At 39.3% G+C, this 72,089-nt stretch overlaps 1 long non-coding RNA gene and 2 pseudogenes across 3 annotated transcripts; 1 reads left to right on the forward strand and 2 right to left on the reverse strand.

The window, feature by feature from the left end:
- Positions 1-24,799: 24,799 nt before the first annotated feature.
- LOC309964594 (centrosomal protein of 78 kDa-like) lies at positions 24,800-52,551 on the reverse strand (annotated as a pseudogene). Its single transcript, XR_014327197.1, has 8 exons — positions 52,546-52,551; positions 52,180-52,299; positions 48,687-48,759; positions 45,353-45,474; positions 28,816-28,893; positions 27,419-27,585; positions 26,441-26,609; positions 24,800-25,542 (listed from the first exon to the last, which is right to left on the reverse strand). The product of XR_014327197.1 is annotated as a centrosomal protein of 78 kDa-like (transcript).
- LOC309964519 (RING finger protein 11-like) lies at positions 25,515-55,885 on the forward strand (annotated as a pseudogene). The gene is made up of 3 exons (XR_014327198.1): positions 25,515-25,996; positions 53,582-53,868; positions 54,089-55,885. The product of XR_014327198.1 is annotated as an RING finger protein 11-like (transcript).
- Positions 55,886-58,826: 2,941 nt separating this feature from the next.
- LOC309964520 lies at positions 58,827-64,724 on the reverse strand. The gene is made up of 4 exons (XR_014326353.1): positions 64,509-64,724; positions 63,575-63,650; positions 62,472-62,602; positions 58,827-59,500 (listed from the first exon to the last, which is right to left on the reverse strand). It is a non-coding gene; the product is annotated as an uncharacterized lncRNA (long non-coding RNA).
- Between the last annotated feature and the right edge of the window lie 7,365 nt (positions 64,725-72,089).

The raw sequence follows: 72,089 nt of genomic DNA on the forward strand, positions 1-72,089 counted from the left end.
TGTTAAGAGCATAACTTCCTTTCTTAATGCATGTAGATCATCTACTTCTCCCAAAACCACTTGTTGAAAAGATGTTTCTTTCCCCATTGAATAGTCTTGGCATCCTTGTTAAAAACCAGTTGACTACTTCAGGTCCCTTTAAATTCCATGTTAACATTAGGATGGGTTTTTCTATTTCTGCAAAAAAAAAAAATCATTGTGATTTTAATCGGTATTGCATTGAATCTGTAGTTTACTCTGGGTAGTGTTGACATTTTAGCAATATTGAATATCCCAATCAATGAATATGGGACATCTCGCCATTTATTTGTGTCTTTTTAAAATTTGTTTCTTTAATTTCAGTGTAAATATTTTTTCTACTTGGTTAAGTTTATTCCTAAGTATTTTATTCTTTTTGATGCTATTGTAAATTGAATGGTTTTCTTAACTTCCTTTTTGATTGTTCATCATTAGTATACAGAAATGCAACTAATTTTCGTTGTTGATTTTGTATCCTATAACTTTGCTGAGTTCATTTATTAGTTCCGTTTCTTCTCTTTTTGGGGGTGTAATTGTTTTAGTTTTCTGCATATAATGTCATGTCATCTGTGAACAGAGATAAGATTAATTCTTCCTTTCTGATTTGGAACGTTTAACTTTCTTTTTCTTGTCTAACTGCCCAGGTTGACTTCCAGGACTATGTTGAATATAAGTGTTGAAAAAGAACATTCTTGTTTTGTTCTTGATATTAAGAGAAAAAGTTTGCAATCTTTTATCATTGAGTATGAAGTTAGCTATGAGTTTTTCATATACGGCCTTTATTATGTTGAGGTGATTTCCTTCTATTCCTAGTTTTTAGAGTGTCTTTATCATGAAATGTGTTAAATTTTGTCAAATGCTCTTTCTTAATGCATTGAGATGATCATGTGTTTTGTTCTGGTTTGGTTTGTTTTTTCTGCTAATGTGATGTATGAATACTACATTGATTGATTTTCATATGCTGAACCACCCTTGCATTCCAGGAATAAATCCCACTTGGTCATGGTGTAAGTAAACAGAATGTTTATGGGGAAATTTAACAAATATTTTTAAATTATAAAAATTTTCAAATATTTACAAAAGAAGAAAGGTCAATAAATCTTATGAATTCATCATCTAGCTTAAAAAAAACATGTTTTAAATCTATCCCCTAATATTTGTTCTTTAAACCAAACAACTTTAAAGTTAATATGAATCTCAAAAATAGTAATAAAAATATTTCTTACATAAACACAATCACATTAGCACTTGTTACAAATTTAATTATTTATTAATGTCATGTAATAATATTCAATTCATAATCAATTTCCTTTACCTTCTAAGAAATGTATTTTCACAGTTTTTGATCACATCAGAATTTTTAAAAATCACACAAAATCCTCCATTTTAATTTTTTTCAATTCTATTAAAATTTTAAAGAAATGTAGGCAATTATTCTATAGTACACTCCAAAGTTTGGATTTTATTGATTGCTTTCTTATGAGGTAGTTTAACTTTTTCCCTGTTCTCCATATTTTCTCAATATTTTAGTTATATATAATGGTTTGAATATATTAAACTTCAAAAATTTTGTCAAGAATACTGTGTAGGGCTTCCCTGGCGGCGCAGTGTTGAGAATCTGCCTGCCAATGCAGGGCACACGAGTTCGAGCCCTGGTCTGGGAAGATCCCACATGCTGCGGAGCAACTAGGCCCGTGAGCCACAGCTACTGAGCCTGCGCGTCTGGAGCCTGTGCTCCACAACAAGAGAGGCAGCGATAGCGAGAGGCGCACACACCGCGATGAAGAGTGGCCCCTGCTTGCCACAACTGGAGAAAGCCCTCGCACAGAAACGAAGATTCAACACAGCCAAAAATAAATAAATAAACATAAAAAAAAAAGAATACTGTGTACATAATTTTGGGTGATTCAGTTGCATAACATGGAGAAGCATAGTATGTTTGTTTGTCTCAGGACTAGTGATTCTAATCAGGAATAAGTCTAGATTAGTTAAGGCCTGAAGCTTTTACACTTTGAAGTCTCTTCTTTAACAAAAAGGCTACAGAATTACAAAAAAAGTGACAAATGTAAATGTTTAGTTAGAATAGTAAAGAAATTACAGACACAAAAATTAAAATTCGTAAAACCTAACTAATTTCTTCAAACATCATACAGTTCTGGCCCCTCCCAGAGCTTGGAAGTGACATATGTAAATAAGGGAACCTGAAGCTGAAGCTTAATTACCTTCATGGTAACCTGCTTCTGATACTAAGATTGATTACTGCATTCCAGTCATGACATAACTCCTTCTTTATAATTCTTCCCATTAGCATTCCACCTTAGTACAATGGTAACAGCCATTATGACTGTTGCCTAAATCCATTATTTCAATATAGATTGCAAAAAGTTATTTAAATTTGATCATTTCTTCTCCATTTTTGAGATAGAATTCATTTTTAAGAACAGTGACCCTCAGAGCTATTTGACTATCTAAAATACAGTTCCTACCATAAAGATAGTAAAATGTGTATTTCCTTACCATTATCTCTTTTGAGAGTAATGAGTTAATGTTTAAGCAAACTCTAATGATTTTATCATTTTGATATGTTACTTTTTTCTTCTTTTTATCACTATCTCTATGAAACAGCATGTTCACCTTTATAATATGTATACTATATATATACACATACATACATGTATACAATATATACACACAAATATATAGGCTTGTATGTATACTGTATATAGTACTTACACATAGACTACAAACGCATGCACATATAAACATATGTGTATGCATATATATATAATATCTATACACACATATACAAATTAATAGGCTTGTATATATTCAATATTTTTACATATATAGTTTCGTTTTAAGGAGTTGACTCTTGTGACCGTGAGGCAGGCAAGTCAGGGCAGGACTCTGGGCTGGAGACACAGGGAAGAGCTGATGTGCCAAGTCCATTGGAGGAACACTTCCCTCTTTCTAGGGCACCTCATTTTTCTCTCCAGTCCTTCAGCTGATGGACGAGGCCCACCCACGCCGCGGCACTGACAATCTCCTTTACGCGAAGTGGACCAATTTCCGTGTTAATCTCTTCTGAAAAATACCTTCCTGGCCACATCTGGAATAATGTTTGTGGTTGCCGGGGCCCCACGCAGTGCGCACATGAGATTAACTATCCCCGTGGCGATGATGACACTTTATTTTCTCCCTTGACCATTGTCACTACTATTCCAATTAAAATGGCAGTGCTATGAGGGCAGGGCATTTCCTTTTTTGCCAGTACTGAGCGTCCGCGGTCTGGTGCCTAGCATAGGCTAAATACACGGCATTTTTGTGAACAGAAGCCCGGATTCCAGCTGTCATATTTAATAGGAATTATAGTCTTATTATTGGGGGGAAGGGAGGTTGTGTCACGGTACGTCGAGGGCGGGAGTCGAACCCGCCATCACTGGCCCTGAGGGGGTTTTCCCGGGTCCCCACTTCGGGCCGGTGGGTGTGGCCAGGGACAGCCGATGACGTGCGTACGTGCGTGCGTACGTGCGTGCGTGCGCGAGAGCGTGCGAGTCCACGGGGCGGGCCGCCCGCGCGGGGAGTGTTTTAGTCCGGCCACCGGCTCATTGTGCTCGCCTCACGCCGGCCCGAGTTCGGAGCAGCGCTGGAGGCCCCGGGCCTGTGACCACAAAGAGGGAGCCGGGGGCCGGGCGGGAGCGCGGCGGCGGCAGCTGAGGCCCAGGCCAGGCCCCCTCCCCTCAGCCTCCCGCCTGCCCGTCTGCCCCGCCCCCGCCGGCGGCGCCGCGCCCCTCCTCCAACCGCCCGAGGAGCGCCGTGCGGGGGCCGCGCGCGAAGACATGGGGGAGAAGCTGGAGCTGAGGCTGGAGTCGCTCTCGGGGACCGAGCCCGCCGTCTACCCGTGGCAGCTGCCGGTCTATGTAAGTGCCGCCCGTCCCCTCCTCCCGGAACCCCGCCCCTCTTCCCCCACGGCGCGCGCTGAGCCTACCGAGAAACGGAGCGACTCGAGTCGCCAGACCCTCTTTGGAGCCCCCCCTTCCCGCCCCGCCGTGGTTCTCCGCGGCAGTTTCCAGCCCCCGCGCGCAGGGTGGGCAGAGGGGAGCCGGCGCCGGCCGGGGGCGCCGACTCGGCCGCGGGGACCCGCGCTTCCGAGGGGCGCCTGAGCCGCTCTGCAGTTGGCTCTGCAGGGCTGGGGACCCCGGTTCCCCCGGGCCTGGACTGCCGGCGGGCTTGCCCTTCTGTACTTTAGGATCTGACATGTAGGGTTTCTTTTTCCTGGTAGTTTATTCTTAGCGCTGTCAACGTGCTTAGTTTTTTTTTTATTTTTCGGGGCACCCTTTCCTCCCTCTCTCCAGTTTTTTTGTGTTTCTGTTTTGTTTTAGTTAGGCATTTTGTCCCTCTGATCTTGAGTGGGTGGGCTGGCAGGACACTTGGAGAGGAGGCGTTCTGTCCCCTGACCTTGAGTGGCCTTTGGAAAATGACAGGCCAGACGGAAATGTACACAGGCGTCCGGTGATTCCAGAAATGCAGGGTGTCCGGCTAGGTGGGCGTCCGGCCTCTCGTCCCCCGTGGCGGCGTGGTGCGCGTGTTCCTTGTTTCAGGGTTTACGCCTGGGCCCCGCAGCCCACCTTCCGAAGGGAAAGCGCAGCGGGCGCCTTGGGCCGGCGCCTTTGGGGCGCCCTTTCGTGCCCTCGGCTTGCGGGGGACCGTCCTCCAGGCGACCCGGCCCTCGCGCGGGCTCCGTGTGTGTCAGTTTGTGGAAAGTATGTCGCGGCCGGGGTCGGGGTCGGGACGCTGGGACCGCCTGGGAGCCGATGTTGACTCCCGGGCCCCGGTTCTCCGCAGTCATCTGAGGTTCGAGGGTTTCCAGGCCGCCACCGCGCACTGGCGCTTTCTATTTTTGCCCTTTCTGTGCCCGGAGGCGCGGCTGAGCCTGGGCTTTGGCTTTTCCGGTTGGGTAACTCCGGGTGGCCCTGGTGGGCGGCCTGAGCAGTGGGCAGGGCGGGGAGACATCCCAGGGGAGGGAAACTGAAAGTGGGGAGAACCTTCAGAAGTCCAGCTGATCCATTTGCCTCCCCGCCCCTCTTACTGCACTTGTCATGCGCGGGTTGGCTGGCCGGCGCATTTTTCAAAATGTAATCATTTGTTTATCCTTAGTAGTCGTGAAGCATAGTTCACTTGTAGTGCACAGTTGTAGGAGTTTTGACAGATGATCGCCGTCAGGCGGCAGAGCAATCCTCTCATCCCTTTTGCTACCCTTTGGCGCCAGCGCGCCTCTAGCTTCTTGGCCGCTAATCTCCTGTCTGTCCCTAAGGTTTTGGCTTTTCCAGAAAGCCAGATAAACGGAACAACAGCATGTAGCTTTTTGATTCTGGCTGCTTTAGCTCAGCAAAACCTATGCGAGATCCATCCCGGGTTTTTTTTTGTTGTTGTTGTTTTAAACATTGATTTAGTTAGTTATTTACTTGGCTGTGCCGTGTCTTAGTTGCGGCACATGGGATCTTCATTGGCGCGTACGGTATGTTTTCGTTGCAGCGTGCGGGATCTAGTTCCCTGAGCAGGGGTGGACCCCGGGCCCCCTGCATTGGGAGCGCGGAGTCTTAGCCACTGGACCACCAGGGAAGTCCGTCATCCCTGTTGTTGCGGGTATGAGAAGCCACTCCTTTTTCTGGCTGTGTTTTATTCCATGTTCCGTTTGTCCATTCGCCTGTGGGTGGCAGGACTTGTGGGATGTTTCCAGTTTTGAGGGGATCAGGAATAAAGCTGCTGTAAACATCCCAGGGCAGGTTTCCATGTGAACTTGGGTTTTTACCTCACTTGAGAAAATACTCAGGAGTGGGACTGGGATCTGTGCTAAGTGTATGTTTAACAACTCTTCTGCATCTTAGAAATTGGTATTGGAAGAGTTTAGAAATTGGTATTTTTGAGTATTGGAAGAGTTTAGAAATGCACTGTGACCCAGCACCCAGGCACTTGAAACGAAGTTGAAAGTTCATCTGGAGATGGTCACGTTGTCCCCGTCTCTGTCTTTTATTCGAGGCAGAGCAAGGCCACAGATTTGTAACCCTTGTAAGGAAGGCCTCGTGTGTCCAGGCCCTGGCAGGACCTGGCTTTCTAGTGGTGGGCGGTTCTGAAGTGGAGAGGGCGTCTTTCCCTTGCTGGCCAGACCTCGCTTGGCAGGGTGCGGGGTGTGCTGCCTGCCTGGCTGGGCGCTCTTTCTGCCGGTCAGCAGCCGTTCCTGGTGTGTCTGTCCTACTACCAGGCAGGCGGTCAGGGGCCCTAGTGAAGTGCTCAGCGAGCCGCAGCCTTTCCAAAGCTTTGCGGGTAATGTCTGCTACCCTGCCATTTCCCTGCTGAGGAATTTTGCTTTCTCATGGGAAGTGAGGGGGCAGTACTTTATAAGAGTTCATATTTTGTGATGACTCGATGCTGAATACGTTAAGAAAATGGGCTCCTTCCAGAAGCTTAACTTCTTAGAAGGTCGGATTACTCATGTGACTGCACGTTTGAAATGAGTGAGCTTGTTTGTTCATTGATTCATTCATTCTGCAAGCACCTCCTGGATATTTAGAGTGAGTGTTCCAGGGGGCGCGGAGGACAGTAGACAGTATTCTTTTTTTTTTTTGATTTTTGAATTTAATTTAATTTATTTTTTATACAGCACGTTCTTATTAGTCATCAGTTTTATACACATCAGTGTATACATGTCAATCCGACTCGCCCAGTTCAGCACACCACCATCCCCACCCCACCCCACCCCACCCCACCCCCCGCGGCTTTCCCCACTTGGTGTCCATACGTTTGTTCTCTACATCTGTGTCTGTATTTCTGCCCTGCAAACCAGTTCATCTGTACCATTTTTCTAAGTTCCACATACCTGCGTTAACGTACGATATTTGTTTTTCTCTTTCTGACTTACTTCACTCTGTATGACAGTCTCTAGATCCACCCACGTCTCAACAAATGACTCAATTTCGTTCCTTTTTATGGCTGAGTAATATTCCATTGTGTATACGTACCACCACTTCTTTATCTATTCGTCTGTCAATGGGCATTTAGGTTGCTTCCATGACCTGGCTATTGTAAATAGTGCTGCAGTGAACATTGGGGTGCGTGTGTCTTTTTGAATTGTGGTTTTCTCTGGGTATATGCCCAGTAGTGGGATTGCTGGATCATATGGTAATTCTATTTTTGGTTTTTTAAGGAACCTCCATACTGTTCTCCATAGTGGCTGTATCAATTTACATTCCCACCAGCAGAGCAAGAGGGTGCAAGAAGCTAACCTTTTAGCTTCTTTTTGTTCCTTGATTGTAGTTAAGCTTCATCTTGCCTCAGGGCTTTTGTATTTGTTTTTCCCATGTTTTGGAAATAGTATTTCCAGAAAAATTGTCCATAAATGATTCCTTTCTATTCTTTGGCACTCATCTCTTAAAGATATTTTTTCCTTGATTGTCCTACCGGCCTAACTTAGTCCCAATTTATCAGATTACCTTACTTCTTTCACAGAATAATCATAAAAACAAATATTATCTTTGGTGTCTCTTTGTATTTAGATGAACTTCTTCGCAAAGAACTCAAGCCCCACAGTGACAGAGGTTGTTACCTTTCTTATCCCTTATTCTGTGTCTTAGAACTGTGTCTGGCATGTAGTAATCACTCGAGGTCTGTTGACTGTGTAAAGAATATGTGAGTAGATGAACAGATTTGGAGTTATTTAAGGTCGCTCTTAATGATGGCTGGTGTTGGTGATTAAATTAAAATTGTAGGTTTTAGAGTTGGAAGTGATCTTGCTGAGTCTCAGAGCTACGGCAAAACTCTCCCTACTGTAGCATCCCTGACAGATGATCAAGTCCGAGCTTGAATGACTGTATATGAAAGACCCTAACCAGGGCAACCTCGTAGCTTTCTTCAAGCAGCTCACAGCCTTCCATGGGAGTTTGCTCCCTATTAGTCAGCTGTAATTAGGAGAAAACGGTTTGATTTACCCAGAATCATCTTCTCTCAGTCTCCTTGTTCTAGTTCCTAGAGAATAGACAGGACAGAGTTTCCTCTAAATTGCATCCTTTGGGTTTGCACTCCTGCTTGTAACAAAATAAGCACCATGCTATGGCAGAATTCCCCTTGATTGTCTGCCACTTGTTGCTACATTCCTTGTTAGTGTTTAGAAATAATTTGTCTTAATGTTCCACATTATAATTGATGGAGTACAGAAGTAAAAGAGATCTCGGGGTTATGTCAGAAGCAATCAGACAGATATTTTAACTTACCCTTTTAATGTATTTAATGCTGACACTGTGAGGAATTGAGCAGTATAGTCACCGCGTTATTGCCATTGCTGAAAAAATGTCTTTATGGTGAAATTTATGGTCACTTTGAAAGCATTAGCTGATGGGGGAATTGTCAGCTACATCTTAGAGCGCTGAGCATTTCTCAAAAAGTTGTGATATGAAACACCCCCGCCTTTTCTTGTATTTCTGTGACATTCACCTACTTCACAAAAAGCATTCGTCATATTCCTGAAATAATGATGGGCTTAGTTGAGATTCTTTTGGGTCCTAAGGGACCAACATGTGTGCATAATAGTGTCGAGTTACACAGAGCCTGGATGTTTGGCTCCAGACTGAAAGCCCCATGGAGTCGTTTTTTCACATCTGTTCACCAACGTGTATGAATGGGAGAAAACCAAAGTTCTGGTTTGTTTGATCAAGGGGAGCCACACTCCTTTTACTTTTGCTGTGACAAACAAGTAAAGAGGTGTAAAATATCTGATAAGAGCCTCTTAAGGTTTGGTAGAATGTTTAAGTGGGATGTAGAGAATATAAAACAAAAAGAAAAGCAAGTGAGTACTGCTGGCAAACTTTTTCAAGGACAGCTAACAAATTAATAATAGTAGTAACAACAATAGTAAGATTGATTTTCAAAGACTTAAGAGTGGCATGGATTCCTAACCACTCTACATGTATTAACTCCACGCCACAGCCCTGTAAAATGGGTGAGGTTATTAAGCCCTTGATTTTCAAAGAGGAAGTGGAACACAAAGAAGTACCACTCCTGAACTCCCACCACTAATAAGTGGTGGAGCTGGGGAAAAAAGATCCAGGCAAATTAATTTTAGAGTTAGTGCTCTTCACCCGTAGGTTATATCCCACAGGTAATATTTTCACATTTTGAAATCACTTTACAAATACTATTTTTACCCCTAAAGTACACAGGGAATACCCAGGGAAATTGGCATTCTAATTATTTTTATATCTTTGCCAATAATCTGTTAACTTTTGGCAGTTCAGTATCCTTCCCCAACTTTTTTTTTTTTCCTTCCCCAACTTCTTAAAAATTCAGCCTACAATCCAAAAAAGTAAGGGCTAGTGAAAAGAAATGTCTTGTAAATCCAGTTCAAGAGAGCAACTAAAAACTAAGGCCCCCCAAGGATGGAAAAGAGAAAGCAAAAGAAAAGAAGAGACAAGAAGCCCAAACCCTATGATTAAGCTCCACGTTGTTAGGTAAAGGGGCATTTAATTAATGCTTCTTTAATACCGTGTGTACAGAGTCATGGCTCTACAGAAGCCAAGGAGTCTCCCTTTCATCACTGATTCATGGTATGCACCTGGCAGGGTCACTTCCTTCTTTGAGCCTCAAAGCTTTTCATGAAGACACTGAGGGAAATGGAAAAAGGTTAGCTCTCACAAGCCAGCTCTCATGTTCTCTCGTGTTACCTGTGAGCCTAGGTAAGTGCCGAATGTCTTTAACATGCCAGATTATATTTTTTCTTAACCATTTCTCTTCTCCTGATATTTACGTAATTTCTAATACATAGTAGAATAGTAGAAAAGAAAACATACTACACTAAAAAGTAACCAACACACTAACTTTCCATTCTCATTTCACTGCCAATTCAGCCAGATGCCTTCTGTAGAATTCTGATGCAGACCATGAAAACACACTGTAAGTGTTCCAGTCTTTTCCATATTTGGTAGTCCTGTGATTTCCATTGGCAGAACTATCTTGGACTGGCATCTGAAAATCTATCAAAAAGAAATTAAGTAATAGGAATTCATATCAATGGTATTGGAGAAAGAAATCCTTGAACTTATCTTACTGTGTGAACCTTCATCCATGTACAAAATCAACAAGAAAGCTTAAACTTTAAAGGCAACATATTCCCATGAATATAAGGGAGAACATAACACAAATAATATACAATGCTAACATTATGTACATACACATATATACAAGTGGTCTTGAAATATATTCCCAGATATTAATTGGATTAAAGTTTGGGGCATTAAAGCATATTTTCTCCTAGAGAGCATTATTCTTTAAGGCACATATAGACACACATAGCTGCCCTGCTGGCCTCGCACAGTTTCAGTAGATTCCACTCATGTCCCCAGTTCATTTCCCCATATATTTATTCTCGGATTAGTGATTTTTGAATAGGTGTTCCTCTCTTTAGAAATACCTGTGCCATGACCGCAGAGTACTCAGATTTCTTTTTGGCATTTGGTGGCAGATGTTGGGGAAAGTGACAAGTTGTATGACAGGAGAGGTACAAGGTGAACCTTAGAGTAACTAAGACTTTATGCGTAGTTCTTAATCCCAAAAGGAAAAGAGAAGGATAGCAGCGGAAGTCATTGGAATAAAGGATCTCTGAGATGAATCAGCATTAGAATAATTCATTGGTTACTGACTGTCCAGTCAGTTTAGGTTATAAGGTATTCCTGAGTGACTGCATCACTTTATGAAAGGTTCTACCTAACTATAGCTTTCTTTTGCTGGAATTAGTTTATATGGCAATAATATGCATAGAGAATGGCAATAGTGAATTCATGTCTTCCCCAAATTGAAGACACACGTTAAGGTACAAGTTTACCCAAGCCTGCAAATGATTTATCCATACTATACTAACTGAGACTGTGTCTTACCATTCTTGTTTGTTAAAGGAGATAACAAGCCTAACTTTGAGTAATAGCAGGATACTTAGAAAATACTTTCAGGTTAAGTTTTGTAAACAAAGTTCAGTGTTTACCCACCAAAAGCAAATCAGCTCATTTAGTGTTGCAGGAAATGCCTTCATACTTTTTCACTGCCACTAAAGCAATTTAAAACACCTGTTGGATATATTCCCTCCTAGAATGCCATTTGTACACTTATTCTTAATAGGGCCTGTTATTTTAAATGCAAACTCGTATTATAAGGCTCAGAATTGATACTCAGTATTTTTAGTGATCACATGGTTTAGGGTTCTCAGATTTGGACTCAGACTTGCATTTCAAGCATTGCAATGTGGGCCTGTTAAATGATTTCCTTGCAACCAGGAAAAATTGTTTATCTGAATCTAAAGTCCAATTAAAGAAATGTGATAGTGGTGATATTGGTTGATGAAGCCGACTAGCATAGCAGCTAGGGCAATTATAGACAAGTTACATTTAACCTCTCTGTGCCTCAGTGTCTTCCTCTGAAACTGAGTTTCTTCATCAATGGGGATAGATACTGGTACCAATCTGACAGAGTTATTGTAAGAAATGAAGGAGTTCACAAATTTCCTAAAGACTTAATGTTTGGCTTGTCGTTACTAAATGCTGGTAATTATTAGTAAAACAATATCCCTCTATTATTTATTATATCAAAATAATAATGATAAGAGCCTGTTATTTTAGTAGTTCGATTTTTTGGTCATATAGTTTAGACTAACTCATATTGTTTAAATGTGAAACCAAGAAGAAGAACAGTTTTGTTTTGTTTTTCTTAACCTGGTCAAGGAACCCAAATCACCTAATTCAGAAATGTTTCTAACTTGGCATCTGCTTTTAATCTGTCACAGCCAGAGAAAGTTTAATGTCTCAGAAAGTGACAGCCTTGTATTTGTGTAGCATAAAAAAGAAGATACATGGTAGATAACATATATACCCCTTATCATAGTCATGCCACATGTAATGCAACACTATTCCTGCTGGGTTCAAGCATTGTGATCCAGAGCCTGCCATTGCCTATTATCAGGAGCAGGAAAGCGTAAGAACCGTATGTGTTTGCCCTTAAGTTGGTCTACAGCACAGATACTGTCAATCAGCCTCTGATAGTACCCTCCCCGTGGACAACCTTCTGTGCCCTTTTGAGCAGGCTCAGATGGAGTCTACCATCAGTGTGGTGGGACTTCACTTCGCTTCAAGTGTGTCCAAGTTGAAGGGTGGAATTAACAAATACTAACCAAATTTGTGGCTGTCCAAACTAGGAAAATAGTTAAAGAATCAGGACATGAAGAATCAGGCAAATACTCATTTGGTGTCAACCCAATAAAAAAGCTTCATGGTGAGAAAAAAGTTGCCAAAGATGAAAGCCCAGAATAGTGCTACCTTAGCCTAACCACAGTGTCAAAGCAGATGACACACATACACACAAACACAAAAGGAAGCCCTCTTCACACTAATGCCCCCAAATCCTTTATGGGGCTTCAGATTGAGCAGATTAGGTAGATTGATGGTTGTCATTTACGGACTGGGTCCACCTAACAAGACTGGTTACTAACAGAATATCTCTGTTTTGTCATTTAATAGACATCCCAAACTTAATATACCTTGCAATCAAATACACACATAGTCGCTCATGCTTTTCCTGTAGACTTTACAAAACAGAAAAGCGCAGCTCCATTCTTCCTGGTGCTCAGTTACAAAATGTGATTCATCTTTGACGTTTTTCTTTCTCTCTCCTTTCACATCCAATACACAAGCAAAATGTGTCAGCCCTATCTTTGAGATAGAACCAGAATTTGACAGTTTCTCGATTTTTCCACTGTTACCACTCAGGATTAAGATTTCGTTGTCTGTCATCTTAATTATTATCCCTCTGAACTGTGTCCTTAACATAGTGGCCGGAGAACACTTTGAGAATCTAAGTCAGAAGAATTACGTGATTTCAGTGTCTTCCCCTTCATCATAGTTGAAGCTGAAGTTCTTAAAATGCTGGAAAGTTGCACCATGATTATCCTCCACATTATATGTTTGATCTCATCTCCTCCACCTCTACTCCTTGCCCACTCTTTTCCAAACACCTTATACTCTTTAGTCCTTGATGTTCAACAAGTATAGTAGGCAGACATTTTCACTTGCTGTTCCCTTTTCCTGAATTGCTGTTGTCTTTACTATCTACAGTACTCATCCACTCACTTTTTTAGGTCTTTTCTCAAATATCACCGTCTCCATTATGAGGCCTTGCTTGCATTCCCTGTAATAACCTACAGCCCCACTAATACACCCTACCTCCTTAGAAGCCTCCCTTCTGCTGTAGAATCTGTTGAATGAATGAATGGAGTGAGCTATATCTAATTTCCATAAAATTAAACATCAACCGTGAACACTTGTTGAGAGACAGATTCAGGGTATAAAGAATAAAAGAAGTGTAAATTCAGGCCTTAGCATTCACCATCCATCCCCTCAGGGTTCTGCTATGGTGTATCTTTGAATAAAGAGCACAATTTGATAAGACTAATTAATAGCTTAAATTCGTTAGAATCCCAAACCTTTTATAGTAGGAATGTGATAAAAATGGTGTCAGAGATTCTCAACAAAATGTTAGTGAATTGAAGCCACAAAAGTATAAAAACAATTATATACCATGACCAAATGGGATTTGTGTCAGGTACGTAAGGCTGGTTCAACATTTGAAAATTAATTAATATAATCCAACCAAGACAAATAAAGGAAAAAAACATATAAATACATGCAGAAGAAGCATTTGACAAAATCCAGCATGCACTCATGAGAAAAACTCTCAGTAAACTAGGAATAGAGAGGACTTCCTTAACTTGATAAATACGATCTACAAAAAAACCAATAGCTAACATCATACTTCCTGGAGAGAAACTCAATGCTTTCCCACTAAGATTAAGCACAAGGCAAGGATATCCTCCTTTATTATAACTTTTCAATATTGTGCTGCAAGTCCTTGCTAATGCAATAAGGCAAGAAAAGGAAATAAAAGGTGTACATATTGAGAACGAAGACATAAACCTGTCTTTGTTCACAGGTGACATGGTCATCTATGTAGAAAATCTTAAAGAGTTGACCCAAAACTCCTGTAACTAATAAGTGATTATAGCAAGGTTGCAGGATCCAAGGTTAATATACAAAAGGCAATTGCTTTCCTATATACCAATAATGAACAAGTGGAATAGGTTTAAAACAAACCGACACTATTTACATTAGCATTGCCAAAAATGTAATACTTCGGTATAAATCTAATAAAATATGTACAACCTCTATAGGAGGAAAACTACAAAACCATGATGAATGAAGTCAAAGAATAAATAAATGGAGAGTTATTGCATGTTCATGAATAGGAAGACTCAGTATTATTAAAATGTCAGTTCTTTCTGACTTAATCTATAGAAATTCAGTGCAATCCCAATAAAAATCCCAGCAAGTTATTTTATGGATATTGGCAAACTGATTGTAAAGTCCATATGAAGAGGCAAGAGACCCAGAATAGCTATCACCTCATTGAAGGACACAGTTGAAGGAATGACACTACTCAACTTGAAGACTTACTATGAAGGTGCAGTAATCAAGACAGGGTGGTATTGGTGAAACAACAAATAGATCAGTGGAACAGAATAAAGAGCCCCAAAATAGACCCACATAAATACAATCAACTGATCTTTGGCAAAAGAACAAAGACAATACAATGGAGCAAAGATAGTCTTTTCATCAAATAGTGCTGAAACAACTGGATGTCCATAGTTAAAAAAAAAAAAAATCGAGACACAGACTTTATATCCTTCATAAAAATTAACTCAAAATGAACCACAGACCTAAATGTAAAACACAAAACTGTAAAACTCCCAGAAGATAGCATAGGAGAAAACCTAGATGACCTTGGGTATGGCAATGACTTTTAAAATATAACACCAAAGGCACATTCCATGAAAGAATTGATAAGCTAGACTTCATTAAAATAGAAAATTTCTGCTCTCTGAAAATCACTATCAAGATAATGAAAAGACAAGCCACAGAGTGGGAGAAAGCATTTGTGAAAGACGCATCTTGTTAGGGTAAAGTGGCAACTTGCAAGCTTCTTACATGTGCAACTGGTGTAATTTATTTTGGTATGTAGTGTGAGGTACAGACTTTAGTTTTAAATGGGTGTGTAGTTTTCTAGGCATCAATTTTAAAGATTATAACTTGACTTTATCACAATCAAACTTCCCAGACATACTAAGAACTATTTGTGGATATTCTTTTCTGTTTAATTTGTATATGTGTTCATTCATGTAGTAGTGCTACAATGTTTGAATTGTAGTGGCTTTATAGTTAAGTTATATAGCTACCTGCTAATTAACAGATACTCAACTTCTAATAAAATTTAGGACTTGTACCTGAATGCCTCCAGACTATGTTCTTCATTCAGACTCTTTACTATTCACTCAATATAAATTCAGAGCTGATATACATTAAAACTGAACTAAAGAGGCTAACATTTTTTAGTTTTCATCTATATTCCTAGATTCAAAATATGAGAAAGTAATACAATGCAACATTTTTTAAAACCTCTAATGACTCACATTTTCTATCTCTAATTAAAACAGAATACCCTGTGGAATATCTTTGCATAAGTTACCCGGTTTCATTAATTCTGGCTGCTGAAGTTAATTTAAATTCACTCTGGTAAAATGAGAGCTCAGTATAAGGTTTTAGCATCTCAGTGAGACTTACAAATAATCATCTGCTAGGTGGTAAACAGTAAACAGTCTTGTTTATTGCAAATAATCTTAGCCAATAAATGTTATTTATGCTCCATTTAAGAATAAAGATGTTAATCAGAGATCACAGAATGATCTTTTTGTTAAAGCTAAAAGCAATTCTGCTTTGATTAGTTGCAAATGCAAATATTACCCAACTTCTTTCTCCTTCTTTGATAGTTGTATAGAAATAAAACTAAATATAAGAATGTAAGCCAAACCCACTACAAATGAAACTGCACTACAGGCCCAGTATCTTCAGTGATTTCCAGAATGATTTCTATGCTCAAGCCTTCATTCTATCCTCTCTTCCTAAACAGAATTGTTTTGTTTTGTTTTGTTTTTGAGTAACTTTTATTACACAAGAGATTCATATTCTTTATAGAGAAATCATGTAATCGAATAATCCAAAAATAGATTAAAAAAATAAAAATTATCCATAATTCCACCTCTCAGATATATTATCACTGAATCTATTTTATAGTATAGCTTTCTTATATACATTTTTTAACATCTTTATTGCAGTATAATTGCTTTACAATGTTGTGTTAGTCTCTGCTGTATAACAGTGCATCGGCTATACGTATGTATATATCCCCATATCCCCTCCTTTTTGCGTCTCCCTCCCACCCTCCCTATCCCACCCCTCTAGGTGATCACAAAGCCCACAGCTGATCTCCCTGTGCTATTTGGCTGCTTCCCACTAGCTAGCTATTTTACATTTGGTAGTGTCTATATGTCCATGCCACTCTCTCACTTCGTCCCAGATTACCCTTCCCCTCCCCATGTCCCTAAACAGAATTTTAAGAAGATAGCCAAGATAAAATGAGAAACTGATTTAGACTTTGGTACCAGGTTTACAGCTTCAATGATTTAGGAAAATCCCTTGACAGCTATACTGAGCCTCAGTTTTCACATTTGTAAAAGGGTGAGGATTAAAAAAAACTGATACTTCTGGAAATGCCTGTCATTCTGATTGGATATTTTTAAAATGTTGACTGAAATTTAAATGTATAAATTATAAAAAGAAGATGACAAAAAGAACTATTATCATTTTATTACCCAGATAAACCCTGGTGGCCCACTGATAGGAGACAGGGCTTCTCTAAGTAGTTTTCTTCATCCTGATTTCTGGACACTCCCTTCTTTAATCTGCTTTTGGAGGCACTGGGTGACATTTTGGCAAGTTTTATTCAATTTCTTTATGCCTTGATTTTAGGAAAGAAGAATAGTAGCTGTGCTGAGCTCTGCCAGGTCAGATAGAATTTTGGAGTATTCTCGTTCTCTCTCTTGTAGACAGCCACTGTCATTTGGTAAGCCATAAGCCTTCCTTTGCTTTGACTGTGGTTAGTGTGTTTGCTGGATTTCTAAAATATATTTTTAGTGTTTACTTGTTTAGATTGAAAAGATTGGGCTATATTTTTAAAAGTTTATCCCTCCATTTTGGAAGGCCTTTTAAGTTGTGATATTACATGCAAGCTAACGGAATTCTGGACTCCATATTTTCGTTTTTACCTTTTTTTTTTTTCTCAGACTTTGAAACAACAATGGCTAAGAATGAGAGGAACTCAGACCCGAATATTTTTTCCTTTGTCAAGCACAGAGAATATGGGAAAAAATGAAATTGGGAAATTGTTTTGCTCGTCTTCCTTTCCTCCTTTTTGGTCAGTTACCTTAGTCGTCCACCTCACTTTGTATTTCTAGCCTGGCTTCAGAAAGACCTGAATTTGATGAACTACACATTGTTGGAGTAGTAGATTGCTAGAAGGAACCAAGATCCAGACGACCTTAGATGGTGGCTTCATGGATTATATTCAAGGATGGTCCAGCCTATTTCCTCACTTCCATTGTGAAAGGAGTTCCCTATTCCTAAGATAATGGACCTATGTGCCACTGACACAGAAGATGGAGATTTATCCCAGTGCCTTTATATATGTATAGATATTAAAATTATGTATATATATGTGTTTATATATAGATAATGCCTAATGGAAATATCTCAGATGTTCTATTTTGTTTTTTCTTTAATTTTACTTATAAAAATTGTGACGATTTTTTAACTCAAAAGAGGAGAACCTTAAAAATTAATTAAAAACACATTCTCAGTAGTCTAAGGTTCAAAGTGACTTGGCAGAGAAAATTGCTGAATGGTTAGATAACAGTGCTGGTAGGCTTGGCTATTGTAACACTTTACATTTGAGTTTCTCTTCCTTGAAATTACAAGAACTATATGGCTCAAGAGAAAGATTGATAATTAGGAATATTCTGCTTGCTTTTAATATAGCCTATTGAAGAACATTTTGATTATTTGGAGATCATAGGAAGGAACCTTTATGATCTAACTTTTGAACAAGTAGTGTTGCAACACAAAGCTATGCCTTAAAATTAAAAAGGAAATTTGAAATGACCTATTACTTTTGGCATCTCAAGCCAGATATCTGTCAGAAAAATGAGTCACTTTTCAGTCAAATGGGTGGTCAGCAATATAATTTTTCATTGGGAAGCTGAAAGACACCATTGCCAAACAGAGCATCTGCAGTGTTCACATCTATATTTGAGCATCTTTTGTTTTCCCAAGGGGTGCAGATGAGAAGAAGGAAGGCAGAGAAATGCACCTGCATAAAGCTTTCCAAGATGGATAGAACAGAGAGCATTCCCAGAGGCAGGTCAAGTTCAACACGAGAACAATTCTCTCAGTGCTTTCACAACTAGTTAAAATACAAGACCAGTAGTAACTCAGCTCTCAAATCAGTGCTGAAATCAAGCAGAAGGTTGTTAATATTGATACGGTTAACATACATCAAGTAGGATTACAGAATTTTCTGAATCTAAAAGTTCTTCATAGTGTTGACATTTCCTTACTGAATTCCTAGGATTGTTTGGTTTCAAAGCCTGTTGCGCTCAAGACGCATTTGTTTTTAAATAATCCTTCATAAAAAGTTCAGCTTTCAGTCTAATATGATTGAAACCCAGCTTGAGTGTGTTTTATAATGCACTGAAATGGAAAGACTATGGGCATTGAATTATTCAAAACATGGTAGGCGAAGGAGTGATATGTGGGGAAGAGGTGATCAAAGAAATCAGTGAGACTTGGTATGTCTTGTTATCGCATTTTATTTACCTTTTAGAACTCTTCCCAATATTAGAGGAAAGAAATCAGTATCAATTTTCACCTGTTACGTTCCACACTTCAATTATTAATGAATGTCAAATTCGACCACAGTTTTCTGTACCACCTGCTCTGCAATAATATTTCTGAGCCTTTATGAAAAATGTAAAATTGTCATTGAATTTCCAAACATGATTTCTCCAATGGCTAATTCAGTTTGTTTTATTAATAAGCAAGTTCTGAGGAGTAATACTAATTTAATATGCCTGCATGTAAGGTTAAACTATAAATTATTCCTGCCGAAGGTGATGAGATCTGACTGCGATGTGGTGGTAGGGCACTCACCTTCCTGAACAAACCCTGCGAGCGCACAGTTCTTGGGAGAAACCAGTACTTCATATAGTAGCAAATCTGATATTATTTTGCATGTCTCCTGTAGCAGTGGAATGCACACACACACAAACATGATCATGGGTGAAAAAACACACATGCGCACCTTAGGTGCTTACATTAATTTCTGAATATAGTTTTCCGGAAAGAAAAAGCTTTACTGATGATTTGTATTTTTATACTTTTTTATTTTATGCATACTAAAACACTTCATGAAATCACTTACTGTTTTGTTGTCCATGGAATCCTTTCAATTTTGAGATGCTAAATACAATAATGATTATAGTCCTTGGCCATGAAAGACTAAGTTACAGAGAACCTGGTGACTGGAGGTCAGAGCTGCCACGGAATTATTCTCTGCTCCAGAGACCATTAGAATATCACTGTGTACCCACTTAAGGATAGAATGCTGCTATTGAGAAACTAGCTCTCTTTTATTTCTACTAAAAGGAGAGAACAGTAGGGGAACTTGCCTGAGTGTATAAGACTTTCTCTGTTTTGTACAATAAGCCAAAAACAATACATGACATAGCCTCAGGTCTTTTGTCTTTTGTACCCAGCTCCTTCCTGTATTACTCCTGATCAATTACACTTAAATCCACAAGAGTTGCTTGAACATTTTGACAGTTATGTTCCCCATACCCTGAAGCATTTTTAAAGGGTTACTGAGATAAAGCTATTTCAAAAAATACTCCCTCCAAATTTTTTCCGGGTGGCATCAGTGAAAAAGTAACTTAGAGGAAAAAAACTCCACCTTGAGTTCCTGGCCAACCACTCTAAGGCCAGGCAAGCATAAACCTTCATAGCAAAACCTAAGTTTGTTCCCAGTTGAGAATTTGGTTTCTATGGTCTTATTTAGAAAGTATATGGAGACTTTAATTCCCTATAAGCCCTTTCCAAAGAGTGAATACAGTTCATCATTAGTAAGAGATGATGAAAATTACAATTTTGTTGAATAGGTGGAATATATATTATATATAATATATATATTTATTTTTAATATATATATAAAGTTACTATTCAGAGTCCTAAAACATGGATTTTTCTTACTTACCAAGAATGAACAGTAACTTGATCTCTAAACACAATAAAGCACCTGGCCATAGCAGAATCATAACAAATATTTGCTATCAGAATGAATTCACTGTTCAGGTGTAAAGAGGGAATAGCTTCAGTTTTCCTCTTTCTTGCACCCCATTATTGAATCCTGGACAGAGGAGATTTTCTTGATTTTAATCTAAAGGAGAAATGTTCACTTTTGTTAAGATGGAAATTGACAACCTCAGTAGGTAGAGGCACTGTTTTTATTTGGCTGAATTCATGTTTCCAGTGATAATTCAAGGTATAATAGGGTTTTCTCTGCCACTCCAAAATCTGAAAATGATAAGCATCTCACCAGAGTTTCAGGATGGCCCATTACCTATGCTGTGGAAAGGATATTCAAAATACCATGTTTCATCAATGTCTTCTCAGATTTATTAATCAATGGACAACTACTGAGTTAAGACAGTGTTTTATCTTTGCTTCAAAAAAATAAAAACAAAAAAACCCCACAAACACAAAAAAACTGTTAACGATGAAAACTTATTATGCCAGGACTTAGTATGGCCTGACTTGGAAATTTAGTTTCAGAGGCTTTTGTGAATATACCAAGGAAAGAGGACCTAGGTGTATCTTATTCCCACAGGCTGCCACTAAATATTTGCTTCACAGAGAAAAAATTAATATATAGTATAGGAGAGAGCCTGACAGATGCTTAACATTATTGAGTGACAGCAATGCCCAAACTCATCTGTGGTCAAACACTATGAAAGTATCCTCCTAAGGATAAATTTATTACAAATAAGTGAAAATTCAATTATGGAGATACTTTGTTTCAGCTCTGATATGCAAAACGCTTGGAAGTTGTCACTGTATCTTGTCCTTACAAGATAATGCGGTACAAAATGAAAATCAATGACTTTTCTCAGACGTGATTAATAAAACATGTAACTATGAAAGAATTTTAAAACTGTAATTATGTATGTGTATATATGTGTCTCTGAAAAATCTGGGTCAAAGAAAACTGAGGCTATCAGTATAAACTCATTTAACTTCTATCTCTTCTTATGTTTATTTCCTCCCAAACTTACCAGTATCCATCCAACTCGAAGGATACAAGTGATTTTTATATACTGTGCAAGGTTTTTTTCTTATTCATATGTCCATGTTTCCCCAATTCTCTAAATTATTATCTACATCTTCAGGATCTCCTTCATCGGTTCCTTCATTTCAACATATAAAATATAAGTCCTTCTCATTCTAAAAAATTCTTTTTTGCTAATTATGTTCTCTTTTCATCCAAACTCCTTGAGAGTAGCCTATTCCCACTGTCTTCACTAGCCCCGCCTGGCCCCCACAGGCAGCCCTACACCCTCAATTTATTGCCATCTGGCTTTTTGTCCACCACTTCACTGAACTGCTCTAAGGTCACTGGGGACCTAACTGCCCAAATCTAATGGACACTCACATTCTCTGAAGGATGGCACTGTCATCTACTTCCTCCTTCTTGAAACTATCACCTCACTCCTTCCCAGAATTCTTTCTCTGCTTATTACTTAAATGTTGTCAGTACTCACAATTCTCTGAAATCTCATCCATGTTGATGATTTTAATGACTGCTGATATGTGCTGATGACATTCAAATTTTTATCTTTCCATGTCTTCACGTGCATGTCCAGTTATCTACCAGTCTGTCTCCTGAATTCTACAGGTGCTTTACAATTCAACATGTCCAGAACTAAAGTCTTTTTCCCAATTCAGTTCTTTATCCCCTATTTCCAAACTCAATGATACCACCACCCAACCTTAGTCACACAGATGGGGGTTCAGCCTCCGCCTCCTACTTCTTCCTTACTTCCCAAGATCAAGTCTTGCTTGTAATTTCCTAAATACAATTAGAACTTATTTCCTCCCTTCGTCTATACCTTATTTCAGACCCCTTTCTTCTTGCTATTACCTGGTCTAGAAGTTACCAAATTGCTGTTTGGTGGAACCAGTTGTTAGACACTTCTGTTAAAAAAGGACACTAGAGTCAAATAGCTTTGAGGATGGCTGTGTACCATGCGCCTGCTGTGACGATCCAGAATGAACACTAGCTTGCAGCAGCCCCGAGGAGATGTACAGTAAAGAAACCTGATTAACTTAAGCCAGGTTCTCCCTTCTGCCGGCCTATAAACTTTTCAGTAGGGACAGGAGAGGAGGTGGCAGCGTGAAAGTCCCACTTGAAAATAAAAAACACTGCTCCTCAGAAGAGTGGGGCATAATTGTCTCCAGGCTTCTTCAAATTCCTCATCCATACTGACGTCAGTGGTCTAAAATACCACCTGAACTTGTCCTTTCCATTCTTAGCTGTTTTCTGAGGAAACCAGCTCCACACACATGGGTGGTTAAGACCCGCTCTCCTCCTCCTCGCGGTCTCCTTTAGGGGCACTTGCCACTGCCTGGTGACACTGCACTGATCCTGCAGAGCCTGTGCCTGTGGCTCCGTAACACAGCCCTCGCACACTCATGGCTCTGGACTTCCGCTATCCTCTCTGCCTTGAGTGTCCTTTCCCTTCACCGGCTGACTCACCAGTTTTTCACGAGTCCTTTAAGACTTAGCTTAGCGACTGCCTCTTTCGATAACTTTTCTTTGCCTCACAGCTCCCCCTCTTCTTCCACAAACACTGACCAAACGCCCTGAGTATGCCCATCACAGCATGTCATGTGCAGGATGAGACATCTGCTGTGTGTCTTCCCCTCTCACTCCACTGCTAAAGGGCCAACGCTACATCTTGCTCATTGTTTCACTCCTCTAACACCTAATCCATGACGAATGAACTAACTAGTACTGTAGTAGCCCTCTTAGTAACAATCAGGCAGGAACTTCTAGAAGAAATCTGACACTCCAGCTGTTCTCTGCTCTCACCTTTCAGTCTGAATGAACTAAAGACTCATCCGTACATGTTTTACCAGGGAGACATAATTTAATCCAGAGATGTGTCATCACATACTCTTACATACTCTGCCGTTTAAAAATTCTGCTCACGATGGGGGAAGGAGACACGTGTGCTTTCTGACAGCCCCACTGTTTTGCACTTCTAGTGCTCACTGCCTTCTCTCTCAGTCCCTTCCTTAAACCCTTCTTCTCTTCTTAACAAGGAAACAGGATAACAAAGTAATTAAGAGCTTGGGTTCTGCCTATCTGTGAAACAGAAACATAACCAAGGACAGAGAGAATAGACTGGTGGTTACCAAGAGGGAGGGAGTGGGAGAGGATTGGATTGGGAGTTTGGGATTAGCAGATGCAAACTGGTGTATATACAGGATGGATAAACAAAAAGGTCCTACATGGGACTTCTCTGGTGGCGCAGTGGTTAAGAATACGCCTGCCAATGCAGGGACACGGGTTCGAGCCCTGGTCCGGGAAGATCCCACATGCCAGAGAGCAACTAAGCCCGATGCCACAACTACTTAAGTCCATGCACCTAGAGCCCGTGCTCTGCAACAAGAAAAGCCACCACAATGAGAAGCCTGCGCACCGCAACTAGAGAAAGCCTGCGTGCAGCAACGAAGGCCCAACACAGCCAAAAATTAATAATTTATTTAAAAAAAAGTGGATGTATTTTAAAAAAACCAAAAAGGTCCTACTGTAGAGCACAGGGAACTATGTATCCTGTGATAAACCGTAATGGAAAAGAATATGAAAAAGAGTGTATATAAATGTGTAACTGAGTCACTTTCCTATATAGCAGTAATGAACACAACACTGTAATTCAACTATACGTCAATAAAAAAATAAAATTTTAAAAATTGCCATAAAAATAGTCACATAAGGGGGACTTCCCTGGTGGTCCAGTGGTTAAGACTTCACCTTCCAATGGAGGGGGTGAGGGTTCGATCCCTGGTGGGGGAGCTAAGATCCCACATGCCTTGCGGCCAAAAAACCAAAATATAAAACAGAAGCAATACTGTAACAAATGCAATAAACACTTTAAAAATGGTCGACATCAGAAAACATCTTTAAAGAAAAAATTCACATAAATCAGAAACAAATGAAACATAATAAAGTCCATACATTAAAAAAAAAAAAGAGCATGTGTTCGGGTCACATCGCAGCTTCCCACTTACTTACAGCTGTGTAATTCTGGGCAACTCACATAATATCTCTTCAGACTCCTCATCTATAAACGGGGATGGTAACAGTTCCTTACCTCAGAGCGTTGCTGTAATCCATAAACACGGTTAAGTGCCTTGGTAAATGTTTGAGGCTCTCTGGTTATTGTGAATTAAAACACCTCAATGGCTTCTGGCCATGTGATTTATCATAGTTTGACATTTAACCAAATGGTAAAACTATCCCATTTATCATTCCCATCTCTTTTTACCCCTTACCCTGCTTTGTTGTTTATGTTTCTCCCAACACAGAGTGCTAGTTCCAGGAGAGTAAAGGCTTTATTTTGTTCACTGCTGAAAGCAATAGCACCCAGAAAAGTACTGTACATATGAAGCCCTCAGTAAACACTAGCTGAATGAATGGTGCAAAGTGTCACAAGGAAAAGTACACCAAAACTTCCATTATAATTAAAAAGTATAGATAAATCTTTCTCTAATGGCTTCCAGTCAAGTAACTGAAACCACCATATGCTATAATAAAAACATAAGTAATTTATTAAAATCTGAAGGCAAAAACATAATTTTAAAAGATTTAGACCTATGTTAGGCGTGATAGAGTATGGATGCTTTCTTGAAATTCACAGTCACATCCAGGAGTATCACTTTCAGAATGTTCTAGTAGATTGAGTTTCCTTTTAGTTGTCTTTGATGAAAGTCACTATTCTACTCTCTTTCTTAACAGAAATGTTTTTTCGAAGACTCACTTTTAATTGGTTTATTAACCAAAGAATTATTTTGCCCAGTTCCTTTGCTTTTCCGCTTTACAGGTGAGTCAGAGCAGGAATGCAGGTCCTTCCCAGGTTGTTTCCTAGCAGAGTATTTTTTGGTATATTCACCTGCTTTGCTCATTTTCTCTGAAGAAGACCTGCTATTTCTAGATAATTCCTCTTCTTTTCTTTGACTTCCAGTTCCAGAAATGATGTCTGCTGAAGGGAGAACATGTTCTAGCAATGAAATCTTCAAAAGACTCCTGCCGCTGCTCTGTGACTGGGACCCCCAGGTTGTCTTTGGAAGTTTCTAAGGCCTCCTGAGTAGACACTGGGACATGGAAGGAGTCGAGAGGCAAAGGAATCCTCGCATCACCTGTAATTTTCTGAAACTGGACGGAAAAACAAAAGACAAGACAAAAATTCAGTGATGAACAAAGCCAACCATTAAAAAGTAGAGTTCAAAACTTCAGTGTTACTCTGTGATCTTATTATTAACACAGTCAATATTCAGATTTCAGAGCCAGTTTTTTTCTAATTATATCTTGCCAAGTGATCTCAGCTTAACCTAGCTATATCCAAGGGTATGTCCGCTACATTTTCAGACTTTGGTGACTGGGGTAGTTATTACCCATTTCCTTTCCCTCACTAAAAATAAAACCCTATTCTGTAAGAGAATTAATTTCTCTTCTATCCTCCAGGCACATGCAAACAGTATATAGTTTGTGACCAGACTGTGTTCTCAAGCTGTCAGTTCCCAAGACCAGTCTGAGATTGGTTGATGGGGGCTCCAAGTAAGGCTAGAGGAAAAGCTGACAGGTTTTCCCCTCCCATTCCCATAACCAGGTGAGTCACCGTAATATGTTACCTATTAGCTATGTCTGGATTACTTATTTTAAAAATTATATCAGTATGTGTACCTTCATTAGTGTTCCTTCATTGTAAGCTGACTGCATACAAATAGAAACCTAAATAAAATATGAATAGAATAGACATTTATATAATTTAAAATCTGGAATATTTTCTCTAATGTTTTCTTTCTTCATTAAGGATAGTTTGCTTTAACTCATAAATTTTCGAAAGAACTTCCAGTCTCCTTATTTACAACAATACAGTATCATGAAATGGGCAAACATTTACTAATCTCAGATTTGGAAAGGATTCCAGAGTCTTCTAGCTCCTGAGCATGTGAACTATTAGAGGTTGATCATTATTGTTTTCTCCCTGACTTGGTCATTTCCTTTTTGCTAATCACTCTTAGAATCATTAAGTGCTGTTCTGTCCACTTACTTGGATATTTTTCATTTGTCCTGGGGCACCCTGTTTTGATTCTGATTTTTCTTCTTCAAGTCCCTTTTCTTCTTTACATGGACTACTAACAGTAGAATTCATCTGGGGACGACCTAGTAAATGAAAATCTGACTGATCTGTACCAGCCATTGTGGCCAGCTGCCCAAGCCTGGACCAGAGGAGAAAAGGAGAAAAGACAAAGGTTATTATAATCACATAAGAGCAGTTTAGATTTCACCAGACCTACAATCATGAAATACTTCTAAAACTCTTAAAAGCCAACATCCTACTCCAGACAAGCCTCTCTCTCCCCCAAAATCTCAGCCCTTTCCAGATTCATCCTCTAAGACACATCCCACTGTCTCACTAGGAGCTTCAACATGTACCATGCATTTCGTCCACTGCCTGTCACACCTCTATTCCCACACTTCTTTACCACCTTTCCTCCAGTTTCCAAGAATGTGTCTGTTCCTTCCTTCCCAACACCAACACCAATTCATTCACTGACAAAACACCACTCCATCAACTATCCATCTCCACTTCCCTCTTCCAGCAAAATTGCTCCCAGTTGAGAACCACTGACCTATATCTCCCCTGCAGATTAATAATAATTTTTACGTCTAAGGCAAAAATAACTTTAATTCAGACTTATCAAACAAGCAAAATAAGTGAAAGGAAAATTCTTATGCATTCCCGAATATTTTCAATGAAAACTGCCTTCAATTTAGTCTTTACAAAAACCTACACCTACTAATTATCTACAGGTTACTCTTTTATAGTGAGCTCCCCACTCTACCAAAGCAGGCTTCCCTATTTGCATTTCTTAACAAATTTAATTCCTCATTTTAAAAAGTCAACTATATTACCTATTATTACACTAAATATGGCCATGGAAGTGATGAAAATTGCTCCAGTTCCTCAGCAAACTACCATTATAGTCGCAAAGAGAAGAACGGCCATGAAGAGAAATGAACTAACCCAGCATCTTTAAGGACATCCAAGAAAGCCTGGAACTTCTGAAAAGAATTCTCAATGCTGCCCAAAACACCTGCATCACCCAGGATCAAGCTTGTCAATGAGTGGGCATGAAGGGTTTCAGACAAAGAGAAATTCATATTTCTTAATTGGGCATTTTCATGTTCCAGCTATAAAAGAAGGCTAAAAATGTCTGACATGATTTTTTCTCATTGTGGTCAGAAGTAGTCTTGCCTATTTCCAAGGAACAAAACTAAAACACTCAAAATGTAATTAATTTGTAATTAACCTAACTTTCCACCAGTAAAGACAGAGACCATATCACACAGTAACCAAAACCCACAGGCACCCAACAAAGTTTCCTATATAAACACTTAGGTGGTATATAAATAAACCAAAGTTATTGTTTTATTAATGCTTTTTCACAAAAGATCACATTTCTAACTAGTTCAATTCATAATGGAGCCTCATTCCACATTAGAAAATTACCTGCTTTAAGTTTCTCTTAAATTAGAAAATGAAATATAGAATCTGATTTGAATAAAACATATTACAACTCTGCTGAATGTTAAGAATTAACTTTAGTGAGCAAAATATCTAATGCTTACATTTAAAAGTCCTAAATCATACCCAACCCAATTTATTAAATGTACAATCACCAATATTTTCTTTGGCTTCTTGAAAATATTCCCCCTGTGCACTCTTCCCCTTCCGCTCATCATCTATGCACTTAAAACCCCCTGTAAGCTCAACTCTAGTATTTCTCAGAAAGGCCGTTAATGTTCATGATGCCCCTTGTGCCTTACATGAGCAGGTGCTAAACATTTATTGAATGAGTGTCCGCCAATCCAATGGATGCACTTTCAAAAATTCCTCCCTACACTCACCCTGTGATAAATTATATTTAGATAGAACTTTTTAGATTATGCCCTGCTTTCATGCACATTCCCTAATGTAATTCTCATAGTATATATTTTTATCTTTCATTGCATTCTCAGAAGTTTTCCAATATCTTAAATTTATTTAAATGATTCACTTTCCTAATTCATTGCCAGGAGAGTCTCATCGTGTATTTTATGTTACTGTATATACAGTATATGCACAAAAAGTGCCTTTTTGAATCAAAGAATCATGAACAGGAAATAAGCTAATGTCATATAAAAGCACGCACGCGCACACACACACACATAACAAAACCAGATTTTCACATTTTTAAAAACATGCTTTCCAGAATATAGATCATATGATCACTAAATACCAGTAAATGCAAAAGTCCATATTACACAACCAATTTGCAACATATTACAGTTTTAAAGCTTACAAATTATGTGTATATGGCTTAAAATCAAATCAAAATAAAACCAAAACACTCTCTAAAGCAGAAGAAGAAACTTGTTTACCTCACTGACTCGTTTATCAGCCTTCAGTCTTATTACTCTTTCCTCCTTTAACTGCTTTAGTCACTCCTCCAGGTTTTCCTAAACAAACAGAGTCAATATTATAACTAATTCATAGTATAATATCCCAAAGCCTTTCCAGCTATTGGTCTCATCAGGATTTAGGGGCAGAGCCAGAAGTGAACTCAGATTTTAGTCTGCTACTGGTAATATCATACCATGCTAGTGAAATGAATTATCAAAATCTATCAAATTAGCATAGGTAAGATTTATTTAAATTCCACTCTTCCCAACATAAATTTGTGGCAGCCCACCATAAAAGGCATATGCATATAACATAGTAAGTCAGAAATAAGAAGTTAAGACCAAGAAAGAAAAATTCTATTTTTATTTGTGGCTCTCTTTACAGCAGGAAGTCCTATTAATGAACATGCTTAACACACCTGAATTGCCTAATTGCAGATTCAAAAGCATGTTTTTAAAAAGTAATCACTTTTAAAGCAATTCACAGTCAAGCACTGTTCCTGGAGTTCCCTGGGTATGAAATAATCTAATCATCAAAACCCTAAAAGGGGGCTTTCCTGCTGGCACAGTGGTTAAGAATCCACCTGCCAGTTCAGGGGACACGGGTTCGAGCCCTAGTCCGGGAAGAACCCACATGCCACGGAGCAGCTAAGCCCGTGCACCACGACTACTGAGCCTACGCTCTAGAACCCACGTGCCACAACTACTGAAGCCTGCACGCCTAGAGCCTGTGCTCTGCAATAAGAGACGCCACCACACTGCAACGAAGAGTAGCCCCCCGCTCGACGCAACTGGAGAAAGCCCGCGAGCAGCAACGAAGAACTAACGCAGCCAAAAATAAATAAATAAAATAAATGTGTAAAACAAAAAACCCTACGAGGAAAGAACGATCACTAACTCCATGTTTTTGTTTTTGTTTTTTTGCGTTACGCGGGCCTCTCACTGTTGTGGCCTCTCCCATTGCGGAGCACAGGCTCCGGACAAGCAGGCTCAGCGGCCAAGGCTCTTGGGCCTAGCCGCTCCGCGGCATGTGGGATCCTCCCGGACCGGGGCGCGAACCCGTGTCCCCTGCATCGACAGGCGGACTCTCAACCACTGCACCACCAGGGAAGCCCTATTTTCCAGATGAGGGAAACAAGAGGCAGAGAAGTAGAATAAGTAGAGCAGCACAGCCAAGGTCACACCACTAAGCAGCAGAGCCACACTGTGGACTCAGGAAGCTGGGTGCCATTCCTGTTCACAGAGGTGGTAGTCTTCCCATTCACCAAGGACACTGAAATAAAATGAACACTGATAAACTCCCTTAGGAGTTTCAGGAACTAAGACACTTCGCTCCTTGAAGTGGGGACACTGCTTGCAATAGGCAGAATTCTAACAGAGCCCCCAAGATTCCTACTTACTGAAGTACACAAACCTTCCACTTATCCAATCAAACTCTAAATCTAGGTGCTGTAATGAAGGGATTTTGCAGATGGAATTAAGGTTCAAAATCAGTTGATTTTTTAAGATAGGGAGATTATTCTAGGTGGATGTGACCTACTCAGGCACCCTATGAAAAGGACCTGAACTCTTCCTGAATTGAAGTTCAAAAGGGACAAGAGGGAGACTCTCTATTGCTGGCTCTGAATAAGTCCAATGCTGCGGCAGGGAAGGCAAGCGAGAGGCCTCTAGGACCTGAGACTGTCCCCCGACTGACAGCCAGCAAGGAAATGGGGACCTCTGTCCTGCAACTGCAGAATCTGAATTATGCCAACAAGCCGAAGAAGACTGGAGGCATTCTTTCCCAGAGCCTCTGGATGCTAACACAGCCTGACTGACATCTTGATTTCAGCTCTGTGACCCACACAAACTATGGTGAACATCCAACATTTGGGGCTCAGTGTCTTACACTTAAATTTCACATGCTTTAACACTCTTGGGAGGGAACCCACATGTTCCAGTGTGTATCTGAGCAGGAAACGCAGTCACGCTGTGCCTGGACTTCTGACCTACAGAACTGTGAGCTAGTCAAATAGGTTTTGTTTTCAGTCAGTAAGAGTGCAGTAAAAGAATTAATATTCTACTCAACTTCCAGGTTCGTGAACAAAATAAACGATTTTCATTGTTTTACGCCACTGTTTCAGGGTGGTCTCCTATGCAGCGATAAACAATACCTACACTTATGAATACCTACACTTATGAAAACAGTAAGGTATATTTATACATTTTAGCTGCTTTGAACAATCACTTAAAGAATGAGGAACTCTATTATATGCCATCATTGGGAGAGGAGCTGGTATGACTTTCTGGAGAGTAGCTTTTGGTACCTAACAACAATCCTACATCAGGGGTTTACCCTAAGGAAATCAAAGATGTGGGCAAAGATTTATCTACCAACATGATGTCATAAGATTGTTTATACCCAAACCCTAGAAGAAAGCTAAGAGCCTCCAAATTAGGATTGGTTTAAACAAAAACAGCTCACCATATGAAGGAATGTGCTATGAAGCCACTAAGAAAATAATGACAACAGGTCTCAACCAGAGTTAATGAATGGGCTTCAGGAGTTCTACATTCAAAATATATCTCTGCGTTTTTCCTGGGAGATGGTGCATAAGCTTAATCAAATTCTCTGATGCAGAAGAGTATTTAGTGATAAGACAAAATATTTTTCATACATTTTTTCAGACAAAAGAGCAGATTAGGTGTGTGTACATGCAGAGGTGGCTTTTATTCCTTCAATGAGTTGTCCATTGTTTTCAAAAATTTACTCAATGAACATATATTTTTATATTCAGATCATGTTTAAAAAACTGACAGTCTAAGAACTTCAAATTCTTTAATGTTTCATGACTAAAGCCAGCCAAGTTTTCAATGGGGAAAAAGGGGGAAAAATTGCAAAATTCCTCTACTTTCAATATAATGGTTTAATAAATCTTCTAAAACCGATTTCAAAGAATTTCTAAACAAATAAGCAAACAAACAAAAAAACCCTCACCACAGGAAAGTAGAGTAAAACTTTCTGACTGGTTCTAAATAGCACATCAAAGTGCAATTACATGAAATAGTTTCTCCCTCTAGTGGAGGGAATTAGAACACAGTGTTAAATTTTTGTGAAAAAGTGTACCCTCCTCCCACAAAGTATTAGTAATTCATGCCCCTTACATGGAAATATGGAAGCAAAAAAGTTAGAAAGTAAAATTGCTTGATATTCTATTACTTAGGTAAGACTAATGATAAGGCTTTGGAATAATTTTCCTTCCTGTCATCTGCTCTCCCTTCCTCCCTTCTGTACACTGGCTAGGGTGATTTTTCTGGGACAAAGCTCCCATCATATTGGATATCAAATTTTAGGTTCACCTTTTCTCCATTTAACATTGAAATCAATCATTTCTCATATAATCAGGGGATTCATAACCTAGATTTTTTTGTGTGCGCTACAGAATATTCCACTGAGTGGGTTTACTGGTTAACCACTTTACACATTTAAATTCTTTCCAACTTTTCAATATTATAAGACAAAATAACCGTTTTTACGCATGAAAGCTTTTTTCTGTATTGAGAATAACGTTCTTGCAAGAAATCCATAAAAATGAGTTTGAGGTCAAAGCAAATGAACATTTTTAAGGCTCTGAGGTACCTATCTCCAAACTTCTTTCCAAAAGATTTCTGAGATTTTGGGGCTGCCCTGGTGGCGTAGTGGTTGAAAATCTGCCTGCCAATGCAGGGGACGCGGGTTCAAGCCCTGGTCTGGGAAGATCCCACATGCCGCGGAGCAGCTAAGCCCGTGAGCCACAACTACTGAGCCTGTGCGTCTGGAGCCTGTGCTCCGCAACAAGAGAGGCCGCGGTAGTGAAGAGCCCTACGCACTGCGATGAAGAGTGGCCCCTGCTCGCCGCAACTAGAGAAAGCCCTCGCACAGAAACGAAGACCCAACACAGCCAAAAATAAATATAAAAATAAATAAATAAAAGATTACTATTAAGAAAAAAAGATTTCTGAGATTTTATACTGCCATCAGCGATGTATCACTTGGTATATAACCTCTACTACAACTGTTGGCTTATTTCCTCACGTAGAGTGCAAGTTATTTGAAGATAGGGGGTGTATTTTATTAAGTGTTTATCCCCAGCACCTGTGCCTAGCACAACGTAGGCGGTCAATAAATAATTGCTTAATAAGGAAAATCCCTGCCAATACAAGATGTATGTGTGTGAAAGACAGACTGTGTGTTTTTCTCTAACTGGATAGATGAAAACTTGTCATCTTCTTTAATGGCAATGTTTTTTCTTATAATTAGCAATTAAATTTCTCTTTTAGATTATATTGTAAAAATTCAGATTCTCTGAGGCAAATGGGCCTGGCACTACCCATTAGCTATATAACCTTGAACAAGTTCTATAACTCTAGGCCTCAACTTCCTCATCTATAAAATGGAGATAAGCTCCCGTATCACAGAGCTCTTGTGAGGATTACATGAGTTAAAACACATATAAAATTAGAAGAGTGCATGGTACGCAGCATATGTTCAATTAATGCTGAATGAATAACATGTGAATGCAAACAGTAGTGAAGGGCTTAAAATGAAATAGTCTCATCCCACTCCCACATCCAGCACTCAAGAAGCGACCTATTCTTTACTCAGGTTTTTAATTGTAAAATACGATATGCGTACTGAGAAGTGCACAGAACAAAACGGTCAGTGTGACAAAGAGAATACTTACATAACCAGTACTCGAATCTGAAAGTATTGATACTTGTCAGCATCTCAAAACCCCCCCATATCCTTTTCCCATCACAATCTCCTTCCTTCTTCCCAGTTAAACACCATCCTCATTTCTTGACAATCCTTTCCTTTAACCTGCATGCATCCCTAACAAGAGTTTAGTTTTGTCAACATCTAACTTTATGTAGACGATCATAGTATATGAAGTCTTTTCTATCTTATTTCTTTCACTCAACATAGGTTTAAAAAATTCATCCACATTGCAGCCTGTAGCTCTAGTTCATTCAATTTTATTGCTTCATAGTTTTCCCACTGTACGAATACACATAATTTATTTAATTTTTGACTCTTAATGGACATTTAGTTTGTTTTCAGTTTGTGCTAATGCAAATCATGGACAGGAATCCTGCTGTACCGGCTATTCTGGTGCATTTACACAGGGCAGGGGTGAGGGCTGCTGGGTCCCAGGCTATTTATATACATTCAGTTGATGGAGAGTGCTAAATGCTTTCCAAAGTAGTTGTGTCGATTTATACTCCAGTATAAGCAGGGTAGAGGATTCCCATAGTACTCCAGGTCTACAACACCTGATACTACCACACTTTATTTATGTATTTGTCAAACTGATTGGCATGTAGTTTCATTGGTTTTGACTCACTTTTCTCTTCTTACTTAATGAAGTCGTACATTTTTCTGTGTTTACTGGCTGTTTGGATTTCCTTTTTTATGAGGTTTACGTCAACTACTGCTATTTTTTTTTTTTTTAACATCTTTATTGGAGTATAATTGCTTTACAATGGTATGTTAGTTTCAGCTTCACAACAAAATGAATCAGTTATATATATACATATATTCCCATATCTCTTCCCGCTTGCGTCTCCCTCCCTCCCACCCTCGCTATCCCACCCCTCCAGGCGGTCACAAAGCACCGAGCTGATCTCCCTGTGCTATGCGGCTGCTTCCCACTAGCTATCTACCTTACGTTTGGTAGTGTATATATGTCCATGCCTCTTTATCGCTTTGTCACCGTTTACCCTTCCCCCTCCCCATAGCCTCAAGTCCATTCTCTAGTAAGTCTGTGTCTTTATTCCTGTTTCACCCCTAGGTTTTTCATGACATTTTTTTTTAAAATTCCATATATATGTGTTAGCATACGGTATTTGTCTCTCTCTTTCTGACTTACTTCACTCTGTATGACAGACTCTAGGTCTATCCACCTCATTACAAATAGCTCAATTTCGTCTCTTTTTATGGCAGAGTAATATTCCATTGTATATATGTGCCACATCTTCTTTATCCATTCATCCGATGATGGACACTTAGGTTGTTTCCATCTCTGGGCTATTGTAAATAGAGCTGCAATGAACATTTTGGTACATGACTCTTTTTGAATTATGGTTTTCTCAGGGTATATGCCCAGTAGTGGGATTGCTGGGTCATATGGTAGTTCTATTTGTAGCTTTTTAAGGAACCTCCATACTGTTCTCCACAGTGGCTGTATCAATTTACATTCCCACCAACAGTGTAAGAGGGTTCCCTTTTCTCCACACCCTCTCCAGCATTTATTGTTTCTAGATTTTTTGATGATGGCCATTCTGACTGGTGTGAGATGATATCTCATTGTAGTTTTGATTTGCATTTCTCTCATGATTAGTGATGTTGAGCATTCTTTCATGTGTTTGTTGGCACTCTGTATATCTTCTTTGGAGAAATGTCTATTTAGGTCTTCTGCCCATTTTTGGATTGGGTTGTTTGTTTTTTTGTTATTAAGCTGCATGAGCTGCTTATAAATTTTGGAGATCAATCCTTTGTCAGTTGCTTCATTTGCAAATATTTTCTCCCATTCTGAGGGTTGTCTTTTGGTCTTCTTTATGGTTTCCTTTGCTGCGCAAAAGCTTTTAAGTTTCATTAGGTCCCATTTGTTTACTCTTCTTTTTATTTCCATTTCTCTAGGAGGTGGGTCAAAAAGGACCTTGCTGTGATTTATGTCATAGAGTGTTCTGCCTATGTTTTCCTCTAAGAGTTTGATAGTTTCTGGCCTTACATTTAGGTCTTTAATCCATTTTGAGCTTATTTTTGTGTACGGTGTTAGGGAGTGATCTAATTTCATACTTTTACATGTAGCTGTCCAGTTTTCCCAGCACCACTTATTGAATAGGCTGTCCTTTCTCCACTGTACATTTCTGCCTCCTTTGTCAAAGATAAGGTGACCATATGTGCGTGGGTTTATCTCTGGGCTTTCTATCCTGTTCCATTGATCTATCTTTCTGTTTTTGTGCCAGTACCATACCGTCTTGATAACTGTAGCTTTGTAGTATAGTCTGAAGTCTGGGAGCCTGATTCCTCCAGTTCCTTCTTTCGTTCTCAAGATTGCTTTGGCTATTCGGGGTCTTTTGTGTTTCCATACAAATTGCAAAATTTTTTGTTCTAGTTCTGTGAAAAATGCCAGTGGTAGTTTGATAGGGATTGCATTGAATCTATAGATTGCTTTCGGTAGTAGAGTCATTTTCACAATGTTGATTCTTCCGATCCAAGAACATGGTATATCTCTCCATCTATTTGTATCATCTTTAATTTCTTTCATCAGTGTCTTATAATTTTCTGCATACAGATCTTTTGTCTCCTTAGGTAGGTTTATTCCTAGATATTTTATTCTTTTTGTTGCAATGGTAAATGGGAGTGTTTTCTTGATTTCACTTTCAGATTTTTCATCATTAGTATATAGGAATGCCAGAGATTTCTGTGCATTAATTTTGTATCCTGCCACTTTACCAAATTCATTGATTAGCTCTAGTAGTTTTCTGGTAGCATCTTTAGGGTTCTCTATGTATAGGATCATGTCATCTGCAAACAGTGACAGCTTTACTTCTTCTTTTCCGATTTGGATTCCTTTTATTTCCTTTTCTTCTCTGATTGCTGTGGCTAAAACTTCCAAAACTATGTTGAATAAGAGTGGTGAGAGTGGGCAACCTTGTCTTGTTCCTGATCTTAGTGGAAATGCTTTCAGTTTTTCACCATTGAGGATGATGTTTGCTGTGGGCTTGTCATATATGGCCTTTATTATGTTGAGGAAAGTTCCCTCTATGCCTACTTTCTGCAGGGTTTTTATCATAAATGGGTGTTGAATTTTGTCAAAAGCTTTCTCTGCATCTATTGAGATGATCATATGGTTTTTCTCCTTCAGTTTGTTAATATGGTTTATCACATTGATAGATTTGCATATATTGAAGAATCCTTGCATTCCTGGAATAAACCCCACTTGATCATGGTGTATGATCTTTTTAATGTGCTGTTGGATTCTGTTTGCTAGTATTTTGTTGAGGATTTTTGCATCTATGTTCATCAGTGATATTGGCCTGTAGTTTTCTTTCTTTGTGACATCCTTGTCTGGTTTTGGTATCAAGGTGATGGTGGCCTCGTAGAAGGAGTTTGGGAGTGTTCCTCCCTCTGCTATATTTTGGAAGAGTTTGAGAAGGATAGGTGTTAGCTCTTCTCTAAATGTTTGATAGAATTCGCCTGTGAAGCCATCTGGTCCTGGGCTTTTGTTTGTTGGAAGATTTTTAATCACAGTTTCAATTTCAGTGCTTGTGATTGGTCTGTTCATATTTTCTATTTCTTCCTGATTCAGTCTTGGCAGGTTGTGCCTTTCTAAGAATTTGTCCATTTCTTCCAGATTGTCCATTTTATTGGCATAGAGTTGCTTGTAGTAATCTCTCATGATCTCTTTTATTTCTGCAGTGTCAGTTGTTACCTCTCCTTTTTCATTTCTAATTCTATTGATTTGGGTCTTCTCCCTTTTTTTCTTGATGAGTCTGGCTAGTGGTTTATCTATTTTGTTTATCTTCTCAAAGAACCAGCTTTTAGTTTTATTGATCTTTGCTATTGTTTCCTTCATTTCTTTTTCATTTATTTCTGATCTGATTTTTATGATTTCTTTCCTTCTGCTAGCTTTGGGGTTTTTTTGTTCTTCTTTCTCTAATTGCTTGAGGTGCAAGGTTAGGTTGTTTATTCGAGATGCTTCCTGCTTCTTAAGGTGGGCTTGTATTGCTATAAACTTCCCCCTTAGAACTGCTTTTGCTGCATCCCACAGGTTTTGGGTCGTTGTGTCTCCATTGTCATTTGTTTCTAGGTATTTTTTGATTTCCTCTTTGATTTCTTCAGTGATATCTTCATTATTAAGTAGTGTATTGTTTAGCCTCCATGTGTTTGTATTTTTTACAGATCTTTTCCTGTAATTGATATCTAGTCTCATGGCGTTGTGGTCAGAAAAGATACTTGATACAATTTCAATTTTCTTAAATTTACCAAGGCTTGATTTGTGACCCAAGATATGATCTATCCTGGAGAATGTTCCATGAGCACTTGAGAAAAATGTGTATTCTGTTGTTTTTGGATGGAATGTCCTATAAATATCAATTAACTCCATCTCGTTTAATGTATCATTTAAAGCTTGTGTTTCCTTATTTATTTTCATTTTGGATGATCTGTCCATTGGTGAAAGTGGGGTGTTAAAGTCCCCTACTATGAATGTGTTACTGTCGATTTCCCCTTTTATGGTTGTCAGTATTTGCCTTATGTATTGAGGTGCACCTATGTTGGGTGCATAAATATTTACAATTGTTATATCTTCCTCTTGGATTGATCCCTTGATCATTATGTAGTGTCCTTCTTTGTCTCTTCTAATAGTCTTTGTTTTAAAGTCTATTTTGTCTGATATGAGAATTGCTACTCCAGCTTTCTTTTGGTTTCCACTTGCATGAAATACCTTTTTCCATCCCCTTACTTTCAGTCTGTATGTGTCTCTAGGTCTGAAGTGGGTCTCTTGTAGACAGCAAATATATGGGTCTTGTTTTTGTATCCATTCAGCCAATCTGTGTCTTTTGGTGGGAGCATTTAGTCCATTTACATTTAAGGTAATTATCGATATGTGTGTTCCTATTCCCATTTTCTTCATTGTTTTGGGTTTGTTATTGTAGGTCCTTTCCTTCTTTTGTGTTTCTTGCCTAGAGAAGTTCCTTTAGCAGTTGTTGTAGAGGTGGTTTGGTGGTGCTGAACTCTCTCAGCTTTTGCTTGTCTGTAAAGGTTTTAATTTCTCCATCAAATCTGAATGAGATCCTTGCTGGGTAGAGTAATCTTGGTTGCAGGTTTTTCTCCTTCAACACTTTCAATATGTCCTGCCACTCCCTTCTGGCTTGCAGAGTTTCTGCTGAAAGATCAGCTGTTAACCTTATGGGGATTCCCTTGTGTGTTATTTGTTGTTTTTCCCTTGCTGCTTTTAATATGTTTTCTTTGTATTTAATTTTTGACAGTTTGATTAATATGTGTCTTGGCGTATTTCTCCTTGGATTTATCCTGTATGGGACTCTCTGTGCTTCCTGGACTTGATTAACTATTTCCTTTCCCATATTAGGGAAGTTTTCAACTATAATCTCTTCAAATATTTTCTCAGTCCCTTTCTTTTTCTCTTCTTCTTCTGGAACCCCTATAATTCGAATGTTGGTGCGTTTAATGTTGTCCCAGAGGTCTCTGAGACTGTCCTCAGTTCTTTTCATTCTTTTTTCTTTATTCTGCTCTGCAGTAGTTATTTCCACTATTTTATCTTCCAGGTCACTTATCCGTTCTTCTGCCTCAGTTATTCTGCTATTGATCCCATCTAGAGTACTTTTAATTTCATTTATTGTGGTGTTCATCGTTGCTTGTTTCATCTTTAGTTCTTCTAGGTCCTTGTTAACTGATTCTTGCAATTTGTCCATTCTATTGTCCATTCTATCTCCAAGATTTCGGATCAACCTTACTATCATTATTCTGAATTCTTTTTCAGGTAGACTGCCTATTTCCTCTTCATTTGTTAGGTCTGGTGGGTTTTTATCTTGCTCCTTCATCTGCTGTGTGTTTTTCTGTCTTTTCATTTTGCTTATCTTACTGTGTTTGGGGTCTCCTTTTTTTTTTTTTTGCAGGCTGAAGGTTCGTAGTTCCTGTTGTTTTTTGAGTCTGTCCCCAGTGGCTAAGGTTGGTTCAGTGGGTTGTGTAGGCTTCCTGGTGGAGGGTACTAGTGCCTGTGTTCTGGTGTATGAGGCTGGATCTTGTCTTTCTGGTGGGCAGGTCCACGTCTGGTGGTGTGTTTTGGGGTGTCTGTAGACTTATTATGATTTTGGGCAGCCTCTCTGCTAATGGGTGGGGTTGTGTTCCTGTCTTGCTAGTTGTTTGGCATAGGATGTCCAGCACTGTAGCTTGCTGGTCGTTGAGTGAAGCTGGGTGCTGGCGTTGAGATGGAGATCTCTCGGAGATTTTTGCTGTTTGATATTATGTGCAGCTGGGAGGCCTCTTGTGGACCAGTGTCCTGAAGTTGGCTCTCCCACCTCAGAGGCACAGCACTGAGTCCTGGCTGCAGCACCAAGAGCCTTTCATCCACAGGGCTCCTTAATTTGGGATGATTCGTTGTCTATTCAGGTATTCCACAGATGCAGGGTATATCAAGTTGATTGTGGAGCTTTAATCCGCTGCTTCTGAGGCTGCTGGAAGAGATTTCCCTTTCTCTTCTTTGTTCTCACAGCTCCCAGGGGCTCAGCTTTGGATTTGGCCCCGCCTGTGCGTGTAGGTCGCCGGAGGGCGTCTGTTCTTTGCTCAGACAGGACGGGGTTAAAGGAGCCGCTGATTCGGAGGCTCTGGCTCACCCAGGCCGGGGGGTAGGGAGGGTCACAGAGTGCAGGGCGGGCCTGCAGCGGCAGAGGCCGGCGTGACGCTGCAGCCTGAGGCGCGCCGTGCGCTCTCCCGGGGGAGCCGTCCCCGGATCCCGGGACCCCGGCAGCGGCGGGCTGCACAGGCTCCCCGGAAGGGCGTGTGGCTAGTGACCTGCGCTCGCACACAGGCCTCCTGGCGGCGGCAGCAGCGGCCTTAGCGTCCCATGTCCGTCTCTGGGCTCCGCACTCTTAGCCGCGGCTCGCGCCCGTCTCCGGAGCTCTCCCAAGCAGCGTTCCCAATCCCCCCTCCTCGTGCACCAGGAAACAAAGAGGGACGTAAAAGTCTCTTGCCTCTTCGGCAGGTCCAGACCCCTCCCCAGACTCTCTCCCGGCCAGCCGCAGCGCACCAACGCCCTGCAGGCTGTGTTCACGCCGCCAACCTCAGTCCTCTCCCGGCGCTCCGACAAAAGCCGGAGCCTCAGCTCCCAGTCCCGCCCGCCCCGGCGGGCGAGCAGACAAGCCTCTCGGCTGGTGAGTGCCGGTCGGCCCGATCCTCTGCGCTGGAATCTCTCCGCTTTGCCCTCCGCACCCCTGTTGCTGTGCTCTCCTCCGCGGCTCCCAAGCTCCCCCACTCCGCCTCCCGAAGTCTCCACCCGCGAAGGGGCTCCTAGTGTGTGGACACTTTTCCTCCTTCACAGCTCTCTCCCGCTGGTGCAGGACCCGTCCCTATTCTTTTGTCTCTGTTTAGTTTTTTCTTTTGCCCTAACCAGGTACGTGGGGGGTTCCTTGCCTTTTGGGAGGTCTGAGGTCTTCTGCCAGCGTTCAGTAGGTGCTCCGTAGGAGTTGTTCCACGCGTAGATGTATTTCTGGTGTATCTGTGGAGAGGAAGGTGATCTCCGCGTCTTACTCTTCCGCCATCTTCCCGGAACTCTACTGCTATTTTTTAATTATTATTATTTATTTATTTTTGGCTGAGTAGGGTCTTCATTGCTGCGTGCAGCCTTTCTCTAGTTGCGGTGAGCGGGGGCTACTCTTCATTGCAGTGGCTTCTCTTGTCATGGAGCACAGGATCTAGGCAGGCGGGCTTCAGTAGTTGTGGCACGTGGGCTCAGTAGTTGTGGCTCGCAGGCTCTAGAGCACAGGCTCCGTAGTTGTGGCGCACAGGCTTCGTTGCTCCGCGGCATTTGGGATCTTCCCGGACTAGGGCTCGAACCCATGTCCCCTGCCTTGGCAGGCAGATTATTAACCACTGAGACACCAGGGAGGTCCAACTATTGTTATTTTGAATTCTTCTCCATTTCCACGTAATACTCTTACATGATCATTTTCTGACTAAGCTGGAGGCATTATCTGTTCACTTTCTATTTTACTAAGTAAGGGTTTAGTTCCTTTACACTCTTCCTATGTCCACACTGCTCAGTAAAGTTATGTCATCATTAGTTATTCCACTGCTCATGATCTCTTTGACTTGTAGTGATATACTTAAAAACCTACATTGTTGATCAACTATAAACTCTCTCAATGTCACGCTTTGTAAAATGAGGACATTCATACCATCTTCCCTTTTTTCTACCTCCTGTCTACCTTCCAGACCTAGCTTTTACATTGTCAGAGTTGAAATTTATATTCTGTTCTATGTGCAGTTAAGTCTTCTGTTATTTGAGAGTCAGTAGGGAGTAAGGTTTAAGACAACAGGTAGAGAGCCTAAACTCAAAACCTCGATCCAACCCTAAATTAGGTACAGCCTGGGCAAGTTCCTACCCTGTCTTAGCTTCCTTTTCACAAAAGTGGGAATGATATTAGCACCAACCTCATAAGGCTATTCAGAGGATTAAATGAGTTAATATATGCAAAAACACTTAGAGCCTAATATATACTAAGTACATACTAGTACATTTCAGTACATACCAAGTTAATGCAAATACATACTAAGTATAGTTTAGGTTAGTTATTTGTTATTACATGCAAGTTGACAATAAAAGCTGCAAACCAAGACAGTATTGCCATTATTACAATGAAATTAATATTGCCCACTGCAGATGTACTGTCTCTGTGTATAGACTATACCTCGTTCCATACTGTGTCAGTGTCACTGCCCTTGTGCAGGGTGACCACATACCCCAAGCCGCCTTGGGCTGTTCCAGTTTATACCTGTTGTCCTGATGTTACAGCATTAGAGCGCCTCCTTACACTATTGAAGTGTAAGGAGTTTGGACAAGTTCTGGTTTGGACAACAAATTAGATAGGTGGTCATTACCCCCGTGTGTTGCTGAAAAGGGGGACATCTATAGTGTCAAGTTTAAGTGGATTCTTCTCTTCCTCACCAATAGTAGGTTAAAAATCAACCATAGCTTAGTTTGCTTCAGGTTTATGTCAGTATAGCCTTTTGTCCTCTGGAGTTCAAGTTCCTTCTCCTCTTCCTCTCCCTCCTCCCTTCCAACAGTGCCTAATACCTAGTAAGTATGATATGCCTCAAGCTGTTTCTAAGCTCTCAATCACACAATCAATAGAAGCCTCTCCAATCTAGACTAGCTGCTCTCTGCACTGAATCCCCTATTACCTTCCTTCTTGGTTTATTGCCTCATTTTGCTGGGTTATTTCTATAAATAGCTTAAGGTGTAGCACAGGAGGTCAAATTTTCAAATTTCTTTGTGTACAAAATATCTTCTTCAGCCTCCACTTATGACTGATAGTTTGGCTGGATACAAACAACTAGGGTGAAAATTATGTGCCTGAAAAACTTTGGAGGTATCTTTCTAATGCCTTCCAGGATCCATGGTGCTGATGACAAGTATGATAAAATCAGATTTTAACTTTTCTTTTTAGGTGACCAGTATTTTTCTCTCTGGAATGGATGTATCCTGTCAGTATTTTATTCTATGTTAAATTATTTTTTCAGTATTTTAAAGTTTCATAATGAAGGGTGCCTAGGTGTGAGTCTATTCTTGTTCATCATGCTCAAAACTTGAGTAACTATTTTCAATCAGAGGCCTGATGTCTACTTTAAGCTGTGGGGAATTTTGTTGCCCTTTGACAGCTTCCCTCCATTTTTTTTCTGGGTCTGGAGTTTCTAATAGTTACATGTTGCATCTCCCAGATGCAACCTCTTTAACATATTGCTATCACATTTTCCACTGTGTCTTTCTTTTTTATATAATGAGAAATTTTTTAGATTCCTACTGAAGTTATTTCAGCAACCATATTTTCATTTCCAAGAGAACTCTCTTGCTTTCTGACCATTCTCTTTTTAATTAACACCCTAGCCTTATTTTATAGTTGCTAGCTCTTTTTAAATCTCCCTCAGAATACTAATTAGGGTTTTTTCTTAAATTATTTTGTTCCCTAAATTGTCCCCGGTCCTACCAGGATATGTTTTCACACTTTTTCCCCTCTCTCATGTTGTAAGCTTTACTCAACTATCAGGCAAATGACAGTTATTTTCTATTTAAGAATGAGCGCAGAAAGCTCCCTGAAGTCAACGATTGATTGGTTTTCTTATGCAGGAAGAAGCGGGGAGTAACTGTAATAGGATCTCCCCCAAACACAATTTTCTAGGGTGTAAAAACTCACACTAGCTGCCCTAGTTCTCGCCAGTTTCACTGTTTTCAAAATGAAATCATCTCATTTCAGGAGAGTGAGGGCGGGGCTGGGAGTCCACTCCTCCAAACACAACCCTTCAATGAGCTCCCCTATTTCAGTCACACTTTTAACTAACTCCACCCTCTCTCCTACATGCGCATCTGAGCATGGGGCTACTTCTGCAGGTGGGGTCAGAATCCTCCTCAGTTGCAGGTGGTCCCTGTGCATTTCTAGGTGATGCTTTTCCTCTGTCCTACTGCCTCAGTTTCACACTCTTCCACTTGTCTTCCGTCTTTCAAAACTATGTTGAAATCCCTTGATTGTTGTGGGCTTATATACTTAAACACTTTGATACCATCCTTGTAGTGTCTTGTCAAAATGGAGAAGAGCTGAAAGGGTTCTCAGTGCATTCTGAATCTGCTATTCTGTGGTCCCAGTGTGTAAACTTCTTGATCCTCCCCAGTGTCTATCATTACTATTAGAAATACAATCTCCTGGTCTACTCATGAAGGAAATGAATACAACACATCTAAAATGACAAGGAATGCGGGTTAGATGCTCTAGGGTCTTGTCGTACTCTGCCATTTACTAATAAACCACTTACATGCTACAAATTGTAGGTGCTCATTTATAAAATGAAAGAGGGTAACACTACATGAACTATAGATTTCTCCTACTCTAACATTTCATAATTTTCTAAGTTTTTTTCTTAAAATTTCTCTATATTATCATTAATTTTAATTCAAAAATAAAAATCTAACTTTCTCTTTTGAAAATCAAAGCGTTAATTCCCATAGTCCTACAATAATGGGATAATTAGTTCTGAAACCGGTCAAGTTTCATACAAAAAGAAAATCATATTAAATAATTTTTAAAAATTAAACATGGGACTTTGTAGCACAAAGACAAGGTCCCCCCCAAATGGTGTTCCTTTATTTACTAGAAATGTTCAGCTCTTCATTAAAGTTGAAATAAAATAAATATAATATATTTTAGGTGCAAAAATTTCTTATGAAAATCAATTTTTCTTTTCTGTCCATACAAACAAAAGTATGGAATGACAATAGAGGTCAGGTTTATTTGATAATAGAATGTAGCTTCTTGATATTTTTTATTTTAGGAAAGGAGAATATCGACATCAAAACTTTTTTCAACTTTACTTTTATTTAAAATGAGGCCATATTTTCCTCTTGTAAAAAGAGAGTTCAACTAGAACTGTCAATTTTCTCATCTGTAAAACAAGAGCATTGAATCAGCTGACTATATTCATTCAGAACTCAATTTCTTTATCTTATGATCACTAAGGTTCTCCCTAAATCTAATATACTAAGGTTCTAAGGAAAGGAAAATATATTACTAACGACATGTTTTGATTTTTATTTCTTAGAGTTCAAATGTCCACCATTCACCTTGGTCTAAGCTTAACCATTCAAGGGGATACAATGCAGATGGGAGTAGAAAACAGAACCCTCACACAAGCTGTGCAGTGTTGCAATCAGGCTTCCGTTTGAAAAATAATCTTCTCTATAGCTTTAAAGTGATACCTTTGTACCGGCAATGCTTCTTGTTTCAAATGGATTTTCTCTGGCTCTTCCTGAACACTTTCTGAGGAATCATCGACCTCTTCAATTTCTGAGGAGGAAGGACTCTCTACTGTCACAGTCACAGGAAATTCTCATGGACCTGAGTGTCACAAGAAGAAGATAGGAAACCACAGAGTTGTTAAACTATAGTGCAAAGAAAGAAGACAAGATTGTATAAAAGACAACACAAGCCAGATACCAAATATGCAAATATTAGAGGACATTTAACAAAAGTGATCTGAGGTATCATTATTTATAAATGTCTCTCACTGCTCCTTAGTCTAAAACAGGCAATGACTAATTAAAAGTACAGTAACTTATTTTTGCTATGTTACTGTACAGACCTCTGTTGTACATGGTTAGGATTAGTAATGGGAATTGCCCATATTATTTTATTAAGTTTCTTTCACAGAAGCCAAGGGAAGATCCAAGGTAACCATTTTTTCTCAGATCAACTTTAGACTGCAAATGAAAAATTTATTTTTCGCTATCAGACAAAAACAGTCTGGAAGAAAATGTAGTTTTTCAGAGGAAAATACATCAGTAAAGGGACTGATAAAGAATCAGAAGAATAATCAGAAAGTCAACATATCTAAGCTGTGTATAAAACAGATGTTAGAATTTAAAAAAGTAAATAACATACACATACATAACTAAAACTGACCCATCAAAAATTTCATCTTCTCATCACCCTTAAGCCAAAACTAGGGTAACAGTAATACAATTCTCCTGTCAAGCTTCACTGTCACTGCAATGTTATTCAATTGGACATTTCCAAACATTTAAAACCTGACCTGGCCACAACCCCATAAAAGTCTACAGATCATAAAGAAGTGTGCTGGGATTATGTAACTATGCAGAAGACAAGTCACTAGGACATCATTTTGACAACAAGCTGCAAACCTGCAGCATAGGAAAATCCCAACAGGAGAATAAGGCGCACATCCTTCTCTCTGGGCATGCAAGGGCAGGACTGACACCCAAGATGCTCTTCTCTCAACCTCAGCAGAGGTGCCTCTCACAGAGCAACTATGCAGTCTCCCAGAACCACTGGGAAGGAGAATCTGATACTGACAGTATTAGCTTGCCATGAGGCCAGAAGCGAGGGAATGTGTGTGGCCTTGGTGAGACAGCAGAGGTTTGGGAGATGTTGCTTTATATTGGCTTTCAGATCAGGAATTTGTACATATAGCCCATAAACAACGTTTCTTGAAAACATATGAACATTCTTGAGTATGACAGCTCCATGTGAGGGGTCAGAAATGGCAGTAAAGTTCATTTTACTGGCTAACAGCTGATTTGCAGACTGGAGAACAGGCTTTCTTGTTTACAGACAACAACAAGGCTGCCAGTCGTGTGCCAAATCCACACAACTACACAGTTGCATTGGGAGAGCGAACAAACATGTTTTACATGGATTTATTTCAGAGAGGGAAGTGCTTCTTGTAAGGCTCTGTCAGTTTAAAAAGCAAGAAGAATGACCATCCACCTTTCCCAATTCAAGCCCTATATATCATAAATATAGCTACACACCAGCAACTGATTACATACATCACGAGCTTTGATGAATGGAAAGCCCCTAAAAAAGATATCAACAAAACGAAGCTAGATATTGATGTAAATACATCACCAGTTAAACCCAGTTAATACTATTTAGTATTATGTACAGTATCCACACAGAATTGTGTATAAAAATAAATAAGCTCAAAAGAAGGACCTGGAAGGCTCTGCTATGGAGAAAACTGAACAGAATTCAGCTGACTGGCTTGGTAATAACTCTCTGAACTGCTGAGAGGCCCCTTCAGTTCCTATGTTCAGTATGGTTGAGATTTCAGTCTCACTTCTGTAAATGGTGATATTAATTGTTCTCTAATTTACCACTCTGTGTGACGAGGATGGACCTGAGATTAAGTGTCTCAGGAAGAAGATAGAAAACCACAGAGTTGTTAAACTCAAATGCAAAGACTGGGGATTCAACACTATACTTTATGCAACAGCAATTCACATTACCATTTGGTCAGATTCTTTCAACAAAACAAAAGATGCACTCACATGTATTAAAAGACAAATTTAACTGCCATCTGTATCAATATGTTAATGTGCTCCAATCACATGTTTTCATGAAAGTTTAAACATAAAATCACCTTTAAGATCTAGGCCATGTGATCTGTTCCCTGCCATGTCAGATTATACCCCGTGAAGTTTACTGTCTTAAGAGTGATAGAGTTCTTTATACCTTGACAAATAACTAAAAGGAAAATAAAAACCCACACACACAATAAGATGAAGAGCCTATACATTTGTCAGTCTTGATTTATTTGCTTTTCTTGAGTCAATTGGAGGTTTATAGCCACATTCTTAAAATCATTAACTGCAATCTTCACAAACAGGTAATTGATGAACTGATGCATTCTAAAACTTGTCAGTAACGAAGTGTTATTCCAGTTTACAGCAACAGTTTAATTCTATTTCGGTACCAAAACTGAATACACTGAATACTGCAAACTTTATTCCCAACCACTCAGTAAAGTACTACATACATTTGAGACAAAGGGGAAAAAAAGAAAAACCTAAAAAGCCTAAGACTCTTCTGATTTTCATTTCCAATGATACATGCCAATCTTGATGATCAATCAGTGACTTAAATGTCAACTATAAACCCAGTATTTTATTAGCTGCTATGCAGTATACTAGAGCAATAGAAGAGAGAGGACCTCAAACCCTCTGTTCCCTCAAATTGAAAGGCAGGCTTCCTGACCCCTCCAGACCACTACTGGACACAGGGAACACACACTAATGTTTCAGGACCCCAATCAAGAGTCACCTGCTTTGTGATTACTTCCATGACACACCCTCACCAACACCATTGAATTTGCTGCTCCTACGGGACGTTACATATATTTCCTATTTTAACACATACCACAGTGCAGTATAATTATGATTGCAGATACATGTTCTAACAATTTAAAGATCATGATGACTTTTTTGCTCTTTATATCTTGCTATTTCCCTTCCCATATTTCTTGAAGAGAAACCATAAAAATATAAACAAACATAAAAAACAGAAAATATACAAAACATGTGGTTTATGGCTTAACACAGACTTAAGTAAGATTAATTCTGACAGTATCCAGCATGACAAACTTCCATGGTACAAATGAGAATGGACCAAGGTTTGAGCAGGTAGAGGAGACAATCCAGGCATGAACAACACCAAGAAAAGGTAGACAGGAAGTAACGTGGTGTGTAGGAAATCACGAGACCAGTCTGATGGGAAGAGACTTAAACAAGACTGAAACTCACTTTCTAAACCTCCATCTCCAATTGGACAATTCGCAAGACACAGGTGCCCCAAAGTGGCCGATTTATTCAATCCCTTTAATGGGGAGGAACAGTTTAAAATTTTACCCCTTTAGTTTGCCCCAAAAGCAACTATCAAATGTTGGCAGGACACAATGAAGGCTTACCTTTGTTAACATAGTTACGTCTCTTTCTCTCACAACTAGCCCACTTAGTTCCAGGTTCCTTAGCGCACCTGACGCACTTACACAGCGTCTAAGAGCTTTACACAACTGGAAGGTCACATCTTTATTTCTTATTGCAGGAACACAACTTCTGGAAACTTTATTTCTGTCAGAACCTAAAGCAAAATTATTGTAAAATGAGTGATATAAACCATACATTTTATCACCGTTAAACAACTAAAAAGAAAAAAAGCGTCTGCTCTGTGCTAAGGATTAGAAACCACTCCTGCCCTTAAAGCCTCATTAAGGAGGGACATGTGTAAACTCAAAATTTCAATCACATGAGATAAAGAACCATAACCTTTATGCACAGAGGTTCCTATGGAAGCTAAAAGTTATGTCTGACGGCTTCATGATAACCCTGAAGTACAATCGAGAAAGATGAGGCTATGCAGAGTTGGAGGAGGAGGTGCATCAACTGCAGAGGGAGCACCTGTGCAAAGACACTCAAGCCTGACTCCTGCTGGGCACTGTAAATACTGCAGGTGGGGATGACTAAAGGCCAGGGGTCCAAGTGTGAGAAGGGACAGAAAATAGAGACGTTGGTCGAATCAAGCCTGGGAGAGAGCATGGCTTGTATCCCACAGGTGATGAGGTCCGGGGCTACCACTGGCTGAGTAAGGGTGCCTCCACTGATTAGCAAAAGGCACCCCGCTGCTGAAGGACCAGTTAGATAAAGGGAGTGATCACAAATAGCTCCCCTTCCTCAGGGCCAAAGAGCCCCAGGAGGCTTGGTAGAGCACAGTTCAGACTACACGCCTCTGGGCAGAGCACACGCTGGGCGGCTAGTATGCACTAACTCTGTGTGGGCAAGCCATTAGCATTATTTTAGGCGTTATCTTTTCATGTTAGAAGATCACTCAACCCCAGTAGGCAGATGAACTTAGAGGAACTGAGTCCAGGGGCCGCAAAACCACCCAGGAGCTTCTGCCATAGTCCGGGCAAAATGCAATGTGGATGAAGAAGCAAATTTAGGAGGAGGCCAAAATCTACAAGCTAGCCCCACTGGATGCAAGACATGAAGAAAGTTCAGTGAAGGAACTCTGAAGAGAATGGGCTCTGCAATAAATTTTTCTTACAATCAATGTAAAATATCAGGCAAAATTAAGTACAGTGGTCTTCCAGCTCTAATTTCTTTTGACTTCTAACTTATTACTCTGGTTAAGTAAAGTCCCTTCAGAGGTGCGGAACAGTTCCTACACCTGAATGGGATGCAAAGAAAAATCTAATTTCTCTTCACCAGGGGATGAGTTGAACTGTTCTTACAGAAGAGATAACACATGGTGTGAACCCCAGATCCTAGAAAAGGGCCAGGCTCACGATAAGTATTCAACTTTTTGAAAACAAATGAACAATCATTTCCTCTCCTAGATCTTAATACCCTTTCTCTGCTGGCTACTTTCTTTCAGCTTATAAACATCCTCAATATACTCACTTTAAAAGTCCTCAGACCTATGATTCTTTGGATCTTCTTGTGGGTAACCTAAGTATCTCCCATGCCTTCAAATACCTGTCCTCCCAAAAAGCTCAGATCTGTACCTTGGGCCCAGACCTGTCTACCAGGCCCCTCTAAAGCACTGAAGATGAAGTAAGATCCTCTCCCCACCCCCAATCCCTTTCCTACTGTGCTCTGTATCTCACAAAAAGATGCAGCTGTAAACCATCACCCACACTTGCTGCCCTTCCTTTTCTAACTGGTCACCAGGCCCCACCCATTCTCTCTCGGATCTGCAAAATCCATTTCAACCTTTTATAACTTAAGTGGGACCCTTAGATTACAATTCACCCTGCACCCAATCAAGTGCCTTCCACATGGAGGTCTGAGTGAGTCTCTAAACCAGAAGTCCATCTCACTGTTCTTTAGGGTTTCCCACAGCCTTCAGGATAAACATCTAAACTTCTGACAGGACAAACAAGGCCCCTTTCTGTTGGGCCCCACTAGGTTTCCAGTATCAACTCTCATTTCTTTCCCAAACACTGAGTTCCAGTCCTGTATCTTAGTTTTGCCATATTTTCTTATATTTCTCCAATTTTGACACACACTGCTCCCTCCTGCCACCCCAGGAGCTTCTACATATCCTTAGAAAGGATGGCACCTCCTCCAAGAAGCCTACCCTGAACTTTCCCTTCCAAGATTCTGTGCTCTGCAAAGGGGAAACATGGGGGGGAGGGATAAGTTAGGAATTTGGGATTAACATATACACACGACTGTATATAAAATAGGTAATCAACAAGGACGTACTGCATAGCACAAGGAACTCTACTCCATATCCTGTAACAACCTGTATGGGAAAAGAATCTGAAAAAGAATGGATATATGTATAATGGAATCACTTTGCTGTACACCTGAAACTAACACAATATTGTAAATCAACTATGCTCCAATATAAAATAAAAATTAAATTAAAAAAAACAAGATTCTGTTCTCTGTAACACCAGAACTCACTTCTTCCCTAGCACTGACTACTGTGCTTGTGTTTACTTGCCGCCCAGTAGAAGGGGACATTACCTAGGGCAGAAGCATCCTCTCCAGCAGCGCTTGGTTCTGACAACTCATTCAAGTGCCAGGATACTCTACACACATAACCTGCTTAATTAATTCTAAGAACCCACAGAAAGGGTGGTTTTTAATGTCATTTTACAAGTGTGGGGATTGTAGTGCAAAAGAAACCTGCCCAGGCCACAGAGAGCATAAACTCTGGAATTCAAACCCTAAGCTGCCTTCACACCAGTGCTCTTTCCACTGTATGATAGGACTATTGAAAAAAAATTTTTTTTTCCTGAGCCCTGTTTTAATGAAAAGGAAATGAAGCTGGGATATATCAATTTCCTAATTGCTTTGGCGTGTACCAGGCAAAGTCATTCAACAGACCAGGTAACATCTGTGGAACAATGAACGATGCTCCAAACTGTGCTAAGTGTTCTACATTGTAGAGTCTATAAGCATTAACAGAGTGCGACCTTGTAACTGCCACAGAGAGTGACCTTGTACCCGCCACAGAGAGTGAGTCCTGTTAAGCCCATGCTACAGATGAGAACACTGAGACCTAGAAGCCTTAAGGCACTCGGCCAGGATCACTGAGCCGGCAGGAGTCCTAGGCCACATGCCCCGTCTAGTGCATGCACACCTGGGCACTGGGCACCGGTTCTAGTGCCCACCCTCCACTTTGTACCATCTAAAACTCTGCTTCGCAGCGCGGACACGAGAGCCCCTGGAAGTGGAAAGTACAAACCCGTCTTGCCAAGCCATGGCTGGAAGAAGCTCTGGATACAGATCGGGGGCAGAGGGTGCTCAGGGGCAGCGCCCAGTCCACCCTGCGCAGGTGGTGGGTGTTGAAGTCCGGCAGGCCCTCCCACAGGGAGGCGCCCACGGCGAGCAGAGGCACCGAATCCTGCAATGCACAAAGGTCCTCACAGCGCCAGAAAAATGTCGGCTGTGCTGTCGCGGCACAGCTTCACTCAGTGATGATGGGCCGAGCGTGGCCTCGGGGACGCTGGCTGCACACAGGATGCCGACACACGCCTGGAAGACCCGGCTAGCCTCCTGGCCCCTCAGGCGGCCATCTCAGTCCAGGGAGTGGTAATAAGGATCAAAGTGGTAAAGGTCTTGCATTCTTCTTCTTGCATTATTTCAAAACCGGCATCGCTGGCGTCAGGCAGTCCGGTAACTGGGTCCGGCGGACCGGTAATTGGGTTCATTTGCCTCTGCCTTATCTGCCTGCCATCTGCTTCCTGAAATGCAAACAGCTACACAGGGTGATTTGCTACAAGACAGTGCAGGGAGCTTAAGCACCAGATGCAGGATGTAATTTACACTGACAGCTAGGGAGTGATAGGAACAGGATGTAATTTAGCTTTGTGAAACTTACATCTAGTTACAGACAGTACAAATCAGTAACAGTTTAAATAAAACTAGGATCGATTAACCCTTTCAGGCCAGTTTATGTGTCTTCTCTAGCCTGTTCACTGTCCCCTTTACTTTCCTTATTTTCTGGAGAGGAAAAACTTCATTTCTATTTTTGCTGCAACACTATTATGCTTAGTGAAATAAGTCAAACAGAGAAAGACAAATACGGTATGTTATCACTCGCATGTGGAATCTAAAAAATAAACAATAAATGTAACAGAAAGGAAATGAACGCACAGATGTAGACATCAAAGCAGTGGTTACCAGTGGGTAGAGGGAAGGGGGGAGGGGCAAGATAGGGGTAGGGGAGGGGATGAAGAGGCACAAACTACTATGCATAAAATAAATAAGCTATAAGGATAGCCAATGTTTTATAATAACTTTAAACGGAGTATAATCTATAAAAATATTGAATCACTGGGTTCTAATATATTGTTATTACAATATAATACTGTAAATCAACTATACTTCAATTTAAAAAATGATCACCACAGTACGTCTAGTTAACATCCATTACCATACATGGTAGAAATCTTTTTTTCTTGTGATGAGGACTTTTAAGATCTACTCTCTTAGCAAATTTTAAATATGCAATACGGTATTATTAACTATAGTCACATCCCCAGGACTTATTTATCACTGGCAGTTTGTACATATTGACCACCTTTACCCATTTCACCCACCCTCCACCCCCTGCCTCTATGAGCTTTTTTAAAAATTCCATATAAAGTGAGATCATACAGGATTTTTCTTTCTCTGTCTGACAGATGGGGAAGTGCCTTAAGTCTCCCACTTCGGATGACATCTCCCTGCCTCACAAGTCTCAGTCCGGCTGGGCTAGCTTTGGCAAAGGGACGGAGCTGGATCAGGAGCCGCTGCTGCCATATCTGGATCAAGTTCCAGTTTTGGTCTATCATCCAACACCTAGCCAGACTCGCCTAGCAACACAGCTGAGAGGAACAAAATAGGATAGCTCAAAAGAATAGGCCTCATACAGCATCAGCCTAAAGGAGTTTATGACCCTGGAAGAAACGGATCAGAAAAAAGAATCCGGGGGGCTTCCCTGGTGGTGCACTGGCTAAAGACTCCGCACTCCCAATGCAGGGGGCCCGGGTTCGTTCCCTGGTCATGGAACTAGATCCCACACGCATGCCGCAACTAAGAGTTTGCATGCCATAACTAAGGAGCCCACCGCCTGCAACTAAGACCCAGCGCAACCAAAAAAAAAAAAATCAATCAATAAAATAAAACAAATATTATAAAAAAAGATCCAGGAGTGTGTGATCTGTATGATGGACTTTGTTTACGAGAACCCAATTTGATTTCTGCTGTGTATGCAGGTCACCTGGGCTGTACAGATGACTGGCTAATGAGATCCTTCACATGCCCCTCCTGCATGGAGACAGTTGATGCAGCACTGCTTTTGTCCTACGAGACTAACTGAGCCAGTGTCTCTCACCTGACTTCAAGAGAACCATCATTTTTGGTGGTTTTGATCTTTTGTCGTTGAGCCCAAAGAGCGGGGGATTAGGAATTAAGATCATGCATGAAAGTTTCCTAAAAATTCCTCAACGGCTTCAGATGTTGGGGAAAAGTATGTGATATTTTAGAAATTCAGGGGGAAAAGTAGGATGCTATTTTTATGTAAAGCCTTCGCCCAGTGTTTAAAAATATAATTGTATTTAGATCTTGTTATTGCTCCAGTACATAGGATTTGTGTAAAGTGTTACATTAGCTATAAATGTTTCAATTGTGTGTAGAAGATTAGGAGAAAGATACTGGTTGTTTTTCCTAAGTGAGATATCTTTCTTCTTCCCTATACCCAAATTCTTTTTTGAAGTTGCTGGCATTTGGGTCAAGGTTTTATTTAAAGCTACATTTTATAACACTGGCACAAAAAAGGTAGTTTTAAGCTTTTTTGCATAGTTTTTTTTTTTTTTTAGAATAAACATAGAGCATTTATTTTTTACTTTATAGGAACTCCACAAGTTAAGGTCCCATTGTTTTTTTGCTGTGATTGTTGTTACTATTGATGTTGCTGTTTTCTGTCTTTGCTGGTTCTTTCTAATCTACCATTTGTCGTTATTGGCATACAGTCATCTCAGGGTCACAAGATAGCTGCTGTAAAACCAAGTATCATATTCTAACAAAACAAGGAGGAAGCAGAAAAAGAGTCCCAATGGTCATTTTCCTAATGCATATTTATCTTTTTTCAGAGAAAAATATCATTCTCATAAGCACAATAACAGCCTTCCCCTAATTACTCATTTGCCAAAACAGACTGATATGACCATTCATAAGACGATTCATGGCAAAGAGGGATATGATAATGATTGCCTCAGCCTAACAAGGATTTATCCACGAAAGCTGAATGCTTCACTCCTCAAAGAAATCAACACTTTTCTACATACAAAACACAAGTCTCTTGAAGGGTTCTTCATAAGTGCATTATAGAAGAATTTAGTATGTCATAAGCACTTAAGGATTTGACATTCAACTATAGTAGTATCCATGTTGGTTAATTTTCTTACAAGCCCCATGATGAGTTTGAGAAAAACTGAAAGAATTACAGTATCAGGTTCTGTTAAATCCTTACATGTATCTTGCTTAAGTTTTGGTTCATTAATTTATATCCAACTACATAAAGCAAATTTGGAGGAAAAATAAATAAATAAATAAATAAATTAGATTTAGGTCTCCAAATATTTTCATAGGAAGATGTCCACCATATATTAAATTATAAACCAGAATGTCTAAATACTATACCATTAAATCACATGTACAGTCAGTGCTGTATATCCAACGGTTCCATATCCTGCAGACATGGAAGGCCGACAATACTACACCATTTTACATATGGGAGTTGAGCATCCGAGGATTTTGGTATCCATGGGGAGTCCTAAAACCAATCCCCTGCAGATACCAAGGGACCATTGTATATGCTTATATCTGCATTTTTTACGTCTCAAAAAATATGTGCTAAATTATTACTGGTGGTCACCTCTGAGTAGGGGGCAAAATTGCCTTCCCTTCCACTTCCTACATTTCTCTGACTGCATTTGTTGCATTCAGCTTACATTACTACTGTAAACAGAACAATTTAAACATGGTCTGCCTCTTGGGGTTGGCAACTCACCTGCAGATGTGGTAGCCAGTCCTGTTTAAACCATGGGTACAGTGGACACCAATAAGTCTGTCTATAAAACAGGGAATATGGAATTAAGTAAGCGAAGTAGATACACTAAAAACAAGTTATACAATTTTCTGAAGAGTAGCGTTTATTAGTTACCAAAACACGACCACTAACCTGAAAAGGAAAAACTCTGAAGAAAGAGTGTTTTTGCAGGAACGTACTATCAAGAATTAACTACTATAAAGTCAAAATTCATTGTCTCTGGGAAATTTTGCATAGCCTCCAATCAGATGCAATAGCGTGGACTGGAGAATGCCCATCAGGAACTGACCTGACTATAGAAAAAGGGAGTGGAAACACAAAAACAAAAACAGGCTACCAGAAGAATAGAATTTGTTTTTGAGTGAAACAAATGGAATGCCTTCAATTTTAATGCTCAATATTAAAAAGAACAAACGGTTTCTGAAGTGCTCTTGGGGTCCCAAAGCACTTCCATTCCTTCTCTCATTCACTGCTCCTCACATACTATGGGTCTATGTGCTTGTGGACTTCCCGGGTTAACTAGTATCGTTTTTATTTCACAATGAAAAAGTAAGGCTTGAGACGTAAGCCCAAGCTGCACAGCAGGCAAACAGAAAAAAGACTAGAATTGAGTCTCAGATTTTTCCAACTATGCCACAGTAATTCGTGGTCCAGCACTTAAAAAAAATTATATGAGAAAGTAAATATAAAACATCAACATGTAGCTGATCTCTGCAAAAGGTATGTCTGTGACTAGGTGGTGTCTGGCATTCGTCATCTGCCTGGATTACTACCGCCCTATAATTCTAACAGTCTCTTCTATTTCAACTGATCCTCCACATGGAAGATGTTATCTTTCTAAAATATAAACTAGGCTGGATTGCTCTGTTGCTTGAACATCTTCACTAAGCACAGAATAGAGCCCAGGTTGTTAGCACAGCATTGAGAACTCTTTATAAACAAATATCAGTCTGTCTCTCCAACTGAATTATAAGTTCAAACTATGACTTACAAGGACCTACATCATCCACCTCCCTCCTTTGCCCTGCCAGCCTCCCCTGATCTCATTCTCTACTGCCCTGCCCTCACTCACTTTCCCCTGTCCAGCCACACTGGCTTCCTTAATATTCCTCAAACATGCCAAGCACAGTCGTGCCTCAGGGACTTTGCACTTACTATTCCTTCTGCTTCAGAACACACCCTCCCACCCCATTTCCACTCTCCCAGAACACACCCTCCCACCCCATCTCCACTCTCCCAGATAGCCAATGGCTTGTTTCTCACTTCAAGGCTCTGCTCAATCGACATCTTAATAGAGGGGACTTCCCTGATCACCTACCACATTCCCTCACCTCTTCATCTTCTTTTGTTATTCTCCAAAGCATTTACCACCGCTTGACACTCCATATATTGACTTATTTATTCATCTCTCTCCCCCACTAGAATGGAAAGTACGTAAGGGCAAGAACTTTGTTCTCTTCCTACTTCCTAGAACAGTGCCTTCAATTTAGAAGGTGTTATACAAATATTTGCTGAAAATGAATGTATGAATTCTTTGCCCTTTCACACTACCCTCTAGTCACACCAGAGGCTGCCCCTCCAGAGCACAAGTTCAAGCCCTGTGCCTTCTGTACCTGTCCCCAATACCTGGGCTGTCCTTTCCTCATTCCGGCAAAATCCTCTTCCCCCAAGCCCAGCTCAAACGCTGTCTCCTCAGTCAGGCCTTCCTCAATTTCTCCTCTATGTTCCTGCTGCACTTGATTCTTTTATCATAATTAACCCACTTATACTCACTACATGTTTCTCTTCCTAGATAACTGTAAGTTGCTACTGAACAAAGACTTCTACTCACCTCTGTATCCCCGTGCCCTAACAACAAACCTATAAGGCTCTCGGTGTTTACTGAAACAATTTATTTTCTGAGTCTCTACCAATTCTAGGGAGTGCATAGTATAGTCTCCTCCTCATTATCAGTGAGCCTGGCACCTGTGGGAGGGCCTTACAGCAGAGGAGAGTCACCAATGGATCATAACTAAGGTCCTGAGACAGCAATGGCAGACAGCATGGTGAAGTTAGCCCACTCCATGCAGAAGACCCACAGAGGAGTCAGCATATGCAACGGACTACACTTGGTATAACATGTGAACAATCAAGGTTTACAAACGTGTTCTCATGCACTTGTAAGGATCTTCTAGCCCACGCGGAACAGACAGAACACACACAAAGGAGCCTGGAGGAAGTGAGTAGGCCGGCAGCTGCGCCCTAACATCTTAAGAGGGAACATTTCTGTGACTACAGTTTAAACAAATCAGATAATTTGCCTCCTTTCTAGACACCCTGGTTATCACAGGACAGGCCAAGCCTCTCAAGTTTTAAAGATAAAGTACACAGAAGGTCTGTGAATAGGGCTTAAGATATTTAAGAGCTAGTACCTGCATTAAGCAACCAGGTTATAGAATGAAAATTTATCTTGAAATTCCAGTCTCTCCCTCTCTCTCTCGCCTCCTATCCCCTATCTTCCCACCTCCATCTCTATTCCTTCTCCCCTATTTCCTGTTTTATGTATATATGTGCATCATTTTATATATACACGGAATATTTACTGTCTGTTACGTTTATTTAATAAAGTGCACACTCCTCAGGCTAAATTTAGAAAGAGGACAAAATGAACACTTTCACATGGGCCTCAGTGGTGTTCCAAAGACAAAAGATTCCTCAGTCTTAAAACATGGCAAACACCATGTTCCTTCTGATAGTTAGATGCTAGAAAAAGGCAAGTGGATCCTTAAAATTCACACGCTATTAAGACCTACTATCAACAGAGTAGATCTTAAAGCGGAAACAAGAAAACACCAGCCTTTTAAGTTCTTCCTGTCTGAAGATAAGAATAAAAGGTGGTAGTGTTCTTCCTCACTTGCACCGAAGTGTAAAAGCGGCAAAAATATCTTCAACACATATATGATGAGGAAGCCGCTCTTCTGGTCCACTCTGTTTTGTTTTGCTTCTAGGGATCTGTCTCACTCGGAACCTTTGCTTTTTGTTTTCTCTTTTATATATGCTAAGAACCCGAGAGTCTTAACCTTTTCTTCCACCTCTCAACCAATAAATAGGACAAAAGAACATTTTTATGTTTTTATGTATTTTCCATTCAAATTTTTAAAAAAGAGATAAGTAAGCTAGCTCAGTTCATATTTCTCACAAAAATCACTTTCCAAACTAAATTGTTTGTGACCATAAACAGGAAAAACACCGTACTCTATTAGCACCATCTGACATTTCCACCTTAATGTTACCAAACACAACTTGACACTAATGCCAGAACTATTAAAAATGTTAAAAATCCCCAACCCCACTCAAAATGCATACCAAAGTTCAGGTAAAGGAAAAACAGAAACAAACGCAACTCACCGTTATTTTTATGTTCTTTCAGAAACCCATTAACAGCACACTGGAATTTAAAACTAGCGTCGTCATCTGACACCTGATGCCCAATTGTACAAATTTTTAAATAAGGAATAGTTTCTGGTAAGTCCTATAAGGCAAAACCATGAAAATATGTATTATTTCCTTTGTAGCGAAAGAATAAAAAATTAATTAGAGAAGGCAGGATATAAACCAGGATAGTACATTAAACTTTGTATGTCAGTCATTCTGATGAGAGCCATTTTTTCCAAAGCTGCTTTAACCAGTAATTATCACTTGATTTTCATTAAAACTGCAGAACGGACAGTTACCAGGCATGCAAAAGGAAAAGCAAATCTATATGAATGAATGCACATGTAACTCAAAATGATATAAACAGTTCTACCTACATTTATGTTCTATCTTACATTTCAAGGGCCATAAAGCGGCTGTGATTTAAGGAGAGTAGTAGAATAGAGTCAGAAGAACTTGGATTCGAATTAGGAAATAGAGGCAATTTCAGGCATTGTTGAGAACTGGTATTCTTGGGGTGGGAGAAAGTAGACTATCAATAGAAGACAGAAAAGGATAAGTGAAAATTCTCTAGTTCTGAATTTAAATGGAAAGTAGCAGCAGGAACCTATGACATATTTTAAAAATATTAAAAACAAACATACATATTTCCTAGCTCTGACCACTGAAAAAGTCTAGAAACAACTGATGTCATGTCAAAAGGACTCAGGAGTCACCGAGAAGCTCCAACTGGCCAAAGATGACAGGGCCTCAGAATAATAACTGTAATGGAGTCCACGGTGATAGGAATAAATAAAATTTTACAAAACTGGTCACCACTGGAGGATATTTGTGAATCAACTCATTATTCTGAAAACTGTTAAATAAAAGAAGAGAATCATGCCTCTACAACTGGGCAACCAAACAGTTGATGAGGGGAATCTTCTCCTCATACAAATATACCCAGCTAATAAGTGAAAAAAAGAACAACAGAATTCACCATTCTTTGAAGCCTCAACTGAATTAATGGATGTAGGTATGAATCATCAGTGACTGCTAATACCACAGAAAGAGACAATTATACATGTCTCCATGGAAGAACACATCATCACCTATGAAACTGTCTTGCCAAAACAAAACATGCAAGCTTCATTCTGATCAACTACCAATTTACAGGAAAAAAAAGCATTGAAGAATATGTTACCAACACATGGAATGTAATCATCGACATCTAGATGGGACAAATTACCTGGTTTCTTTAAAATCAAAATTCAAGGAGGAAAAAAAACGTGAGAGAGACATGGAGGGAGAACTTATAGATTAAACAAGACTTCAGAGACCTAACAATCCACGGCAAAGTATGGACCTTATTTGGATCTAATTCAAAATTCTTATAAACAATTTTTTATGACGTTTAGGAGACAACTGCAAATTTGAGCACTCACTGGGTATTTAATATTAAAAAATGATATTAAGGAATAAAAGTCCAATATTTTACATGCACGTACCAAAAACGTACAGGTGTAATTACATGTTGTCTTGGAGCTGCTTCAAGATAATATGGAATGGGGTGAAACAGGTGGGGGTACAGATAAAACATGACAGCCATCAGTTGGTAAATAAGAAAGCTGGATGAGTTCATGGGTATACAAGGAATATTCACAGTATTTTTATACTTTTGTATATGCTTAAAATTTGTGATAATTGTTTAAAAACAAGACGACACTGTAGAAAACAGTTTGGCACTTTCTCAAAGGTTAAGTGTAGAGCTACCGTATGATCCAACAACTCTGCTACTACCTACGCTGCACATCTAACAGAACTGAAAGCAGGGATTTGAACAAATATCTGTACACCAATGATCATAGCAGCATGATTCACAATACCTACAAGGTGGAAAACAACCAAGTGTCAATCAACCGTTGAATAACAAACTATGGTCTATATACACACAATGGGATTTTCTAAGCCAAAAAAGAAACGGCACTTCGTTACGTGCTATAACATGGATAAACCTTGAAAACATGATGTTTAGTGCAATAAGCCAGACACAGAAGGACAAATACTGCAGATTCCACTTACACGAGGTACCTAGAATAGGCCAATTCACAGAGACAGAAAATAGAATAGAGGTTACCAAGGGTTGGTGGGAGGGAAAATGGGGTTGTTACTGTTTGATGGTTACAGAGTTTTTGTTGAGGATGATGAAAAAGTTTTGGTTATAGACAGTGGTGATGGTTACACAACACTGTGACTGTACTTAATACCACTGAACTGCATATTTATAAATGGTTAAAATAAATATGATTTATCTATATTTTACCACAATAAAAAAAAAGGAATAACAGAGCTGAAATTTCAATTCTTCCGAGAGTCAGTTTCATCGTCTGTAAAATTAGTAATTGTAGTTGTCTATCCTCTGAGCTTAGTGCAGAGTAAGCACTCAGTAGGAGATATCAGTACTACTTCCACTTCAAGAGCAAAGGACTGCTGTGAAGATTAACTAAGTCAATGGATATGAAAGAACTTTCTAAATGACAAACTGCTCTACAAATATTAAAAGACATTAGGTGTTACTGTCTCCCAAGGCCATGGAACAGGTCAGAAGAAGGATAATTCTTTTGCACTGGAATGTCCTACATGGGCCAAGAGAATATATGGGTTTCTGTACTATATCAGAAGGCATTAGGAAAAGGAAGCATAAAACTTAGAGAACAATTGTCTTTTACAGTGATGCTTAAACATGCTCAGGCAACTGCTTAAAATAAGTGCTAAAGACATAATGGACATACCTTTCTTTCTTTTTAGGATACTACTGTAACTACTAAAAGTTTACTTCATTTTCAAAATATAGAACATGGAAGCTTACAGAATTTCTTAAGCATATCTAGAGCCAACTGCCAAATACTATAGTTCAATTCATATCTTTAATCTCATTTTGAAACAGCAATTACAGGAAACCACTAGCCTCCCTTTTTGAACCCATGAGAGAAGGCCAGGATTCACCTTAGCATAAGATGATAACTACTGAACTACTATGAATTATTACAGTATCAGAAAGGTCATTTTCAATTACGGCTTCCATTTACCTCTGGCTTATAACAGCGGCGAGTATATGTTAAGTCAATAATCAGCCCAAGTTCTTCATTCTGTCCTTGGATTTTGTTAAGAAATCCAAGGGGGAGAAACGTTCTTCTGGAGCAAGATTCTTTTCAAAACTCTGTCAGAAAGAATAAAATAAGGAAGAACATATTTTTAAAATCCTTTACTATATTATCCATTTATTCAAAACCTGTGATGCTAACATATGAGATTCAAAGTAAAGTTTCCTCCTCTGGAGTTTACAAGCGATATTACAATCCTTTCTTCCAGAGAGATTAGACGGAAGAAAATAAGCTCACTTCTATATAGTTATTTCTATGTTTGTTTATTTCATGTTGGTCTCCTAACCTGACTGTAAACTCTGAGAAGGCAGGGACCACATCAATTTTGCCCACCACTGTATTGCCAGCTCCAAGCAGAGTGCCTGTAAATAGACACATAAATAAATACTTCTTGAATATCTACCTATATAAAGGATGGCTAAATATTCTTTTATGTATTGGTTTATTTATGGACTCTGTTTGATTGATCTGTTTGGTTATTCAAGTGCCAGCAACACAATTTTCTTTTTAAATTAGTAGACTAGTTTTAGAGCAGTTTGAGTTTCGCAGCAAAACTGAGCAATATGTACACAGTTCCCAGTTATACTCTCTCTCCTTCATCCCACACAGCCTTCCCCATTATCAACATGCCATACCAGTGTGCTTCATTTGTTAGAATTCATGAACCAACACTGGCACATCATTATCAATCAAAGTCCATAGTTTACTGCATTCATGGTACAAGTAACTGACTATTTATTTCTAGTATAGTCATCCCCAAACATTTACATACTGAGATACATATTACTTTCTTATAAATTACTTTATTCTTTATTTATAGTTAGCGCATTCCATTGTTGTATTTTTAAAATTTTATTAAGTACAAAAGTAGGTTGTATTTATCTATGAATTCCATTTCTGGATAGTAAAAGAGGTATTAAAAAGTATTTGCTATAAAAAGGGAAAATGGAGTACGATGGGGTTGAGAGCCAGGGCTCTATATGGAGAATTCAGATTTCTGAAAGAATACGGTATTAACTTTTGCTTACCTTTTTTTAAGGAACTTTGAAAGCAATGAAACGAGTCCCAGGCATCCGCTGTTCAACTGGGAGATAGTCTTTCCACCTGTTAATATATTTTTTGTTAGGCAAATTTTATGTTAGGCTGTCTCCCTGCGTAGGATGAATGCGCCTTGAAAATGGAAATCATATCCCTCTAGGGTAGGTCCCTCTTCTTTCTGCTTTACATTTTGCTGCTCCACTTATTCAACCCCACCTAGTAATAACCTATACTTCCCTTGTTCCTGTTTTCCCATCTTGAAAACAGATAAAAGGCAACAAAACAATGCAAAGGTCTCAACAAATAAGGGATATCTAAAACCAGAGATGGCCAGAACTTCTGTATCCCTGATAAAACCTAGCCCGCTGTTGACTACTAAGGTATCATTAATACATGCGTGTTGACTGAAATAGTTTAAACTCAATTCTTCCACTTCACAATTTACTTTTAGTCCTTATACAAAACCTGATAATAAAATTCCTTAATGCTAGGAAACACAGTGAAGAATAATATCTGAACTGACTTTTGTAAGATTAGTTCGAAAATTCGGCGGTACCGGTGCGTTTTTTCACTCAAACTTAGTTCCGGTAACAATTACTCACATTTTCTGTGCCTAAACAACACAGCTTGAGGAACTGAAGGGGATTCCATTCTGGTAATTAAGGAGGGTCCCCAACACTGACAGTTCCATCTTAAAAAGCAGTCCCTCTGCATTTTACCCGAGGAGCAATGGCCAGAGCCTCCGTTTTAAAACGATGGGGAGAAATCAGAACATCACACACTGTCCCTTTCAGCTACTGTGAACTGAGCCGCGAGACGACCAATACCCCCTAGCACAGAGCGGACGGGCCAGCGCGCGGAGGCAACAGTCACAGGAGACAGCACAAGATACGAAGCCCAGGCCCAGGGGCCAAGCCGTATTACCTTTCCGAGATGTGCTTTCCGCCCTTCCTCCTGGCCGACGAACGTCCGTCCGGAAAAGCCGCGACGCTGACCCCAGCGCCCACGGGCATGACGCCACTGGCTCATGCGACACCCAAGATGCCGCCCACCCAATGCCAAGAGTGCAAAAGTTGCCAACCCGGCGTCCCCGGTGCCAGCACAGGGCCCCGAACCACAAGCGCCCATGCACAAACCCACGCAGCTCGCGGGCCTCCTTCTACTGCGCATGCGCCACCGCGCGTCGAGATGACGTCATTACGCCGGCCGACTGAGACGCTTCCTTAGTAAAGAGGAGTCTGACGCCTGCAATTCCCTCCCTTGCCGTAAGATGGTAGCAGAGGTCCATTAGTTCGTGTGTTTACCCTTCAGAATTCCAATCATGGGACATGGAAAGTTGTCCCACTCTCCCAGTATCTTGTGTGGTTCTTTCAGATATTTCCCAAGTGTTTACATTCACACTTGTTGTATCTTGTATGTAAGTATTTCTACGTAGTGGAGCTCCTGTATTTTATACAAGAGCAGCATAATATACATAGTCTACAATCTGTCTTGGATAGTGATCTTCCCAGTCAATTTTTGCGTACATACATTCCATTCTCTTTAATATCTGCGTCACATTACATAATTTACATGGCCAGTCCAATATTGATGGACTTTTAGTTGTTTTCAGTTTGGGGGTATTTTGTTTCTGTCCTCTGTTACAGATAGGCTGCAATGTGAACCTCTTTATACATGTGTATAGCTATATATAAATTTCTAGAACTAGAATTTCTGGAAAGAAAGAGATGCAAACTTAAAATATTGATTTTCAATCAATCTAATCTTCCTAATCAACCTTCAAAAATATTCTATCAACTTATACTCCACTCACAGTGAAACATTTATTGGGTTTCTATTATGTGCCTGGTATCATGCTGGAGGTTGACAGTATGTATTTACATTTTAGACAATACCAAAAAATGCCTGAGAGAGATAAGAGTGGAGCTCAAGTATAACACTTCCTCACAGTATCAGGCATAGGGATCTGTACCTGTTAGAAAAACTATGAATCCTGCCACAAGTGGAACAGCAAAGAACAGCATGTCCTACAGTAGGTCTGAAGGTATAATAGCATACTAAATTCCATTGTTATTTATAATAACAAATATTTTTTGTTAGTTTTACTTTTCAGTTTCTAATTTCTGAAAGTATCTTACATACACTGGTAGTAATCTTCACAACCAGGTTTAAAGGGAGGGTGCTAGGAAGAAATTCAATCATTGTTTCTAGTTTTAGATTTTATCTATAAGGAAGAGCTATTATTCACCAATTTGATCTCTGTAGTTACTCTCTAATACAGTTATTAATTAATAGGTATAAAAGCTTAATAATTCCCTTAACATTTCTTGGGAATAATTTTAGATTCATAGAAAAGTTGCATAGATAGTACAGAGTATTCCCTTTACCCAGTTACCCCTAGTGTTAACATCTTTCATAACTATGGTACATTTTTCAAAACTATGAAATTAACATTGTTGCAATATTGTTAAGTAAAGTATAGATTTTATTCAGATTTCACACTTTTCCCACTAATGTCCTTTTTCTGTTCCAGGATCCTATCCAGTACACCACGTTGTATTTAGTCATCATATTTCTTTAATCTCCTCTGATCTGTAACAGTTTTCCAGTCTTTCCTTTTTTTCTCATGATCTTTAGACTCCACTTTAAAGAGTACTAATGAAGTATTTTGTAGAATGTCCCTAAATTTGGATTTGTATGGTACTTTATTATAATTATACTTAAGTTATGGGCTTTGGGGAAGAATTCCACAGAATTATAGTCCCCTTTTAATCACATATGAGAAATACATGATAACAACATGACATTGCTGGTGATGTTAACCTTGATCATTTTGTTAAGCTACTCCAACCAAGTTTCTCCACTGTAAAGTTGCTATTTTCCTCTTTCCATACTCTCTGGAAGTGAGTTACTAAGTCTAGCCTACACATAAGGGGAAGTGAATTAAATTCCGTCTCCTAGAGGAAGGAATATCCACCCATTATTTGGAATTCTTTTTTAAGGAAAATGTGTCCCTTCTCACACATTGAGCTCTAACCATCTTATTGTGACATATGTACAATTAGGCTTAGGGCTAGCCTTAGGCTTAGAGTTAGGTTTGTGGTTGAAGTTAAAGCTATGATTATGGTTAAGATTAGATCTGAGGCTAAAGCTAAGGCTAGGATTAATGCCAATGTTAGAGTTAAGGTTAATATTAGGGTTATTGCTAGGGCTAGGACAAGGGATAGAGCTAGGGTTAGCTGAACCTCAAGTTTTGAGGTTCAAGATCTGGATCTAAGAGTAGGTCCCTTTTCAAATTCTAGTTCCAATGTCCAGGTCAGGTCTAAATCCATATCCAAGATCCTGAGTCCAAAGAAAAGTTCTAAGTTAAGTTTAGAATCCTGGTGTAGGTCCAAAATGATATGATCATAGAATTTTTCTTCTATAGCCAGCTGATGTGACGGTTTCATGAATTTATTTTTGCATGTTGAAACAACCTTACGTGTATGGTATAAATCCCATTTGGTCACGTGTATATTTTTAAAATACATTGTTGTATTTGATATGCTATTTTTTTGATATGCTATTATTTTGTTGAGAAATATTGCATCTATGTTCATAAAAGATATTAGTGTTTAGTTTTCCTTTCTTGTAATATCTTAGTCTGGTTTTGGTATTGGGGTAATGCTGGCCTCATAGAATGAGTTAGGAAGTATTCCCTTTGCTTCTATCTTCTGAAAAGGATTGTAGAGAATTGGTACAATTTCTTCTTTAAATGTTTGTTAGAATACACCAGTTAAGTCTGGTGGTTTTTTTGGAATGTTATTATTTATTCAATTTCTTTAATAGATATAGGCCTAATCAGATTGTTTATTTCTTCTTGTGTGAGATTTGGAAGGCTGTGTCTTTCAAGGAATTGGTACATAGTTGTTCATAATGTTCTTTTAATGTCCTTGGGATCTGTAGTAATGTCCCCTTTTTCATTCCTGATATTAGTAATTCGTATCTTCTCTCTCTCTTTTTTTCCCTTAGCCTGGCTAGAGGTTTATTGATTTTATTGATCTTTCCAAAGAACCAGCTTTTGGTTTCATTGATTTTCTCTACTGGGACTTGTTTTTTTAATTTCATTGACTTCTGTTCTGTTCATTATTTCTTTTCTTCTCTTTACTTTAGATTTCATTTGCTCTTCTTTTTCTATTTCCTAAACTGATAAGTTATTGATTTTAGAGCTTTCTTTTTTTCTAGTTCTTTAATTTTGTACTTATATGATAGATGTTCACTAAACTTGGAATAATCACTTCATGATGTATAAAAATCAAATCATTATGCTGTATACCTTAAATTTATACATTGTTGTATGTCAATATATCTCAATAAAAGAAGAAAAAAATGAATAAAATAAAAATTGCTTTCTACATATTTTTTCTTTTCTGTTCTATGCATTCAATGCTATAAATTTCCTTTTAAGCACGACTTTCACTGCATTCCACACATTTTGATGAGCTCTGTTTTCATTTTTATTTAGTTCCAATTATTTAAATTTTTTTTCTTTAGATTTCTTCCTTGACTCGTGTATTTAGAACTGTGTTGTTTAATCTCCATGTATTTGGTGATTTTCCAGTTATATTTCTATTATTTACTTCTAGTTTAATCCATTGTGTTCTGAGAGCAGACACTGTATGATTTCTATTCTTTTAAATTTTTTAAGGTGTACTTTATGGCCCAGAATGTGGTTATATTGGTGAATGTTCCACATGAATTTGAGAAGAGTGTGAATTCTGCTGTTGAAGTAGTTTACAAGTGTCAACTAGTTGATTCATGGTACTGTTGAGTTCAGCAATGTCCTTACTGATTTTCTGCCTGCTGGATCAGTCCATTTCTGTAAGAGGAATGTTGAAGTCTCCAACTATGATAGTAGATTCATCTATTTCTCCTTGCAGTTCTATCAATTTCTGCCTCATGTACTTTAAGGCTCTGTTGTTAGGTACATACACATTAAAAGTTGCATGTCTTCTTGGAGAATGGATCCCTTTATCATTACGAAATGATTTTTTAAAATTCCTGTTAACTTTCCTTGCTCTGAGATTCATATAGCTATTCCTGCTTTCTTTTGATTACTCTTTCTTTTGTTATCATTTTCTCCATCTATTTACTTTTAATCTACATGTGTCTTTACATTTAAAGTAGGTTTCTTTAAATAGACACCATATAGTTAGGTCTTATTTTTTGATTCACTCTGACAATCTCTGTATTTTAATTGGTGCATTTAGACCATTGACATTTAAAGTGATTATTGATATAGTCAGATTAATATATACCATATTTGTTACTGTTTTTTGTCACCCTCATTCTTTGTATTTTTGTCTTACACTATTCTTCTTCCATTCACAGTTTATTTCATATGATTCTATTTTCTCTCTTTAGTACGTGAGTTACACTTTTTAAAGAATTACTTTTTTGCTTGTTTGTTTACTGGTTGCCCTGGAATTTGCAGTATACATTTACAATTAATCAAGGTCCACTTTCAAATAACACTACACCACTTCACATGTACCTTGTAATAAAAGCAATAATCCTAATTGTTCCTTCATGTCCCTTTTGTCATTGCTGCCATTCGTTTCATTTATATATAAGCATATATACATGAGCATTATGTATGTTTATACATTACATAAGATATATAATCATACATAATCAAATACATTGTGTTGATATTATTATTTTGAACAAACTTTTGTCTATCAGATCAATTAAGAATAAGAAAAATGAAAAACTTAATTTTACCTTCACATTTCTTCTTCAACACTTTCTGTTTTGTGTAGATCTGAGCTTCTGACTTAATTTCATTATCTCTAGAGAACTTCTTTTAATATTTCTTGCAAGGTAGGTCTACTGGCAACAAATTTTCTCAATTTTTGTTTGTCTGAGAAAGTCTTTATTTCTCCTTCACTTTTGAAGGATAACTTCAGAGTACAGAATTCTGGGTTGGTTCAACACTGTAAATATTTCACTCCACTCCCTTCTTTCATGATATGTAATTCTTATCTTTGCTCTTCTATAGGGGTGTGTTTTATTTCCTCTGGCTTCTTCAGGATTTTTTCTTTATCTCTGATTTTCTAGTTTGAAGATATGTCTGGGTGTAATGATTTCAGAATTTATCCTGGTGTTCTCTGAACTTCCTGGATCTGTAATTTTGTGCCTGACATTAATTTGGGGAAATACTTAGTCATTATTTTTTCAAATATTTCTTCTTCTTCCTTCCTTCCTCCCTACCTCCCTCCTTCTTTCTTTCTTTCTTTCCTTCCTTCCTTCCTTCCTTCTTTCTTTCTTTCTTTCTTTCTCTTCCTTTCTTTCTTTCTTCTTTCTTCTCCTTCTAGTATTTCCACCACATGTATGTTGCAATTTCTTTTTTTGTCCCATTTTCCTTGGATATTTTTTCTCCCCCCTTCAGTCTTTATTCTCTTTGATTTTTGTTTTATATGTTTCTGATTGAGATATTCTCAAGCTCAGAGATTCTTTTCCAGCCATGTCCAGTCTACTAATAAGCCTATCAAAGGCATTCTTTGTTGCTGTTACAGTGTTTTTGGTCTTTTATCATTTCTTTCTAGTTCTTCCATCTCTTTGCTTACATTACCCATCTGTTCTTGCATGTTGTCTACTTTATGCACTACAGTCCTTGCCATATTAATCATATTGATTTTAAATTCTTGGTTTGATAGTTCCAACATCTTGCCATGTCTGGTTTAATGCTTGCTCTTTCTCTTCAAATTTTAATTTTTGCCTTTTAATATGCCCTTTAATATTTTTTCTTGATAGCTGGATGTGAAATGGTGGGTAAAAGGAACTGTTGTAAATAGGCCTTTAGTAATGTAGTTGTAAGGTGTAGGGGGAAGTTCTATAGTCTTATGATGAGGTCTCAGTCTTTTTCTGAGCCTATGCTTCTGCTATGAAGTTCACAAGTGTTTCTCAGGTCTTTTTCTCCTCCTTAGCTAGGACAGGATAAATAGAGTGAGTTGGAATAGGGTTATTTCCCTTCCCCCTGGATCAGTCAGGCTGTTAATACCCCAGAAGGTTAGGCTATGGTTAACTAGTTTATTCTAAGGGCAGGTCTTGTTAAGAAGAGAATGTTCTGGTGTATTTTGAAATGGTTCCTCCTCCAGCCCTCCCCCCACTCTCTGGGCTAGAAACATAAGATTTCCCCCCAGTATTTACCATGAGAACCTGGTCAAGCTCCTGGTGGTAAATCTCATGAAACTGTGGGGACCCTCCTAAGACTGGGTCTTCCTGCAGTTTTTAACTCTCAAAGTTGTTCACACTGAGCCTCCAGCAATTCATCAATTATGATTCAGTGTTTCCTACCCCAGCACTGGTTCCTAAGGTAGTTTCTGTTCATGAGTCTCTGCTCCCATAAGCTGTGACTTCATATATTCATCTGTCTGTGTCTCCAATCTTGAGGGCAGCAATTTGTTCTCCCATCTCTTATGGACACAAGAATAGCTTTTGAGTTTTCAGTCTCCAGCTTTTTACTTGTTATTAGGATGGAGCTCCTTATATGCAGAACTAGAAACTGGAATTTTTGTTTGTTCCCTTTACTTATGACTAGTGCTTCTGATATAGAGTTTAACAATTCACTAATTGAAGAACATTTAGATTGATTCCAGGTTTGGCTCTTACAAATAAAACTGCTATGAACATTCATGTACAGGGGTTTGTGTGAACATAAGTTCTCATTTCTCTGGGATAAATGTCCCAGAGTGCAGTTGCTGCGTCATATGGTAATTGCATGTTCAATTTTATAAGAAAGTGTCAACTGTTTTCCAGAGTGACTGTAATCTTTAATATGTGTGTGTGTGTGTGTGTTTACTGTGAAATGATCAGCTACTTAACATCCATCACCACGCAGTAATTTTTTTCTTGTGATGAGAACTTTTAAGATTTACTCTCAGCAACTTTCAAATAGACAACAAAGTATTATTAACAATAGTCACCATGCTGTACATTGCATCCCCATGATTTATTTATTTTATAACCGGTGTTTGTACCTTTGACCACCCTCACCCAGTTTTGCCACCCCCACCTCTGAAAACCACCAATCTTTCTCTCTGTTCTCTTATTTATGAGTTTGATTTTTCTTTTTTAGCTTTTTAGATTCCACATATAAGTGAGATCATACAGTATTTGTTTTTCTGTCTGATTTATTCACTTAGCATAAATGTGCTTCAGTCATGTTGTTACAAATGGCAAGATTACCTTTTTTAATGGCTGAATAACATTCTTGTGTGTGTGTGTGTGTGTGTGTGTGTGTGTGTGTGTGTGTGTGTATACACACATATATCTGGCTGTTCAGTTTTCCCACTTATTGAAGAATGGTCCATTTCCAATTGTATATTCTTGGCTCCTGTGTTGTAAATTAATTGTGTGAGTTTATTTCTGGGCTCTTTATTCTGTTCCATTGTTCTGTGTGTCTGTTTTAATGCCAATATCATACTATTTTGATTATAATATCTTTGTATATAGTTTGAAATC

This window comes from Leucopleurus acutus (assembly GCF_964270905.1).
Source record: "Leucopleurus acutus genome assembly, chromosome: 7".
Taxonomy (NCBI): domain Eukaryota; kingdom Metazoa; phylum Chordata; class Mammalia; order Artiodactyla; family Delphinidae; genus Leucopleurus; species Leucopleurus acutus.